The 72089-nt window shown below is 38.7% G+C and overlaps 1 protein-coding gene and 3 long non-coding RNA genes across 7 annotated transcripts in view; 2 read left to right on the top strand and 2 right to left on the bottom strand.

Annotated features, from left to right (window-relative positions):
• Nucleotides 1–14016: 14016 nt before the first annotated feature.
• Nucleotides 14017–18832, bottom strand: LOC311290278 (UDP-glucuronosyltransferase 2C1-like). 3 transcript variants are annotated; one of them, XM_084408668.1, is made up of 3 exons: nucleotides 18726–18744; nucleotides 18333–18422; nucleotides 14017–16257 (listed from the first exon to the last, which is right to left on the bottom strand). In XM_084408668.1, exon 3 carries the CDS (start codon nucleotides 16250–16252, stop codon nucleotides 14660–14662), a length of 1593 nt encoding a protein of 530 aa, XP_084264794.1. In that variant the 5' UTR covers nucleotides 16253–16257; nucleotides 18333–18422; nucleotides 18726–18744; the 3' UTR covers nucleotides 14017–14659. The 3 variants fall into 3 exon arrangements, with proteins under 3 accessions (XP_084264794.1, XP_084264795.1, XP_084264793.1); XM_084408669.1 differs by lacking the exon at nucleotides 18333–18422 and having other exon boundaries at nucleotides 18726–18832; XM_084408667.1 differs by lacking the exon at nucleotides 18726–18744 and having other exon boundaries at nucleotides 18333–18714.
• Nucleotides 18833–42994: 24162 nt separating this feature from the next.
• On the top strand, nucleotides 42995–46149 carry LOC311290284. The gene is made up of 4 exons (XR_014627351.1): nucleotides 42995–43305; nucleotides 43894–43961; nucleotides 44102–44145; nucleotides 45216–46149. It is a non-coding gene; the product is annotated as an uncharacterized lncRNA (long non-coding RNA).
• Nucleotides 46150–48570: 2421 nt separating this feature from the next.
• On the bottom strand, nucleotides 48571–51462 carry LOC311290701. Of its 2 annotated transcripts, XR_014627438.1 has the most exons (9): nucleotides 51283–51462; nucleotides 50871–51085; nucleotides 50408–50501; nucleotides 50105–50304; nucleotides 49809–49926; nucleotides 49631–49722; nucleotides 49412–49518; nucleotides 49025–49203; nucleotides 48571–48876 (listed from the first exon to the last, which is right to left on the bottom strand). It is a non-coding gene; the product is annotated as an uncharacterized lncRNA (long non-coding RNA). The 2 variants fall into 2 exon arrangements; XR_014627439.1 differs by lacking the exon at nucleotides 50105–50304 and having other exon boundaries at nucleotides 48573–48876; nucleotides 50450–50501; nucleotides 51283–51457.
• An 8608-nt stretch (nucleotides 51463–60070) lies between these two features.
• The window catches only part of LOC311290287, a 47141-nt gene continuing 35122 nt past the window's right edge, over nucleotides 60071–72089 (top strand). The window contains exon 1 of the long non-coding RNA XR_014627353.1: nucleotides 60071–60188. This is a non-coding gene — a long non-coding RNA (uncharacterized lncRNA). The remainder of the gene's footprint in view (nucleotides 60189–72089) is intronic.

Consider the following 72089-nt stretch of genomic DNA (forward strand, 5'->3'; position numbering starts at 1 on the left):
TACATACATCTCATCTGGTATCACAAATTATCATTCCAGGTTCACTTTAAGATATGCTCAATATTAGTGCTGCACGATATTGACAAATTTAGAGTTTATTTAGAGATATCAGCCGTATGGTTTAGTGCATGCGCTAACGGCTCCAGGTTTGTATCTGGTAAATTACCCCACTAATAATGCCCAGAATGGTACCAAACTACTACAGTAGTACAAATAGGTTCTGTACTCATTAAACGAGGCATTGGAAAGTTTGTAAGTACATCAGGAGTTTATTTAAATAACACTTGCCTGACAGCGAATGCTACTGCTGATGTTGACGTCACTTTATGAGTACAGAACCTATTTGTACTACTCATTTTCCCCGACATAGAGCAGACCGGCACACAACAAAAACTGCTGTTCGGATGTTCCCTTTTCTGATATTTTAGCCTTCGTGACATTTTAATTAAAACAGAAGTAAGAATTTTAGTGTAATTTTAGTGTAAAAAAATTAACAGTAAACTCAGAGATCACCTACCGCTGCAGATGTGTACGGAAGTGAAAAGCGGAAATGCTTAGACCTCTTTCCGGTTCAACCGCTGGGCGCACCGCATAACCCCTATTGGGGGGATTTTGTAGAGGAGTGAACCTGCATAGAAAATTACAATAGATAACAAGCATAGATAAATACAATAGAAGAAAAACACAGTTGAAATAAGCAGTGCATTATGTTTTTCAGTTAAATCTAACTTATCAGGTACAGAAATTGATTTATCAAAATGTAAAATAAGTCTTCAGTGTAAAAATAAAATAACTATAAAATTAATGTATCTTTGCTAAAGCTACAAGTCATTTTCTCTTTTGATGTTTGATCACCATTGGCGACACAAACAGCTGCGGGTACGTTAGGCTGCTGCCCTTTAAGACGAATGCGCAGAACTAATATAAATGACACGCATCCGTTTTCTTTCTGTTTAAAACACAAGACAAGAGGAAACTCGCCATTTTGACTTCATTTTGCGTGCACGTGTCTGTAAAAAAAAAGTGAAAGAGAACTGAATTCGGCTAAACTCACCTTCTTCATCTACTGACTGTGGATGGCATCAATGTCTTGTCCTGAAGAATACAGGGCCAAACAATAGGGATTTTATCTCATCTGGTAACAAGAGCAAAGCCATAACTTTAAGAACTCTACTGATATATTTACCCCCTGATATTGCATTGGGGATATCAATTCAAACATTTTTAAAGGCTAAGAGTATGAGCCACAGCTGCCCAAGATATCAAGGGGTTGCAAATTAGTCATGGCTATAAACCTGTATGCATGGCATCTACTTTGTATTTTTTATAAAGCAATGTTCTATGCATTTGTCCCTGTCAAATAAACATTAAATAAATAAATCTGTGAAAAATAACTGCCTCAAGTTGTCGACCCCCTGAACCGCATTTAAAAGTACAAAGAATTTCAGTATTGATCAATAAAAAAAATACATAAATACCTTTGAGTTGGACAGTATGGTGTCAGTCTCATTGGCCAACATTTCATTCAAAACAGACCTAAAGAAATAAAATAAAATATAGTAATCATCAGGATATCATGTTATCATAATAGTTAAATGAATTATTATAACTATGACCATTATAATATTGTATTAGTCGCCTATTATTTAGCTGATTATTTAGCTTACAGGCTTCTCAAGGACAATCTCACAGAAAAAACTTGGGGTTAATGATTTTAAAATGTGAGACTTATTTCAAAAGCATAAATCTTACAGACCCCAAACCTTTGAACAGCAGTGCACTGCATGTTTGAGGTGGTTTTGCTTACTAGTCATATGGTTCATAGAGATTTTCTTGGACAGGGAGTGCAGCAGGCCATCACAGCATGATGATCTAGGAACATAACGCTGTTTGTCACAGAGCCAAAAATATTACATGTGATATGTTTATTACAAGGAACCAAGCTAGAACAGAGGTGAAATGCATAAAAGATAAATATAAACAAATCTTAAGATAATATATTGTGAAATAAATGCATATGGAATTATCATCATGATTAAACAATAACTCACCCCTTGTTGTAGTTTTATTTTTTCTCTCGCTATTCTGAAATCACATTTTAGCAATATTGGTAAGTGACGTCACTGATTAAGTTAACAATACAGTGCATTCTTTTAGGTTAGCCTAAATATATTAGCTTACTTCTCATTGACAAATTACCAGCAAAACTATCAAAAACTGTTATCTACACTAAATATGTGTTTAAAAACCCAAACTTTCATAAATAAGACCTCAACTTAACGTAACTTAGGCCTAACGTTGTCTTTTGAAAACGGTTAGCTAGCGTAGATGCTAACGGACTTTTTCAAAGACATAAAACCATTTTTTAAAAATAAATATTTAACAGAAGCGTGTCAATTACACGTCAGAAATGTGTCAGGGGCGTTTGTGTGTATTATTTGTGAGATTTTGTTGTCTAAACTTACCTGAAAGCAGTGAAACCAACAGCGAGAGACGGGAGTTTTGTTGTTTGTCAGTTGTCGATGACGTTTCCATCTGCTCTCGCGCAGCGCACGTGCTCCAGTGTTTGATCACGCGCATGCGCATTAAAACACTTCAACGTCACGCAGCATTTAAATAAACGTATAGAATTAAAATATATAACATAATTTAAAATATCATTAATAAAAAGTTATTGCGAATAGATCTGAACGTTGTTGGTTATCTTATAACCTTAGGGGACCGTACTGACGACGTTGTCAGTTGTCTGCCTGTTAAAGGGATACTCCACTTTTTTCGGAAATATGCTCATTTTACATCTCCCCCAGAGTTAAACAGTTGAGTTTTACCGTTTTAGAATCCATTCAGCCGAACTCCGGGTCTGACGGTACCACTTTTAGCATAGCTTAGCACAGATCATTGATTCTGATGAGTCCAGTAGCATTTCTTTCAAAATGACCAAAGAGTTTCAATATTTTTCCTATTTAAAACTTGACTCTTCTGTAGTTAAACCGTGTACTAAGATCGACGGAAAATGAAAAGTTGCGATTTTCTAAGCCTATATGGCTAGGAACTACTCTCATTCCGGCGTAATAATCAAGGAACTGTGCGGCTGTACCATGGGTGCAGCAGGCGTAATGATATGACGCAGCGCAGATATTGGAAATATGTGAACTTGTGTTTTTTACACTCTATTGTGTGAACACACAAAAGACACATTTATAATAGGCATATGTGTATATATGTATGTAATTCTCTCTAAGTAAAGAGTCTAAGAGTAAAGAGAACTGCACACTCACTCAAATATTTAGATAATTTCCAACATCATACATGATAAACACTTTCCCCATATGGTTTGAATGTAGATTCTGGTTTGAGTTGTTTCTTATAAATGAGATGATCTAATTATCTCATTTATATATTAATATAATTTTTTTCTTAAAAGAGATTACTGATATGGACTAAAATGTAGGCTATATGCACTTAATGTGGGTTTTTATCATACTCTGTTTTTACCAAATTCTCTTTAACTTGCATCACATAAAGGTGTGTGTTTGCTTTAGCTACTAGATATCCCCAGGGGATATTCTGGGGATATCTAATTTGATTTTATCAATAAATTCCACTAGAAACAAACCTTGTTGCATTATTTTAATTTAATACTGTGAAGCTGCTTTGATACAATCTGTATTGTGAAAAGCGCTATACAAATATACTTGACTTGACTTGACTACTAAAGGAAATTAAAATCTCTCTCTCTCTCTATAAACTATAAATAAACATCTATTTTTTTAACTGGATTCCAAACCAATAGATTGTCTAGTAAATAAACGACTTACAGAGACATACATGGACATGTTTTTAATGTCATTTTCAATTTTCTCTGCACAGTCCATCATCAGTGGCGAAAAGTGGCTTGACATTTTTTCCAAACAAGTGCCAACAAGTGCCTGTGCCGGTGTACTTTGAAGATCAGGAGCAAATTGATGCAATCCACACTCACCTAGGGTTGCCAACTTCAGAAAAGGAAAATACGGGACAATCGTGGTTATTTATAGGAAAATGAGGGACACTCAAAACTGTACTTCATTTCAGTGTCTGCAGTTAAATATGTGTTTAAAAGACATAAACACATTTGTATTGCTTTACCTATTTATGTATTTAATTCTAAAAATAAATTTAATGTCATACATAAAAAAATGTCACATTACAAACAAACCATAGTTCAAAATAGCAGCATTTATCTAAAATAGAAAGCTTTTTAACATTATATAGGCTTACAGTTCAAAAGTTTGGGAGATTCTTTTTTTGGGAAAAAAATTAAAGAAAGTAATTGCCTACTTTTATTCAGCAAGGATGCATTACATTAATCAAAAGTGACAGTAAAGACATTTATAATGTAACAAAAGCTTTCTATTTACTTTTAAACATTAATAATAATCAGAAATGTTTTTTGAGCATATTATTACTTCAGGTAGATTACATGTTTTCTTGCGTGGCTGGATGTTAGACTCATGAACAATTATCACGTTGTTTGCATTCGCAAAAATTGTTTTGCCGAAATCAAAACGTGGACAGTGAAAGGAAATTACCGTTAGCGCGAGACGAGTCCGGCTTGAAGCGGAAGCGACCAGACGGCAGAGGATGTTCGCAAATCAAACAATGATTTGTCTCAAAACAGTGATTAAAAAAAGCTGTGATTGGATGATGACAGGTGTCGGTGATCATTCTCAAGTGTCGTGGTCAGCACTGCTGCTGTTGCTGTTGTATCAGTCAGTGGTTAGATCAGCTTGTCAAAAAACGGGACACGGGAGGTCACGCACGGGACAAATAAATTAGGCCCAAAATACGGGACGTCCCGCCTAATTCGGGACAGTTGGCAACCCTACACTCACCTGACATCAATTCTGGGCAGCACACCCTGTCAGGTAGCTGTTACAACCACAGCCACCAGCTTCAATTGTTTGCCGAAAGGCCTGGGAAAAGTTGTAATGAGTGGAGTACACAGTAGGTAATAATTAACGTCCAAGTGAATTTATTAGGACAGCTGTCTCAGCACACGTGCTCCAAATAAAGTTCAAAATAAACAAAACAAATCATCAAAAATACGAAAAACAATATAACACATAAATAAAACATGCTGAAAGCAGCAAAACACAGCATCAAATCTAGCCTCGAGGAACAAGCCTCTCACAGTAAAGACTCACATCTTGCAGCACTTGACTGTACAAGCTTTAGCTCTTGGCCCATCTCCCCTCTGGCTCAACTAGCCTCTCCCTTTGTACATGAAATCTTCCCGCCAAACACTAGCGGACCATACCAACAGTAGGGGTCGGGTAACTCCCATGACAATCAAAATGCATTCAATGTCTATGCTGTTACATATGCATTTAAACAGAAAACAATCTCAAATAATATAATCAATCAAATAAACAATATGAAAACAATCATAACACATTAAACAATAAATCATTGTATACAACACTGTGCACTGATGTTCCTATGATGATAACCCCCCAGGTTCATCATCACACACCCACCCACACACACCCACAGTGACAAGATCAAATTCACCATGGATGTCCTTTTTAATTTTAAAACTGTTAAAGAAGAGTGGCAAGCCATAGGGGAGTCATCTACGGGAGTCATTATAATTCATAATGGTGTTAATACATATATACACTCTCCGAAAATAAAGTACATAATTGTACCTTTAGGGGTACAATGGCTTGTCACTGGGGCTGTACCCTCAAGGGTACAATATTGTACTTTAACATTTAAAAGAAACGGTACATATATGCAGGGTGCGATTTGTGAAAAAAACGGAGGGGGGGATGTTTTGAAAAAATATTATTCATAAAAATAAATCATGAGAACATGAACTTCATCACTGCATTTTCAGGAATTGTAAAATCTTTTTCTTATTAACTCATGAAGTAGCCTAACGCAATATTTTTTACTTAATAGCTTATCTTTCCCCACACATATGAGCTGTGATCATGCACAACGAAAAAACATGTAAGAATGAACCACGGATTGATTGCAAAGTTAAACCATCACAGTAGAAACAGTTTTACTGCTGCTGTTAAACTAATAACGTTAACTTTACATCGCGAAGCTGAACTACAGTGAAATGATAGAAAAGACAGATGCATTATCTGTGTTAGTTAGTTCGCCTCATTCGCGCGAACTGGACGCGCCCGCGCCGCGCTAAACGCCTCATTCGCGCCGCAGGACCTCTAGACGTGCGTAAACGCGTCTTTACATTCACATAACATTGAAATCACTCGCGCCAGACACTCAAGAGTGAGTAATCAAAAAAACCTTTGCTTTAGCTTTATTTTTATTTTATTTATTTTACTTTAGCCTCAATTGAGTGGAACACCGTATGTGTAACTTAGGCCATTCTCAGTGGTGTGTCTGGGACACTAACTCTGCTTGTCATCATAGAAACAGATAATCAGATTGTGATGTTTATTCCCGCTTCAGTAATATGCTGAAAATTATTCAGCATATAACTGAGATGAATATGCCTTCCTTTCGACACACAGCTCCACTGCCCAACCGTCTCGCAAGTGTTGATAGGCTATTACTCGTGAGGTGTAACCATAGACTGTAAAAAAATATGGACGTAGTGTCCGTGACGTCACCCGTAGGTTTCAGAAGAGCATTTTTGAAGCCTAAAGTGGGCGGAGCCGGCCGTCGCCATCTTGGCCTTGCGTCACTCCCGGATAACAGAAAATAGGCAAACAGGCGGGGCGTGAGTGGAGCTGAGGAGCCTGGCCTGGCTATCTGAAATCACCTAGCTCGACGTGATCGAGTTAACTGATGATGTAAAGCCAATTAAACGTTCCTATTTTTGCCCTTCGAAATATTATAATAGTTAAAAGACATGGCTACAAGTGAGACTGTGTATTACTTCGAGAGTGTTTGTGTGTGACAGTGATTTATGTGCATTCATGTCCGTCACTCTTTCATGGTCCGTCAGCGCGGCATCGCTCAAGTTCGTAGTGAGCTTGTTCAGTCCATTTTAAATTCTGATTTTGGCCGTCTCTCAAATGGGTTAAACCATAGATATATTGCTTTTGAAGTGCAAGTAAATGCGCTAGAAAATCCGCGCTCATTCATGTGCATTTATTGCACGGACGGAGAAAGCGCCGACGCCTGCATGATTTCATCTGACGGTACATAAGCATATTATAATCCATCTGTTCCGTGAGAGCAGAACGAACGATCATTTATTGACGTTTTAAATTTGAAAACCCCCAAAAGCAACGAAATTGTCAGACATCCATTAGTGCAGGTTCACGGAGGAAAACAACTGAAATACAGCGCTGGTTGTTCTCTCTCGAACGATAACGACGGAATCCAAAGACGTGGGCTTTGTACATAAGTATTAAATTGTATGAAATAATCCCGAAAAAAAAGCACAAGATAAGTTTTGTGATCCGTCTCGCCACTAGTGTAGTAGCACTGATCACTTTGAGGGGGGGATAAAAATAATTAAGCAGAGGCAGGGATACATTGACCAGAAAGGGGGAAATCCCACGCACCCTGCGAATGTGGCCACCACAGGGACAAAGGACACTATTATATGTTCTAGTTTAGACTACGCCACCCTGGGAATTTCACCCAGAGAATAGGTATTTTTCGCGCACAGGTTCCCCACTAAAGACAAACCATGGAGACACAGGTATTACAAAATTACAAAAAGAAGTTTATTATAATTTATAATAAATCTTGTACACAAAAATAAGACAAGCCTCAAGCAGTCAAGTACAATGTTCACAAAAAGGAAGCTGCGGCCTTGCAAGAGGTATGCATGTTCCCCTCACACACACACTACACACTCACTCTCACAGCACAAAGAGCCCCAGTGAAATGATCAGTCACGGCACACGTTGTAGACACCACCACCAAAGATAGGAGGGAAACGATCAATTTCCTAAGCCAAAAGGCCGCAGCTCCTAAAAAAGAACACTCTCCACACCACACACACACACACCACACAAAGAAGGAAAGATTTAATAAAAAGGTTAAGCTAACAGGTGGATGGCAAATGCTCATCCACCTACAGGCCTTGACATTCAACCTTAATAGGCCTAATCAAATGAAGAAAACAATTAAAGTAAACAAATTCAGTCTTTTTACCAAAAATCAACAAACAAGAAGAAAAGTATTTGTTTTATACATAAGTCAACACTGCAAATGAATAAACAATATACAAACTAAATCAATTCACAAATATTATATTTACCAAAAAAAGACAATTTAAAACATAGAAAATTATTCAAAAGTATAATTTCAGATCTTAATATGGGCAAAATATCCACTAAGGAAGTGTGTGAGCAGAAAATATTAAGATGTAACCAAGCACAGCAGGATCAAAACATTGTATTACAGCAGTCTCAACATGGCCTATGACAAAACAGCAATGACACTGCACAAACTGTAGTTCTCCTGAAATTCACACAAATGATTAAAACAATCTACATATACACAAATTTTACAAGGAGAAATTAGATGGTGACCTACCGTAGCTACGAAGCCAGGCACCCAAAACGACATCCCCTCAATAGTTTAATACAGTCGTCATTCACACGAACTAACAAAACAAATACAGAAAAGTTGCCACCCAACCAGTTGCTACACTTTAACAAGGCATCAACAATAAATTAAAACCTGTCATACCCACACCTGAAGTCCACAGACGCCCGCACAACAGCCTTCCGACTGAAGCCAAACCCACGTTTATAATGAAACAAACTGGGAAATTGTTGTCCGCCCGGAACGGTCACAGCCGCGTGCGGCGAGAAACAAACAGGCGAGGGTACCCAAATAACGCGCTGGGAGCGGTCACTGCAGCGTGAAGCATGAAGCAAACAGGCGAAAGTTCACAGAAGACGCGCAAGGAGCCTAAATACATGCGCAGATTAATGACGTCACATAACTTAGAATGCGGACAAATGGGCTTTCAGCTCATTATGCCACACATATATGTACCTTTTAATGCTTTTTGACCCTCAAAAAGGTACATTTATGTACCTTGAGGTCCAATAATAAGCCCTATGGGGTACGTTAGTGTAGATTGTACCTTGGGGGACAGAAATGGACTCCTACTGTACCCCTATTTCTGACAGTGTATATACAGTGGGTATGGAAAGTATTCAGACCCCCTTTAACCCCCTCTTTGTTATATTGTAGCCATTTGCTAAAATCATTTAAGTTGGTGATGCCCACTCTCCCCCTTTCTATTTCCCATCTTCATTGAACCCCTAGCTGCCGCCATCCGTCAGAACCCCCGCATCAAGGGAGTTCAGACTCTAACTATGGATCATAAAATCAGCCTCTATGCCGACGACATCCTTCTCTTTCTTCAAGACCACACAGCATCAGTGCAAGAAACCATTAAACTCATTGACATATTCTCTAATATTTCAAAATACTCAATCAATTGGAATAAGTCTGCAATTCTCCCTTTACACTCGAATAACTGGGATGTGTCAGCCCACTCTTCACCTATCCCACTCTGTACTAACTATATCACATATTTAGGGATAAAGGTCTCTACCAGGCTGTCAGACTTATTCAGTCTAAATTTTGCCCCACTGCTCAATTCAATAGATGATGACTTACAACGCTGGATGAACCTCCCTCTATCCATCATGGGCAGGATATCAGTCATCAAAATGACAATATTACCAAAAATAAATTATTTATTCTCAACGTTCCGACTCAGCCCACCCCACTTTGGTTTAAATCACTCGACTCATCAATTACTAAATTCTACTGGAAAAATAAGACACCAAGAATCAAACTGACCACTCTACAAAAATCTAAAGTTCTGGGAGGACTAGAGGCTCCACACTTCCAGCACTATGCCCTGGCCAACCAGCTTAAATACATCTACAAATGGCTACATAGCACCCCCTCGGACAACACCTGGCTAGACTTAGAACAAACCATCTGCAAGGATATTCAGATCTCAGACCTCCCTTTCTGCAGTCAGTCAGTCAAAAAACATCCATCCTTCAAAGCACCAACAATATCATCCGCTCTGACAGCCTGGTGGAAATTGTACTATATCACTGGTTCACCTGTAGCACCATCAATTCACACCCCGATTTGGAATAACCCTGACTTCACTGCCAACACTTAACTTTCGCACATGGATAAGCAAGGGCATCACTCAACTCCACCACATCATTCTGACTTCATTCTCTAATTTGGTCCAGAAGCACGGCATTGAGAGCAAACACTTCTTAGAATATTTACAAATTAAATCATCTATTCAAGCAAAAATTAATATCCAAACAGCTAACCTGGACATCCCCCCACCAATCTTGGAGCTGATCAATATTCCCTCCCCTAAAAAAATTCTCTCCAAAATGTACAAAATTATATCACATTTAGATAAAACATTAAGCCTGCCATACCACAAATGGGAATCAGACTTGTCCATTACTCCTGGTGCCAACTTCTGGACCCATATATGTAAAAACATCTACCTCATGACAAAAAATAGTAATCTACAACTAATACAATACAAGGTACTTCACAGATCTCACTTTACTATACAGAAATTGTCAAAAATGGGGTTTGGTTCTGATTTATGCTCTCACTGCACGCAAAATAACCCAGACACATACATTCATGCTGTCTGGCAATGCACTCCAGTCAACCGATTTTGGGTAAATGTCACGGAATCACTCTCTTCCATCTTTGGCTGTCACATCCCAGCAACCCCTTCCGTATGCATTCTGGGTGATACTACTACAATCAATTTAAGCACCTTATGCAATAAAACACTGCTAGTAGCACTGACTATCGCCAAGAAAACAATCCTCATGAACTGGAAATCAAGGAAAAAAATACATATCACTCATTGGAAAAACTGTTATCAGATTATATATCAATAGACAATCTATCAACTCCAAACTCACCCTCCCCTTGGTCATCCTTCATCACCTACTTACAGTCATTACCCTCTGCACCTGAGATCCAAGCCACAAGTTTAGATCCATCCACTTCACATCCACATGTAAATAGCCACAAACACCAGGGCGGAGGATGGTAGCGGGAACAATTATTATTATTATTATGTTTATTTTTATTATTATCATTATTATTATTATAATCATTAGTTACATTTAAATAAAATCTCCCTCTCCCCTTTCTCCCTCTTCCTATCTATTTATTTTATTTTATTTATTTTATTATTTTATTCATATTCATTTTCCCTCCCCTCTTTCTCTCTCGACTTCCCTCTACTCATCCCTATTCTGCCTGGGCCAAATGGGTGGCTCAGACGGCCCGGTCCGATCAGGATGTCATGTGGGTCTGGTGTTGATCGGTCCCGTGGGGTATCTGTGGGCTCTGGGCCCCCATGGGGCGCCCTCCTAATATGGACATACACACACCCGGTCCTGGTAGCACACAACATGTCTTACTCTCTTTTAAATGCTCTATACATTAGGTTACATACTTCCAATAATAACAAGAACAACAAAACAGATTAGGGTAAATGAGGGGAGAATGCAGATGCCTCAGCAGGTATTTTACTGCACACCTCATTTCTTTTAATTCACACATTCCAGAGGAGGCATATATCCACTAATACACAGGGCGAGTGCGTCATGCAGGGGGAAATCTGGGCAGATATTCATCCTGTTTGACCACTTCTTTTAATGCATTACACTAGAGAAAATCTATAATTTAGCCATTCACACTCATCCATAGGACAAGAGTGGCGGGTTAGGTGATGGTTCTGGGGTCGGGATGTGGGTGTTCGTGGGGGGCGGGATGTGTGTTGGGGGCCTGGGGATCAGATCAAGCGCAGGTCCTCCCTCTGCCATCTCACTATGGTATACCTTGTTCGGGGGCCGGGCGGCATTGTGGCTATGAGTGCCCTGGCAGTTTGTTTATTCAGTCAGCCAATCAATCAATCAATAAGCTTTTTTTTTTTATTTAATTTTTTTTTTTTTTTTTCTTCTCTGCAACCCTCCTAGGTGATCCTGCTTCCACATTCCCGGCCAAACAACAAACCTACATTTTTCCTTATATACACCCACACCCACACAAACTAACACACAACCATCTTCTCACACTCATTACCCCCCCCCCCCCCCTCCCCCCTCCCCCTCCATTCCTGTCATTTCATTCATATCTACAGTTAACCTGTATGCAATAAGTCTCAGCCTTTATATCTGTTGTTAAATGTTATGCCATATCAAAATATGTCAAGTCAATGTCATGTCAAGATATGTCTTTTGTCTAGTGTACGTGTTTTTTTTTGGTGTAGTACTCTTTATGTCTATTGTATCGTTACATTTTGTTCGTAACTTCATTCTTGTTTAATAAAAAAAAAAAAAAAAAAAAAAAAACATTATTTAAGTTCATTTTTTTCCTCATTATTGTACACACAGCACCCCACATTGACAGAAAAACACAGAATTGTTGAGATTTTTGCACATTTCTTAAAAAAGAAAAACTGAAATATCACATGGTCCTAAGTATTCAGACCCTTTGCTGTGACACTCATATATTTAACTCAGGTTCTGTCCATTTCTTCTGATCATCCTTGAGATGGTTCTACACCTTCATTTGAGTCCAGCTGTGGACTCACCGATTATACGGATTGGACTTGATTAGGAAAGCCACACACCTGTCTATATAAGACCTTACAGCTCACAGTGCATGTCAGAGCAAATGAGAATCATGAGGTCAAAGGAACTGCCTGAAGAGCTCAGAGACAGAATTGTGGCAAGGCACAGATCTGGCCAAGGTTACAAAAAAATTCTGCTGCACTTAAGGTTCCTAAGAGCACAGTGGCCTCTATAATCCTTAAATGGAAGACGTTTGGGACGACCAGGACCCTTCCTAGAGCTGGCCGTCCGGCCAAACTGAGCTATCGGGGGAGAAGAGCCTTGGTGAGAGAGGTAAAGAAGAACCCAAAGATCACTGTGGCTGAGCTCCAGAGATGCAGTCGGGAGATGGGAGAAAGTTGTAGTAAGTCAACCATCACTGCAGCCATCCACCAGTCGGGGCTTTATGGCAGAGTGGCCCGACGGAAGCCTCTCCTCATGAAAGCACACCTGAACGACTCCAAGATGGTGATAAATAAGATTCTCTGGTCTGATGAGACCAAGATAGAACTTTTTGGCCTTAATTCTAAGCGGTATGTGTGGAGAAAACCAGGCACTGCTCATCACCTGTCCAATACAGTCTCAACAGTGAAGCATGGTGGTGGCAGCATCATGCTGTGGGGGTGTTTTTCAGCTGCAGGGACAGGACGACTGGTTGCAATCGAGGGAAAGATGAATGCGGCCAAGTACAGGGATATCCTGGACGAAAACCTTCTCCAGAGTGCTCTGGGCCGAAGGTTCACCTTCCAACAAGACAATGACCCTAAGCACACAGCTAAAATAACGAAGGAGTGGCTTCACAACAACTCCGTGACTGTTCTTGAATGGCCCAGCCAGAGCCCTGACTTAAACCCAATTGAGCATCTCTGGAGAGACCTGAAAATGGCTGTCCACCAACGTTTACCATCCAACCTGACAGAACTGGAGAGGATCTGCAAGGAGGAATGGCAGAGGATACCCAAATCCAGTGTGAAAAACTTGTTGCATCTTTCCCAAAAAGACTTATGGCTGTATTAGATCAAAATGGTGCTTCTACTAAATACTGAGCAAAGGGTCTGAATACTTAGGACCATGTGAAATTTCAGTTTTTCTTTTTTAATAAATGTGCAAAAATGTCAACAATTCTGTGTTTTTCTGTCAATATGGGGTGCTGTGTGTACAATAATGAGGAAAAAAAATGAACTTAAATGATTTTAGCAAATGGCTGCAATATAACAAAGAGTGAAAAATGTAAGGGGGTCTGAATAGTTTCCGTACCCACTGTGTATATATATATATATATATATATATATATATATATACACACACACACACACACACACACACATATATATATATATATATATATGCCTCTTTTGTGTATGCACATAGGACCATTTCCATTGTGTTTTGGCTTGTTTCCAATGTGTTTCCGATTTCACTTTCCCGGTTTCCATGGTACTTCATTGTGTTGTGGTGCTCTCATTGTGTTGTGCACTACTGGGCCACCTGTATGTACCCCCTCCGTCACCTCAAGTACCCCGGGTAACACATACTCCAGTTTGGGAGCCACTGAATTAGATCAAACACATCTTCTCATACACATGTTCTACAATGGCCTATTGTTATTTTTATTTTTTATTATTTTTTTTTATTGCAAAAAGACAATGGTTGTGTAATGGTTAAAATGTTCAGTGAATGAAGTTTGTAAACCCTTCTTTCTGCATAATTGTACTTACATTAATATCAGACCATCATCTAAGTCCTATAAAATAAGATGAAGAGAACCCATTTAGACAAATTACAACAACAAAAACAAAAAAGTTTTTAGTATGGAATGTAGTGTTTGGTTTTTGCCACACCATTACAGTTAGATTTTAGACTCATATAGGTCAGTTTGTGAAAGTTTAAAGCATGTGGTCAAAAAAGACAATTTCACAATAATGGCAGCAAGATCAAATCATTATTCCAGGCTGTGAAATAGGGGGTACATTAAACAGTAAAAACAGTCAAATAATTGTATATTAGTTGTAAGTGATCAACATCAAATGCAAATGTCACTCAGTTTTCCTTTTTCTGCTGCAGCACTTGACAGAAAGATATCGAACTATTAAAAATATAGATAGAGTGAATATCAGAACAACTGCAAACAATGTCACTGCAACATCTACTGAGTAATAGGAGTACCAAGGCAGTTTGTAGGACTCTGTACGGAGGTGAGCAGCACCTTTGTGTCTCATTACAAACTCAATCCAGAAGAGGGCGTTGTCCAAAGGTTTAACTGGTTTGTCTCTGTGCAGATGAGAGAGTCTCTGCATACTCAGTCTGTAAGATGGTTCATTGATTACTTCCTGTATGGCTGCATGCAGTGTGTTCTTGTTTAAAATTGAGATAGAGAGTATCTTGGCTCCTCCCTTGTCTTGCAAACGAAGAAGATTGTCATACTGGTCAAAAAAGAATGGAATTCCAACCACTGGAATACCATGGTACAACGCTTCTTGAACCCCATTGGTTCCGCCATGTGCAACAAAAACTTTAGTCTTTGGATGCCCTAGAAGATCGTTCTGTGGCATCCAGTCAACCAGTAATGTGTTGTTCCCCAAAGTAGATGGTCTCTTTCCAGTGTATCTCCAAATCACCTTTTGCGGGAGCCGAGCAAAAGCAGTAGCTATTTCTGCTGTAAAATCATCTGGTAGGACACTGATAAATGACCCTAAAGACATGATGATGACTCCATGCTCTCCAGAACTTTGCATGAAGTCTTCCAGATCATGTGGAAGGGCCTTTGCTGGTTTACACTGAAAGCCTCCAATGTAGATGATATTTGGCATTGTTGGACGTGGAAATTCAAAAACAAAATCAACCCTCATAAGCCATATATCAGCCCCCTGGAGAAGTTCATAAAAACTTACAGGCGGATGAAAATATTTATCACAAAATGTTTGGTACAGTGGCAAATTAAAACGGCTGTTCTGAATGTCCATTAGCAAATAGAAGAAAGCGTTTTTTACTCGTTGGAAAAAGTTCATCTTGTCAGTGTTTCCAGATCCTGTGATAGGGATGTAAGACATTGGTGAGGGAGCGACGTCAAAGTGTCCCTCTCCAGTAGCGGTCCATCTCACATTATATACCATGGGTAACTTGAGTTCATGAGCCAGGAGAATCCCTGCACCCCACGATGGATCAGTAAGCATCAGATCATACTGCTTTTCCTTCAGTGTCTTCAGAATCTCCGCACTTTCAAATATGTTTGTTATAAGCTGACATATCATTTCATGAGTTTTATGAATAGCTTTGAATATATATGAATACAGCTGGAAAGCACTCAGCTGGCTCTTTCCTCTTTCATAGTCGATCATTTTGAAGAGCATATCGTCTACAAATTCTTCATCCATTCCTTTGGTGTTAGGTATGGTTATAGAGTTGTAATAAGTTGAATTCTCCTTTACAAACCAGCTATTATAGGTGCGTATTACATCAATGCTGTGCCCTTGACCATGTAAAGCCTTGATGAGGATGTCCATGTTCACCCAGTGACTTCCCTCCACAGGCACCACCAAGATTTTGCCACCATCACAGAGAGAACCAAAAACGATTATGACTGTTATCCAGAGAGAGACAGAAACGGTGTTCCCAGAAAATTGAGTCATCTTGCCTGTAAATGATAAAATAATTGGATTACATAAATTTGTATAATATTACATTATTATATGTTGTCAACACTGTGCAGTAGAGATGGCCTTATGAAAGGGACACTTTTTTCATCCAGGACCTGTACTCTTTCAGAGTGAGACAGGCAGGTAGAATAATTACAAATGTTTTGTGAGAGAACACAAAGTTTCTCAGGGGAACACAATACATTTGGGTGAGAACATCACCATGTCCCCCTAGGGCTTTGTAATTTTCTAATTCATGCATGTTTCTTTACCACTCTTTCTTTGTCTCTCAATTTTCACAAATTTCTAATAATAATAATAATAATTATTATTATTATTATTTTATTATTATTATTATTATCTTTAATATTATTTGAATTATTAAACATATTAATCAATCAATCATGCATTAATGTGTTTTTATATTTTTTTTTAACCAATTGTACTAAATTAACAAGTTCACAGGCCTATTAATAATAATTACTATGCATACAGTATAATGTGTATAAATGTCAGGATTATGTTTTGTTTAGTTGTATTTTAATTTCTGTGTGTTTGCTTCTTGGGCTTCAGTTCAGTTTAGAATTGATTGCATCCTAGTTGGTCTCCTTGCTTTCTTATTACATTAAGCTGTTTATTATTATCTTTTCCTGTGTATTTATACTCCTTGTTTCATTCAGTTCATTGTCGGTTCTCATCTTTCATGATGTGAGTTGTTAGTGTGATGTTTCTCTGTGCATATGCCTATGTTTTCTCTTTGTGTTTGTTAAAGTTATTGTTTGATATTCTGTGTCATGATTCTACTACCCTTACGAAAAAGAAGTACACTTCAAGTTCATTTTATTAGTATACTTAAGTAGTGTTCAAGTATATTTTTAAGTATATTTTATGTAGTAATTATACTAATATCAATGTACTAGTTGTAAACTTGAAAGTGAACTATTTCAATACTACTTGGGACTAAATTGGCCCACTTTTTATTCTATAAAGTATACGTTTAAGTGTACTGTAAGCAATGTTGGGAGTAACTCATTAAAAGTAACTTGAGTTACGTAATCCGATTACTTTTTCAAGAAACTAGTAAAGTAACGCACTACTTTTAAAATTTACAACAAAATATCGGAGTTACTTTTTCAAATAAGCAACGCAAGTTACTTTGTTTTCCCATTTATTGACTGACAGCTCTCTTGTCTTGTGGGCGAGATTTATGAGTCTTTGTCCTAAGTGTGGTTAGACCTCTGCCTTACCCTTTTTCTGTTCATTAATGCTCAGATAGATATAACAGATCCACACTGCATTCTAAGAGAAGGTGATGTACATCAAAGTGTGACTCATTAAATGAGGATTAATTAGATAGGAGACATGATACAGGTGAGGTTACATTGACCATTGGTTGGTTGTATAATAAAATACATACCATAGTATATACATAATAGTACACAAGACAGTAAATCATTCACACAGTTTCTGGGATGCATGTTCATTTATAGATCAGTTAGTCTATGATTAATGCAGCAAAGTCTGTATTAAAGATTGTTTCTGTCTTCCCATTGTCTCTCTCTTGCGCATGTGGCCACATTCCTTTGCCCCATAAAACCAACTTATCTGATCATGGTAGGACCTTCTTGCCCTGTTTTGGGGGATGGGACCACAGATCCCAGAGTGAAGTTTAAAGATTCTTTTGTACATATTCCAAATAATTGTGTCTGATTTGTCTCAGTCGTTACACTACCCACAGATAATCCACCCAAAGGGACGTTGTAGGCCGCTATGGCCACCACGCACACCTTCACACCGTGTCCTAACCAGACGCGATGCGATAAGATTCCAGCGACAAATAATTTGTCTGGCCACACTAGACACGGCACGACTGCGAGATGCGTCAAAATCAATCAAAACGCACAGCCTATCAGAACAGCGTTTGGGCGGAGTCTCGCAGCAAGTGCATAGCACCCAGGAGTAGTTTTGACGGCACTCGCAAGAAAATGAGTAGGCTACATAATCAAATTCACAAATATTACACCATTTAAACATTATTAAAAATACATAGGCTACTGAGTTACTAAAAAGATACCTTTTATGTTGCGTCGCGTGTAGTTAGGACACGGTGTCAATGTGGATGGAGATAACCCTGCAGAAAAACGTTCTTGCAGGAACTCTTGTACTGACCCAAAAAAAAAAAAAAAAAAAAAAAAACCTAGCAAAAATATGTTTAGTAGTATATGAGCTTGTCTTAAAATGTGCATCATAATACAAAATAAATTTTACAAACAAATAGTATATAGGCCTAGTATATATATAACATTTTCACACAATATAAAATCAAATATAAATAACAATCCTGACCTGCAAGCATCACACAAAATGCATTTTTAAAACTGTTGTAGAAAACTACAGACGATCTCTGAAATAATGCAAATGTCACATTTATTTTGTTGTTTTAATTCATAAACTGTAAATAACTTACGGTTATATATTTGCTTTATTCAGTGCTGATATCTTTGTCTTGGCATGTTACTCTGTCCCTGGCACCCTGCACCTTATCAAATACAATGAGCAGCCGACAAGAAGAAAGTTCAAAGTACTAAGTTTATTTGTGACATCATCTACAGTATATGGCAGAGATTTGTTCAGAGATTTGTGCACACTTTTACTTGATTTGCTAGTGATATCAAGTCTACAGAGAAGAATGTCTACTACTTTTCAAAACTATGACTATATCTGTGCATACTTGCTTATTAAAGCAACATAACTATTGATTTGTCTCAGTGGTGCCCATTTAACTGCCTGCTATCAGTATCTGGACTGTGAACTTGAGAGAGCAATGAGGGAAAGAGAGTTTACATGAGGTAATGAGAGATCATGCGGGGGAGTGCATAAACTCAAAATAAATTAAATCTGTTGAATTTTGTGAACAAAGACAGAATGCCACATGCACAGGCAAATGTCTCAATTAAAAGTTGGTATGATTAGATCATACACATCTTCTCATACAGTTTTCAGTTTTATACACAGCTCTTTGTTACATCATTACAGACAGACATGGTTGTGTAATGGTTGGAGATTGCATTTTCTCAGGAAATGTATAAAAGGGTTATAGAAACAAATGCACAGACTGTGGAAAATTCAATATTTATTATTCCATTAAACGTATTGCAACATACAATTTGAATAGAGTTTCAAAGAAAAACAAATATTTTTGCAAACCTTCTGCTACAGCATGTGACACACATAAAGTTAAAAATATGGAGAGAGTAAATATCAGAACAACTGCAAACAATGTTATTTCAATGTTTGTCAAGTAATATGAGTACAAAGGTAGTTTGTAGGACTCTACAGAGGTGAACAACAACTTTGTCTCATTACACACTCAATCCAGAAGAGGATCTAATATAACTAGAGTACAGGGTTATGAAATGCATTATCTCAATGCTTGGCTAAAGAGTCTTTAACTGTAGAGGATAAAGTAACAATACATCCTTCTAAATACAGGTTCAGGTTTTTGGTCGAATAAGTAATACCCCAGTCTTATCTGAATTTAATAAAACAAAATTAAAAATGTAATTATCTTTAACACACTCTTGTCAACCGAGTATCATCGGCATAACAGTGGAAACTAATTCCAAGCACTAAGATCAAGAAAAAGTATAGAACTCTAGTATAGAGATACAGCCTCGGTCAGGCGCTAGAAGTAAGTGCACTTCTCTCTAACCTTTTTTAAGCTGATCGGTGCAACAGTTTCTAAGGTACTAGAGAAAATGGTGCCCATACTGATAGTTATCTCTACAAGTTATACTACCACCATCAAAGCAACAGGGAACCAGATTTAACCAGAAACAAGGTGTCAGTGCAATGTAATGGTCCCAAGTCTGAGTGATCCCAAATCAGGTGATCCCAGTGGTCCCAAGTCCTATAGACACTGCATGTATTTCCTGAGAATATACAGAGAGAGCTTTCTTTTTGCATTCCTATTCAATTCAGTGCATGGTAGAGTTGCCACACACACCTCCACTTCCATCATGTGTCTCCCTCTGGTGGTGCAAAATTTTCCTGGTGGTCTTCTTGGCCATGTTGGTCATGTTAGGGCATGTTCCAGCTCTTATATTTTTTTGGTCAGACTTGCCTTTAATGGCTCGTTTCCACTGAGCGGTACGGTACAGTACAGTACGGTACGGTATGGTTCGGGTCGGTAAACCATGAATCAGCTAGCGTTTCCACTGCCAACAGTACCCTTACTTGATAGGCGTGGTGTAGCCTATGCCGGAAAGAAGCAATCAACGTAATTTTCGTGCGAAGAAGAAAGCGACATAAACAACAATGGATGACATACAGCAGATCTTGTTCTTGCTTCTCGGCATGTTTGTCACAAGAAGCCAAGCGCGACATTAGGCGTTTTTTCAATAGCAAGTAATATTAAACTTATTCATATGGTTCAGGCAATATGTGCATTTGTACTCTGATCATATTCACTGTAATAAATAAAACAAATACAAAACTAAACCCTGTCTCTATTTGTTAAATTTCAGTTTTATCAATAATAGCCATTCTAAAAGTATAAGTAAAAAGTACAAGAAGCTATACAATAAGAAATAAAGCAAACAATTCAGTCAAACATACAAAGTCAGCGCTCTAGTCTAACGTTACAACGGTAAAGTTAAATAGCCTAAATTTATGAAATTTCACTTAGCCCTCAATTTGGCCAGGGAACAAATTATAGATTCACAAGACCAAAGATCGCCCGTTAGGTCTACACAAGACGAATTATATCTCATGTTTAACCACTACAGAGACGTCAGAGTCAGCGGCAAACGTCAGAAGGACCAGCCGAGGAAAGGCTGTTCCAGGCGGGGTACATGAGCGCCGAGCGCCCGGTGATTGCCTGGATCTCACAACCTGGATCAAATTTTCATAAATCTTTATAAATAAACCACAGATTTGAGCTTTAAACAACTACATTCTCGCCTGAAAAACTCTTACAATTACATTTCGTGACACAGTAACAGTAGTATTATATTTAAACTGTATATTAAAAAATGACGCTTCTTATGTTGTCATTCCCCTTGTAGCACGCGTAAGTGACGATTCTGTCAACCAATCAACGTTCTGCAGTGAATCTAGCTCCACCCTTTAGTACCATACCACTGTGCTAGGTACCCCAACGGAAGGGTACCCAAAAAGTGGTATGGTACGGTTTAGCATTTTTACCATTCACAACTTTTGACAGTGGAAACGGAAATAAATGCGTACCGTACTGTACTGTACCGTACTGTACCGTACCGCTCACTTGAAATGAGCCATAAGAGTCCTTATGTTGTGCCTTTGACACAGGCTTTAAATCAACAGGCTTTAAATTTGGACGCATATTGACACTTTCTAGTTTAGAGATGACTGAAGACAACTGCGGGGTGAGTGTAGTCCTGTTCCTTACGTTTATTTCTTGATTAGTTGGTTTGTAATGACCATATTAGGATTGTATGAATGCACTGGGTGAAGATTATGGCCCTTTCCTTTATCTGTCTTCAACAGAGTATAGGGTGAAGTTCTTATTTATGGCCCTATATTAATAAGGGAGGCTGGGTTTAGTAGTCACAAGGGTTATATAATGTTTTGAATCAAAAATCCAATTAATTCTTTCTAACAATGCTATGATTTAACAGTACAATAAAAAGTAAAAAAAATAATAATAATTGATTTTGAAATAAAAAAAAGTATCTTTGAACCTCCTGTAGACAAAGACTGGGAATGACTCTCCACAATAGACATTTAAAATTAATGCACAGGTTAAGGCGAGACACTACAGGTGAATAGGGTAAAATTTTAAAATAATAGATATCACCATGAAACTTCCTCAGTTGATTACTCAAGTGTAAAAAAAATTATTACAAGTTTTATAAATTTGTATGTTTAATTATGCAAATTAGGCATTCTCATTAAATGTGCACAATTTTGCATATATTTTCGGTAGATAGATCTGAACATATGATAAAGCCAGGTGCAAAATTCTTTTTTTCATTTTGTTTACACACAAGATAAAAAAAAAAAAAAAAAAAAAAAATAAATCAGAGGGATTTCAGGATATATGCTTTCATTACCTAGGAAATCAAAATATACTGTCCAGACTCCATAGCCTTAAAAAATCGATTTTCGCCATATTTTTTTTTATTAAAATGTCACATAAATCAGGCCAGGAATGATTTATTAACAAATCCCTCTGAAAATATTTTCAGAATAGAATACTGCTAAGTGTATAACTGGAAAGTTTGGTGTACACAGGTGCTACATAGGCTGAGATGTTTGTACTGGAGAATGACAAAAAACTCATTTTGAAAAAACAGCAGTTAAATATTTGAATAGCTCTAAATGAGATTTCATCATTAGCTTAAAATCCCCCTTTGGACATTCACGATTGGTTACAGATAGAAAGGAAATGCCCATATTTGGGTTACATATCATTGTGCAGGAGACTCAGAGCTTTACAACCGGTCATGACAGACTTCAGTAAACAGACGGAACTCGGCATGTCGCGTTGGAACGCTAACTTCTTGGTAAATTCGGGAGAAACTTACTGCCGCAAGTAAACAAAATGTATTAAAATAAACATCTTAATGTATATTTTCAACGTTTTCTTTATAGCAGCTTGAAAGAACACATATTGAAGGAGTAAACTAGCCCAAAATCTCAAAACTGACCACTGCATGAAAAATCAATGTTTTTGCCTGCTGTGTCTCGCCTTAAATTGCATTAATTTTCATTTTTGAAAAAGGGAGATATGATTAAATTCCTCTAGTTCGCTTCAGCCTGAGAATTAAGAATTGCTTACTGGAAATGTCTTCAGTTTTGCGATCCAAAATTTCAAAAGCTAGGCCTCTTGTGGTAGTATGCCAAATTTCGAAAACTATAACTTCTGACTATTATTTCATATATCAGGATTTACAAGGTTTGACAATAATTGTATTAATGGAGAATGTGACCCTTGTGTGACAATCGGTGATGATGATCACTAGTGGCTAAGTGACCAAACCACACAAAAAAAAAAAACTCTCACTCTCATGTACTACAGATGGCAGTATAGACTCACTAATTAATTGGCCACAAACAGTATGGCATTCGTATCCTAGACAAGTAGAGCAAAGACTTGTACAGCAAAAGCTGCCCTGTTACTTGCCTTGGAACATATTGAAATGTTTACTGATTCAAAATCCTGTTTACAAGCTCTTTAGTCTTTGAAGACAAACCATCCAATAATCATTGATATATCATGAAAATCTGACTTTTTCCGTTTTTAAGTGCTATAATTGGGTCCCCATTGCATCTACCAACCCAGAAAACATGAAAAGTAAAAACCTAGTAACTTTGTTCTGGTAAGCCTTTCTCTGCAAGCATGTCCAAAAATAAGCCGATCAGATTTCTCTCCCCTTCTGTAGGAAGATGATCTTATTATAACTAGTGCAGTGCTCGTGCAAAATCAGTTTTTGTGTGTGTTTTTAGTAATTGTTGGTTTGGTGTGTTTGAGTGCTGATTGTTACAATTACACAGCAAAAGTTCAGTGACATTTTTATTTGTGCATGGTAGAAAGCCAGTACTGATACTGACACAATGACATACAATAAATCTGGAAAATTGAACTACACGGTTGCAAAACAATTTATAATGGTGATATATTAGGTGACATGTATTTGGGTATCTGTGTACAGGTAGCAGGAGTTTAGATTAGATTAAATTAGATTTACATTAGTTTCAACTTTGTTGTCATTGTGCAGATTATTATAGAGCCAATGAAAGGCAGTTAGCGTCTAACCAGAAGTGCAAAAATGCTGAAAAGTGCAATGTGAACAGTATAGACAGGTAGTGCAGTATAAACAGTATATGACATATAGTGCAGTGTAGACAGTAGTATACAGTTAATTAAGTGGTATGGAGTACAGTAAGGATATGGGCTGGGTTTCCCAAAAACATTGTCTCTTAGCGCGCTACGAAGACTCTTAAGGTATAACTTAACTAAAGGTAGGCTATACCATTACTACGCGTGTTCCCAGAACTATACCTTAGAAAGCTGCTTGAGATATACCTTCTTATGTGCAACGTTACCAGGTGCTGTCTGTGGCGGTGGTGCTGAATTGGTTGATATCGATGGCTCGAGAATCAATTATTATCTCGTGCAGGAGCTGCTTCACTGCATTTTGTAAGAAAGCGGTGTTTATAAAAGAAGAACTTCAGAAATAGTTGAAATTGCATTTATTAGCACTCATGGGATATTATAAAAAATAATCCAAACTATAATAGCCTATAATAGCCTAGCCTACATATTTTAAAATTGTATTATATATTATTGCCACAATAACCATTTAAAAATGTTTACGTGCTTTCATCTCTTTCCCATTTTTGTTCGCTGAGGTGGAGCTGCGATGAAATAGAGTTATTGTAAATACTTTCCAGCGTTTCAGTAATAAAAGTGTACATCTTACATACGGTACTCGGTAGTGATCAAAAAGGATTTAAACAGTGAATTTTGAATCTCTTCTTGTAAACTCAGAGATGTGGATTCAGACGGCAATTAAATTCCCACAAGACCTGTTTGTCAAAAAACTATTTGGCCAGGGATTTTTATGCGGGTTGGGTGAGAAAAAACACTGACATTATGGATTCGGGCGGCAATAAAATCACTTACCCCTGTAAATGTTTAAAATACCGTACGAGCCCATGATAAACAATTAGCGTCCGAATAGGACTTAACTGATAGTCTGCTTTCGCTGGCCTTTGAAAGCGCTCCGCAGACGGCGCTGTCTTTTAGAACAACTATTTGCTGTACCGCTGCCATAGTCTGAACAAACTCCCCACCACAATCATTCCCTTTAAATAGACTATTAAGCCTTTAATGGTTCGGCAGCTGATGTACCTTTGGATAATATAATTAAAAATCTAACAACAATCCGTATAATGACAATTTTATTCTTTGCATGAAAACACTTGAATCAGCCTAATTGAACACTGTCTGGGTATATTAAAGGGATAGTTCACTTTGAAATTAATTTTTGATATGTTTTAGCTTACCTCAAGGGCATCCAAGATGTAGGTGTCTTTGTTTTCGCAGTAGTTTCAATTTTGATATTTTTAGGTCAAACCGTTCTTGTCTGTCAGTCATATAATGCAGGTCTATGGTCACTGTCTCAAAACACAAGCACAGAGTCCAAATTAAAACAATTCCCCACGTCCAAATGAAACAATTCCCCATCATAAGTACACATTGATGGCCTAAGACACGAAACGAGCGGTTTGTGTGAGAAAACGAACAGTATTTATATCGTTGTTATCTCTTGAAAACAGCACACGTCCAAATGATCTGACGGCGCGGGCGGGTATAGATATAAACATAGATGTCACCTTGGCTACGGTTTCGTTCCAATGAACTGCAGTAGCGAAGGCGACATCTAGTGTATACATCTATACCCGCCAGCGGGCGGGTATAGATATATACACTAGATGTCGCTTGGCTACGGTTTCGTTCCAATGAACTGCAATGTATATATGAATATATATGAATATATATATGAATCTATGTATATATCTATACCCGCCCGCGCCGTCAGATCATTTGGACGTGTGCTGTTTTCAAGAGATAACAACGATATAAATACTGTTCGTTTTCTCACACAAACCGCTCGTTTCGTGTCTTAGGCCATCAATGTGTACTTATGATGGGGAATTGTTTCATTTGGACGATGGGGAATTGTTTTAATTTGGACTCTGTGCTTGTGTTTTGAGCCAGTGACCGTAGACCTGCATTATATGACTGACAGACAAGAACGGTTTGACCTAAGAATATCAAAATTGAAACTACTGTGGAAACAAAGACACCTACATCTTGGATGCCCTTGAGGTAAGCTAAAACATATCAAAAATTAATTTCAAAGTGAACTATCCCTTTAAAACTTCAGAATTATATTCGTATAGACCTGCAACAGTGATAAGGTAAAGCTAAGAGTGGTCCAGACCAACCTTCCGAACGTATGACTTACAGAAGGTATACTTAACTAAGAAAGTTTCGGGAAACACGTATTAACAATAAGGTACAGCTAAAGGTGTAACTTAAGAACGACGTAGCGTTAAAAAGGTTTCAGGAAACCCAGCCATGGGGATTTGCCGTCACGATCAGTAAGAGGAGAGTTAATCTCGTTTAAGCCTGCATATAACCTACATGAGCTATCCTGTTGAATAGGCAGGGCAACTATTTAACATAGCATATTTAACATCACATAGTTACAGGCTAACTTCAGCGCGCATGACACAGTAATAACTTAGCATTGAGACCAGGCTATGCTTGAGCAAACAGTTTGTGAAAAGGCTACTACAAATGATGGCCGTGAAAGAGACTGTGAATGCATTGAATAGGATATGTTTAGTTGGTGAATAGCATAGGCTACTATTACACGGTAACGATAACGTTAAGCGCACCAGAACAAAATATAATATTCAGAAGTAAACAGTTTAGCCGACTCAGAGATTCAGTTAACATCCACAAATGAATAAGCACAACGATTCAGGGAACAAGATACACAGTGAACTCTGTGAAAATGCTACGCTTGAGCAAACAGTTTGTGAATAGGCTACTACAAATGGTGGCCATGAAAGAGACTGTGAACGCATTAAATATGATATGTTTAGTTGGTGAATAGCATAGACTACTATTACACAGTAGCGATAATGATAAGCGCACCAGAATAAAATATAATATTCAGAAGTAACCAGTGTAGCTGACTTACAGATTCAGTTAACATCCACAAATGAATAAGCGCAACAATTCAGGGAGCAGGCTACACAGTGAACTCAGAGAAAACGCTACTTAAGCTCCGCTGCTTTCATTGACCCTCTCTGTCTCTGGTCCTGCGCTGTGCTCACTCAGTGTGTGTGTGAGAGGGGGAGTGGCCTCTGGTCCTGCGCTATGCTCACTCAATGTGCAGTGTGAGAGCTGGAGTGGCCAGCGGCTAGAGCGGCAAAAGCCAATGTGTGCTTCTTTTACCGATATATTTACCGATATATTTTGCATTTCTAATCCAAACAACGTCAAACTTGGCACTGCACTTACTCGTGCCCGTAGCAAGACACCTGTCAAGATTGAAATCCATCGGACTAATGGTTCGAGAGATATGCGAATAACAGACACATAGACAGACAGAAAGACGTTCCTGTAATTTATAGATAGATATTACAGCCCCTTAATCTGCACGTTTGTTGACTACTGTATATTAGAGAAATAGCAAGCAGAATGGGTAGAATGTCAACATAACAAATCATTTTTAATAAATTCTGTGGTTGGGAAAAGAAATGTCTACCCTTTAAAGGTGACATATTATGCCCCTTTTCACAAGATGTAATATAAATCTATGGTGTCCCCAGAATGTGTCTGTGAAATTTCAGCTCAAAATAGCTTGTCAAAGTTGTCCCTTTTTAGGTGTGAGCAAAAACTCTACGTTTTTGTGTGTCCCTTTAAATGCAAATGAGCTGCTTTTCCCCACCTCCATTCAGAAGACGGCCAATCCTTTACACAAGCAGGTACAATAACAAAACATGCGAATAATCTCACTGGAAGAGGTTGCAACTTTTAGACTGCTCCTGGGGCCTGTTTCAGAAAGGAGGTTCAACCAACTCTGAGTTAAAACTTGAACTCTGAGTTGACTTACCCTGAGGCCGTGTGTCCACCAAAGCGTTATTAGCCAGCTGAAAACGCTAGGCGCTCTGCTAAAAATGCTCAGCTGTGTGCACTTGAGAGCGTTTTGGCAGCGCAGCGTTTTTTCAGTTGAGACGGTTGAGACCGAGACACTTTGCTTGTTATGATACAGAATATCCGCGAAAGTCTTAGTAGTATCTCATTTCACACATATTTTGTTTCTGTGTTGATTCTATATTAAAATGTCAATACAATGTAATGTATTTTCTCTGGCTCTTGATTTTGTTCCGTTATTATGATTGTTGTTGCCATCTGTTGACGTTGTACAAGCAGAATCATGTGGCGGACGCGGTTGGTCGGTGTGGTATTAGTCCCGCCCCTCCTCCACTGTGATTGGACGGTTGGGTAAAAAGTGACAGTGATGAGCGCTGCGTTTTACCAAAAGTTGAACATTCTTCAACTCTCGGCGACCAGTAAAAAACGCCGAACGCTCAGCGCTTCAGCGTAAAAAAGACGCTCAGCGCCTCGTTACGCTCATGGCGTTTTAAAAACGCTCCCATTGAAAACAATTGAAAAAACACGCCAGCCGCGAGTAAAAACGCTTTGGTGGACACACGGCCTGAGATGGGAAACTCTGAGTTTTCGGTTACAGAACAGCTGAAATGAGTTAGTTCAATCAGCTCTGAGTTGACTGACTCTGAGTTAAGCACGTGCACCACAACTATAAAAAGCCATTAACAATGGAGCGCAGATATTATGAGTCGCCATGGCAACCGCGCCAGACAAAAAGAGGTCTGCATATTTCTCACCAGCAGAACTGGATGAGCTTCTGCAAGCATATGGAGAGTACGAACACATATTATTATTATTATTATTATTTAAGTAAATTAGTTATCTAGGGAGAAAATTGTTGCTCGAGTCAATGCGCAAGTTTACATTTTAATTACTGTTATACAGTGATGGGTGTAATTAATTACCAAGTATTCTAAATACTGTAATTTAATTAAAGGGATTACTCTTAATTCTTCTGTAATGTAAAGTAAAATATGATGTAATTGTATTAGACTATAGAACAATTCTGTATATTTAACATACATTTTTAAAAGGTATGTTTTTAATGGAACCTTCTCCCTCTACACACGTTGGTCAATTCAAGAAAAGCAATTGTATATTGTTTATTTGAAAGCATTAAAAGTGCAGGTTCTTGTCTCTACTTGTATTGTTCAAGTGGTTGAGGTTGATATGGGATTTAGTAATTAGTAAAGTAGACCAATACTTTCTAAAGATAGTCATTATTACATTAATCTAATTACATTGTTGAAGATGTCATTTATAGTTAGTAAATGATAACTATTTTAGAGTAACTTACCCAACTGTTATAATATCAGAGGTGAAACTGGAAGAACAGTATGTTATTCAACCTAATTTTAATTTTCATGTAGGTGCAATCCTGCAGGCATTAAAAGAAAATGGCAGCAGCTGAAAATTAAATATAAAAAACAAAATTCAATCAGGTAAGGCTTGAGCATATCATGGGTGTAGGCTACCTGACTTTACAAACATTTAACATATTAAATAACTAAATAGCATCCAGTGTCTGCAGTGCAGCAGCATTTTTGGGTGAGGGAATTCCTGGAGGGACTTCAGAGCCAGTCACTCCCGGAGATCCAAGGGCCTTCATAAAATGTAAGAGGTTTACATATGTGTTATTTTTTATATAGGCTATTTTTGATATTTCAATTTATTTTACTTTGGCTTGTTTTTTTTTGTTGTTGGTCCAAACAGATTCTGATGGTAATATCTGTCTTTTGGAGCCTCCTGTCCCAACAGAACCCCAGACAGTTGTAAGTAACCTATTCAATACACCAGAAATTATGACAAATAGTGTTATAAAGTGTACTCAACCAAATGCTCATCTTAACAGGACAATGGGGATAAAGAGTTTATGCTGCCACAGAGAGGCCTACAGAGGTAATGTTAATATTATGTGTCAACACATCAAACAATCTACACATTCAGATGTCCTGAATGTTTTTCACATTTTTATGTGGAGTAGCCTATAGAATCTAAGTTTAAATCTAAGTATAAACGGGTATTCTTATCTCTCCCCCAGAGTGTGGAAGAACAGCAGGAGGACGGTCCATCAACTTCTGTTGCACAGATGATTTTCAGTAAATGCCACAGTTTAATTCTGTAGAATTTGTTTAGAACTACATTATGTAACTCTAATCTACTACTGTATTTTCAGTTGCCATGTTAAGGAGTTATATAGACTTCATCTTATTAAAAAATAGAAAAAAACAACAGCAGTAAAACCAGCAATGAATAAATTTACTGAAAGAATGAATGAGGTGTTTGAACACCGCTTCTTCTGGAAACCAGGGTTTACCGAAACTCTGGGTTTACCGAAGAAAACCTGCTCCTGACCAGGTTAGGTTCACAGAGTAAGTTACCATGGTAACTGACTCTGAGTATAAATTACCTCTTTCAGAAACGGGCTTGACTTATTCTGCTTTCTCAGGTTTGACATACCTCCCATTCTGAAACAGACCTCCATTTCCCTCATTTCAGGGTTAACATACTCAGAGTTTTCACTTAACCTCCTTTCTGAAACAGGACCCTGGACGTTTCTGAATGGTTAGTGGATACATTTATGTAGTTGTTGTTGAGTTACATTGATTCATCTGTTTCTGGGGGATTTCCGTTGAAAATAAAATGAATCCACTGCTCTCTTGTTTCATCAGAGGCTGGGACTAAATGCTTTGCTCAAACTTTTGCCATTGCTTAGAACTGGTTACTAGGTACACAAAACTGACGGTTTTGTACGTAGGGGGTGGGAAATAAACATTAATAATTTTTTATTAAACAGTGGTTTACTGAAAAAAAAGTGTCTCTGTCTTTAGATGAATTAAATTATAATTAAAAGTTTCTTAAGGATAAAATGATCTCTGCTATGCTTATGCTGTAAACTATATAGGGAGCCCTTACTTGCACATTACTATAATATTAAAGGTTAACAACAGAGCCCATATTAGCCTAAATTCAGTTGCTATTTATTTTTAGATATAATAATCAACACTCAAATAACAAATTGCATGCAAATATGTAAACTGCACATATAAGGCAGTTTTTGCATTAACTTCTAAATCTAATTATAAAATTATGTTTTTACTCCAAACTGTTGTTGAAACAATCATTTTCATGACAGATTTATTCAAACATACATTAAATAATCAAGACATCACTATTAGGTTAAGTAAAATAATCAGCTAATATAGTGCATATATTTAGCAAAAGAGTTCATTTCTCTGGCGAACTAACAAGCTGTGGACACCGAATGACTTGCCTGAGGTAATATTGGTGCGTTAAAGTCATCTCGTAAAGATCGTATTTATGCGTTGAACGCCACCACAATGTCATAAATACGAGTGGGAAGCTCTGGGTTTTCTTAGGTATCAGTGAGAAACATGGCAAAATACCACATTACTTAAAGGTACACTGTGTAGGAATTGTTCCCATCTAGCGGTGAAATTGTATTTTGCATTCAAACGAATAGTGCTCTCTAGCGCCTCGCTTTTTCAAATGCGTTTTGCTACTACGACAGCCGTTATGTACCAAGAAGCTATGAGAACATGTCTTCCAATTAGGGATGGGACGATTACCGGTTTCACTATAAACCACAATAAAATGTACTGACGGTTAGTATTATCGTTTAAAATTTAATTATCATTAAAACCGTGTTTGATTATCGCGATTTTACTGTGTAAGCCAACAACAGTCGCAGGCGCAGCGCGCAATGTTGTTGTTGTTGTTTTTTTTTTCGAGAAGGAATGGCGGAAGGCAGTGACCGTGCTCGGGAGATTTTTCAGCCTTTTAAGAGGACCAAATCTGAGGTGTGGTCATATTTTGGCTTTTACAAAAGTCCTGAGTGAAACTTAATCGAGGATGGTCACTACAATAGGGGGGAAACACTTCAAATCTGCCGAGTCGTCTTGTGTGACCATCACCCACTGTTTATAGCGAACGCAAGGCAAGTTAACTTTGACCTCAATACCAAAACTACGTCTGGGCACAAAATGTTGTTTTGAGTTGAAATGTTTGATCTCACTCACTTGAAATAAACGTGAAGCTTCCACGAAGAAATGTTTGCAGCAAGTGGCTTTGAGCCAAAGACAAGCGATCAAGTTCAAACAAGACTAAGAGTGACATTTAAGGGATAATAATGTATATCATTGTACAATTATTACACCAATTTTATTTTATTTTTATTTATTTATTTTTTACCACATAATTACGGGGACGTATTGAATTGAGATTAATGTTTTAAATCTTACCTGTTTATAAATCCATTTTGTACAGCATACAAAACAATCGTCCAAAAACGGAGACGCAAGACGGCAAGTTGTATTTGAATGAAACGCGAGATCGTCCGTTGCGATACATGGATGTGTTATACTGTGTTATAATGCGTTGCTATTGACGACGGTCATAAGGAAGGAAATGCCACAGAATATAATCTTGCTTAAAAAAGTGCATAGAGCTGCTTGTTTTATTTGTTGTTTGTTGATTTTCAAATATTAAACTGTTTTTAGTGTGAGCATCAGTTCTTTTTTAACGCTTTCATCTCGTTTTAACAAAACCGTGATAATATTGATAATCACGATAATTTTGGTCACTATAATCGTGATATGAAATTTTCATACCGTCCCATCCCTACTTCCAATAGGACTTCATCGAGTTTAACTAAACATGTTCTACTGTTATGCTGCCTATATAATGAATTACACAACCAAGCAATGAAAAAAAGCATGTAATTTAGACCGTAACATTGACTTACCTGTCGAGAAGAAAGCAGGCAACTTCAAAGTCTTTCTCCTTCATTAGCTCTTTCCACCTGGGAAAAGCTATCCCGATATTTACCCTCGTTTTTTTATTTGCCGGTCACGTTTCCTTTTAGATTAAATTTTTAGCTTTTTTGTCGACGAGGATTCCTTCTCCTGTGGCTCGGCATAAGTATGATCCTGCATTATGAAGTACCGTGCAGCCGTTTCAAATTTGCCGGGGCAGTGACAAGCACCTCTCACTGATCTCCTTGTCCGTTTCAGCTGGTTTCAGTCACGTGGTGCTGGCTCTGAACGAAAACACGTTGAGGTAGGCTAGTGCTTTTTGTCCCTCTCTGCTATTACAGTTTTTCAAAATGGCGGAACGACATGGAAGCCTCCTTGGACTTACCCGTCCAATGTAAATAAAGATAAGAAATTTAAGTCAGATCATTGGCAGAGGTAATTTTACACTAATTAGGACAAATTTATATATAAAGACATTGATTTTAGCTAATAAAATACTCAAAAAACTACACAGTGTACCTTCAAAAGTATTTAGCAGTAATATTGTCAGGCTTTTCTATATATAGCGAAGGAAGCTAATTGCCTGCACAGAAAATGATGGCATTATAATATAACAATGTAAAATGTAACGATAAAGTTTGCAGTGGCTTCATAAATTAATTAAAAACATAAAAAAGCAATGCACATTTCTTTGTTCTTAATTTTTTAGAACTAGAGTTTAAGAACCTTGCTGTATTTCTGTGTAATTATTTAAGAGAAAGTACACTGCCATCTTACTCCGACGAAAGTGACTTGAACGCACCTGCCGTCGTAAACACGATTTCCCACCTCCTAAGTACTAAGTTCCCAGGAGGACTTGAACGCACCAATGCTACGTGACATTGTATATACAATGTTTCATTGACGTCTTTCCGCGAATGAAACATTGATTGAGCGATTACACGAGATACATTTCAGTACGTTTTTCTGTATCTTTCAACATACCTTCATAAGTTCATTCATGTTTATTCTGTAACTATAGTAGTGAAAAGGAAGAGAGGATTGCGTTCACTCGCGCGCCGCCCTACCGCTTGAACTGAAGTGCCTACATAGTGATCTGTCACGTCAAAGAGCGTCAAAACAGCATTTTTTATTTGAATTTCATGATAAAATGGACCTAATTTGAAAGATGACACTTTTTCTTATCGAAAGTAACAAAACACAGAGCTTATTACATACATTACTATCCGTAGCCTACTTGCAAAAAAGTATCAAAAACTCTTTATTAGCAACGTTTCATTAGGCATTGATATGTTGTTAAAGGAGTAATGGTCTTTTATTATGACAGTATGCAGCAACATGTATGTTAAAAGCGCATATTCTGCACTAAACGATAAAATTACAATATTCTATACTCTTACGTGTATCTAACTCGACAGTTACTCTCGCACTTCAAAAGACTGTACATTTTGTTTGTATTTTTGTATTTTCAAATTACAAATTACTTGTATTTTAAAATTAATACTTTTTTCACAGCAATACATTTGATGAGTAAGTATTTGTAATTTGTAATTAAATACTTTTTGATGTATTTATGCCCATCTCTGGTTACACCCACACATGGGCAGTATTTTGGTTTGGTTCTGGTTTGGAGAGGACGCTGGTGCACGTTTGGCTGCCGCTTCTCCTGCCGTATTTAGTTTTTTTATTATTTTAATTCATTATTAACTCTCATTTAAACTCTCCTGAATCATTTTAACTTCTTTTGTGTCTTAACTTACTGCCGGATTTGCACATACTTACCTTGTTTGAACCAGCGTTTTAAAGTGTTTCCCCTGGTCTGTCTGCTGCCGTGTTTCTCCTGCACTGTCCCTGCTCCTTGTGGCTGTCTCCGTATGAGACTAGACGGGTCCCTGGTGTTGCGTTAAGCTCTCGGTGTATAATGGCTGTATAACAACTTTTGAATGTCATCATGCGACTTCACTTAATCACCTGGATTATTGCCGTCTTTATTATATCAGGAACCAGCATTAAGCAGTGGACTGAACTTCTGGACATCACCATGCTGAGGTACATGGTATACTAATTAGAACAGCAGTACAAAAAATCTGACCTTACGGTACATAGGCTTCTCCACACTCAATAACAGTCTGCTTACCATTCTGCTCTGAATACTGCACAAAATAACTATTATTCAAGCATCATTGGTAATGCTGCAACTAATTCTAAATCTTTATTTAAGAATGTTGACAATCTTCTTAAACCAACTAAGGCCATTGTTCACTCTTCTGTTGACCAGTGTAATAAGTTTCTTTATTATTTCACTGGAAAGATTGAGGGCATATACAGCTCTTTAATCACTATCACCCCAGTTGAGCTAGTTGATACTCAGCCTTTAAATCCTCCGACCACTACCTTTTCAAATTTGACATGGTTGGAGTTGATTTTATTATAAGTACAGTTAAGTCCATGAACTTAACTACCAGTATTTTAGATCCGGTTCCCTGCTCGGTTATTATGAACTTCCTTGCATCAATCTGCCCTCATATGACTTCAATTGTGAATTTATCACTGAGTTCTGGAATTATTCCTCCAGATTTAAAAATAGCTGCCATTACACCAGTCCCTAAAAAGCCTGGTTGTGATGTTTCTGATTTGTCCAATTACAGGCCTATTTCAAACCTTCCTTTCTTGGCTAAAGTTCTGGAGTGTGTTGTGGCTATTCAGTTAAATCATCACCTAGCTCTGAACAGTCTTTTTGAACCTTTTCAATCTGGGTTCAGAAAAGGGCATAGTACTGAGACAGCTCTAGTGAGGGTCGTAAATGATCTTATTGCGGCAGATTCTGGTACATGGAGTATTTTGGTATTATTAGACCTCAGTGCTGCTTTTAAGTCTGTATGTCACTCTCTTCTGCTAGATAGGCTGGAAAATTGGCTGGGTCTTTCTGGAGCAGTATTCAGTTGGCTTCGGTCTTATTTAACGAATCGTGCCCAGTTTGTAAGCTTGGGTAATTACAAATCTGATACCATGCCTGTTCGACAGGGAGTTCCTCAGGGTTCAGTGTTGGGTCCAATTTTATTTAACATTTACATGCTTCCACTTGGGCAGATCATCAGGAAATATGGTCTTGGATATCACTGCTATGCAGATGATACGCAGATTTACATCACCACTAGTCCTGATGTCCATTGCTCATTAATAGCTTTGCGTAGTTGTCTAGCACAGATCAGTATATGGATGCAGAATAACTTCCTGAAGCTGAACGGCTCCAAAACTGAATTGATGCAGATTGGTACAGTGGCGGCTACTCGTAAGGCCAAGCAGATTAGTTTGATTGTTGACTCCAGCATGGTAATTCCCACTTCACAGGTGTGGAATCTTGGTGTAATTTTTTATCCTGAGTTAACATTTGAAGCGCATTTCTAATAATAAAATACTCTTATAATGATTTTACTCTAATAATAAAATCTCTAAAACTGCTTTTTACCATCTGAGAAATGTTGCTTGACCTTTTCTCTCTTTTGTAGACACAGAAAGGCTTATACATGCCTTCATTACAACTAGGTTATACTGTAATGCCTTGTTCTCTGGCCTTCCAGCTAAATCTCTGAGCAGGCTACAGTATATTCAAAATTCTGCCGCCCGTGTGCTCACTCGTACTTCTCCTCGTGAACACATTACATCACACAATGTAAGCTTTCACAGTTGCACTGGCTTCCCATAAATGCGAGAATTGATTTTAAATTTTTTATTTTAACATACAAGGCACTATATGGGACTGCACCAGAGTATCTTTGTGATCTCATTAGCCCTTACACTCCATCACGTTCTCTCCGTTCTGCTAACTCTCCTTTGCTACATCAGCCTTCATGTAAGCTCAAGACCATGGGGGAAAGAGCCTTTTCATACAAAGCCCCCAAGCTATGGAATGTGCTTTCTCTTACCATCAAAAATGCACCAACGGTGGGACACTTTAAAAAGTTGATTAAGACACGTCTATTTAAGGCTGTTTTTCTTTAATTAATTGTTGTACTGCCCTTGTTGTTTCTGTTTATTTTACTGTAGTGCTTTGGGTTTAAGAAAATGTATTATTATTATTATTATTATTTTAATTTTTAATTATTTTAATTATAACAAAAATAAATTAAATGTAATTTGTAATTAAATACTTTGAGAGACTATAATTTGTATTTAAAATACTTAAAATACTTATTTAAATATATCGTTTTATTTCACATATATTAACGTTCATCGCCAGGCTTAATAGGACCATAGACATATGAAATACGAATAGGACTACCAAATTGCCTATCAAAGTTTAAGAAAATCACGTGATGTGAAACATCCTATTGACCCTGTGTAGTGGTGTGTTATCTGTGTTGTGTCAACTATGAAACACTCGTGAACGCTGAAATTCGTCCTTCAATCACCTTTATTTTATCTGAAGTAAGAAAACAGATTATGAGGACTCGTGTAGCACTTTAGAGCAGCGTGCGGCAGCAATGCACAGCGCGCACTGTGAATGCTCATGCAGACTGGGCAATACATTTTTACAGAAACACATTTTAAGAACATACAACAATAATTCATGTACCTGAAGTAAGAAAACAGATTATGAGGGCTCGTGTAGCACTTTAGAGCAGCGTGCGGCAGCAATGCACGGCGCACTGTAATTGATAAAGGATAAAATTAATGTAAAGAAAACCACTTAAAGAAATAAAAATAATTAATAAAACATTCGTGTGTCCATTACAGCGGGAATTAAAGTCACAATTACACAAGTATAACATATGAAACAAGAAATACGGCCTTATTTAATCAGTACATAAACTTGCGTGACCTACCACTGTGAATGCTCATGCAGACTGGGAAGAAGCAAAGTGCGTCACCCCCAAATCAGCATGGCGGACGGAAAGGAAGACCCAAAAATGGTCATGACAATTGGAATCACAAAATAAATATCTTAAAGCACACTTGCTACATTCCCCCCTGCCGACTTCCACTTGTACATGACACAACAAAAGAATACAACATAACATATCAAAATGCTACAATGTCACCCAAAACAAAACAGGTACATATAACCACATAATAAAGGACAGTAAGAGAAACAAAATCATTTCATAGTACCTAGAGAAAATACTGTAAATCAAGTGACACACTAAACCCCAGTCGTAAGACTATTCTTATCAGAATTAGTAATGTAAGAGGGATGCAAAGCCTCCTAACACTCAAAGGAATAATATGCCTGTTACATAATACATACATCTAGTGGTCATTTTAACACAGCATTTAATCAATTCATATCTACCTTTAGATCACTCGTAAATTCCCTTCCGTCAAGGTACTACAAACACAGATATGCAAATTTTAATCACAGTATTAAATCATTCTCATATATGATACCTCTACGAACAGGAGAGAGAGAAAAAAAAAACTACAACCCAGACATAACCTTCTGGTGCATATTCTGGATCAGTCTAATGACTGGTTTAACCACCCTCCCACATATGGTTTTGACAGTTAATGACCCACCCTGAGTTGCAGGCGTTCTGGAACACTCTAGCAAATGGTCAGTGGCTACAGTATCAGTATATACATCCGCCTCAGCCTGATAACTGCACCTATCAACATCAGGTTCACATGTCAAAGATCTGCATTCCGTCTGACCATCGAGGCTTGTAGAATGAGGTGCAGACAGGGCAATAGACCGTTCATCTGCAATCAACTGGACAGAATCAGACTCAGAACGATCAACTTCAGAAACTGGGAGTTCCGACACCCACGCCACAGTTCTCTCTTCTGATTCATTGACAGGCAATCTTAACTCTGCATTTTCGCTTACAGACAGACTCGACCTGCTCGAGGCAACATTCCTGGAAGAATCATCTTCTGAAATCTCATTCTGAAGAGGTAGGAAGTTCACTGGCATGATGAGATTTCTATGAACAACTTTCTCAATTTCAGTCACACAATTTCTGATACGGAACGTGTGGACCTCCTTGTTATATTCCTATCACTATGTAGATGTGACTCTCCCATCTATCAGCGGTTTTCCTCTTGCCACGCTCGCCCTTATTGGCCAGCAGCACTCTATCGCCGATGTTCACTGGAGCACCTTTCTGCTTCTTGTTGTAGAGATTTGCTTGCCTCTGTTGTTGTTTTGAAGCTGAACATTGGGCCACTTTCATCGCTTGTGCAAGATCATCTTGGAAAGACTGCACATACTGGTTATAGTCAACCACCTGGTCATCAAGCAGCACAGAGTCAAACATCATATCGATGGGCAACCTAGGAGTTCTACCAAACATCAGCTGGAATGGAGGGAAACTGGTTGTCTCATGTATTGTTGCATTATAGCAAAAAGTGAGAGACTTCAACATTTGAGGCCATCTGTGCTTTGCTTTAGGTGGTAAGGCACGAATCATGTTCCCCAATGTTCGGTTGAATCTCTCAACAGTCCCATTTCCCATTGGGTGGTGGGGGGTCGTATGGGATTTACGAACACCAGCAAGCTGAAGCATTTCAGAAATCAGGCTGCTTTCAAAACTGGCTCCCTGATCAAGTAGCTGTGGAAGCAGGTAAGCATATGGCTGAACATGATTTTCTTGTCGTCTACTGCTTTGCAGAATGGCAGAAATGTCTTCCTGAGAAATACCAGACTGCCTTGACAAAGCAGCATTATTCATCTCAATATCTGAACAGGGCTTGTCTTGTGCTTGCTTCTCAAAAGACCAGCGAAACACATCTTGTACATTCTCTGTATTCACCGCACGAGACTCCTCCAAGAGAGCATCATAGGGAACTCTGGTAAGTCGGTGGAACACACTGGGTCGCACAAATGGTTCACGGCTGAGGGCGTCTGCAACTACATTCTTCGGCCCAGGAATGTATTTGATGTTGAAGTTATATGGTGCGAGCTTTGCGACCCATCTTTGCTCACAAGCATCCAACTTGGGTTTTGTAAGAATGTAGGTCAGTGGGTTGATGTCTGTCCATATGGAGAACTGTTGACCCCTGAGCCAGTGACTTAATTTGTCACAGACTGCCCATTTGATACCCATTTTTGGCTCATGTGGATGAAAGCCAACAACTCCCAGAATGCACTTGCTTCGCTGCTCTACGAGGCCACTCCCCAGCCACGCCTACCGGTTAGAGAGCAGTTGTAAACAATAAAGCTAACTAGTCTCCGTGAGTCTGCCCGGGTTTTTGAGATCGCATCGCACAAAATGTCCGGGATTCGGCTTTTGCGTTCTACAGTCGCCATTCATTGTGTTTACTGTGGCGAGCAGGACGAGACTAGGGCCGCGGGAGAACGACGCGAGGCCGGTGGCGTGATTACTGATGACCGACACCTGTGAGGCACTGGTCTCGTATCTCTCCAACCCGTTCTCATCTCAGGGCGTCAAATAAGGCCGTTTTGTCACGTCCTTCGGCGTTTTCTGCCCACGCATATAGCACCCTTTTGCGTATAGATGACACGCACATGGCTTTCAACCAACTTCAATGTAAAACCATCCGCGATGTAATTACACGCTCAGGGCTTCACCAGTCGTCAATTCACCTCAACATTGATCGACTGCACAGACTAAAGACGTTTTCAGCAACGACTTATGTTTGCTCTATGATTAGGATTGCCTACACCTAATATAGGAGGTCATTGTTTTCCATTATTTATCTTTCGAGAGGAGATATTCGCCATTTTCAACACCCTTATCGTCTGTGAGAGACGCTCGCGGCTTAACCACCTCCAATGCAACCCACCCGCGTTTTACAGGACGCAGTTGGACTTTGCTAGCCAATCCAAGTGCGTGATATCAGACGCTTTCAGCAACAGTAGCATGCGTAGGCTACAATTTCGTTTAGTTTTAAATAAGCCTGTGGTAGCCTACTCAATTTTTAAACGTGAATGTGTGCTAGGTATCCTAACTAAAACACGACAATATAGGTTCCATCATCCCTTAATTGCCCGCAGGAGTATATTGGCCGAATTCAACACACCCTTTATCGTGTGTGAGAGACGCTCATGGCTTTCAACCATCAATGCAACCCACGGGCGTTTTACAGGACGCAGTTGGACTCGTTAAATATGGACGCTTGGCCAGGACCCCTTGGCGTCACTTTTTAACGCACTGGGTATACCTTTGGCGTCATTTTTCAACGTGCAGGGTAGTCTGTTTGACTTCTATAGAACTCTGAACCGGAGCCTGCGGCGTTGAAATTTGACGTCTTGGTAACACCGTCCGCAACCCGTCTGCTGTGTATGGGTTGAGGCTACAATAAAATAAAAATAAAAGGAATAGACTACAATAAATGATCTATGCCAGGGCTAGTAAAATGGCGGCCCCCAGATGATATTTATCTGGCCCTCCAACTGGTTTTTGATGTTTAAAAACCCTCGCAATCTGATATCTAAGTGCCCTCTCTGCGCAAATGTTTAGCGCGTTCGGCAACCGCATTCAGCGGTGAGTTTAACAACGCACATGGTGTGCAACCGCATTCAGCGGTGAGTTTAACAACGCTCAACTGCAGGTAAAACGGCATTCAGAGGTTAGTTTAACCAAAACAACGCTCAACTGCAGGTAAAACTGCATTCAAAGGTGAGTTTAACAACACTCCACGGCGTGCAAGTAATTAGTTTAACCGTTTTCTTGTCATAGGTACTGGTACATAGGTACATTGCTTTAACTAGAGCATGCTGGGTAACGTATTTTTATCGGAGGTTTGTTGATGTTAATAAATATATATAATATGCTACGATTTTGTTCAATTAATATTACATTTTTTATTTTATTTTTTATAGATTAAATCCTCTAAATTAATAACGCTGACGTCACTGTATGGGGCGATCCCAAGGTCCATTGCGATTTCCCACTTGGTAAGTAGAAGAGTTAATTAATAGAGATGGGTACTATTCTTAAATTTACACATCTAAAAACTGTTGAATCAGGACAAAAAGTTGTGTTTAGAACCTTTAGATGTGTAAGGTGGCAATTTCGTATGACGGTAAATAATAGAAGGCATTATAAAAATATAGCTTGCTGCACCAAATGTGCAGGCTAGCAAAGTTAGCTAATTGAATTCAAGTTCATTTTTGTCGCATATAATCATGTATCATAGGGGAATGTAATATTTTCAGTATTACATTAGCCCACAACTATTATCCAATATTAGAAATGTTCAGATGAAGAACAGTTGCCAGATTGGTTTGTTTTACAGCCTAATTGTTTAAAATCCATGCAAAATTATATAATTAACACCCAAATAAATCTATAATTAACAATACAAATTAATTCATAACTACAACATTATTGTGGCTCATCACAATATGAAATGATAAATAATTTGTGTGTTCTTTCAGAGGCTATTTAAGGCTACTACAGTGAACAGTGCAACTGTAAAATTATTTTCCATTTCTGTCCTTTGCCTTAAAATAAAAAAATTCCACTTGCCCAAGCCTTTTTTTATCACGCATAGAACAACCCAAAACCAACCAAATGGCTGGGAAACTATCCAATCTGGCAACATGAAGAATACTGGTGTAAAATATAAGGTGTTCGATTCTGAATTGCTTTTTTCTCCCTCATCAGGTCCTTCAGTTTTGCCTGCTCTTTATTCTAATCCCCCACCACACATACACACACAGAAACACACACAATAAAGGCACTTTTAAGAGCCATGTCTGTCTTGTGTTTTTCTGTCAAGTATTACTGTAAGTAAGTCATGATGGCAATGGCAGAAACTGCAGAGTACCTCTGGCCTTATCTGAAACTGGCCATTGATTGCATACAGTTCAAGAGGAATGTTTCTTGCATTGTACTCCAACTCCATTAAATGTCCTTAAAATAAAATTGATTTATATATTACTGATGTTTCTAATAATTCAGTGGATTTAACTAATGTCTGATAACTGCTTTTGTTCATTTCAGGTGAGTAAACTTGAAGCTGTAGGATACAAGCCAATTTTATTTATTGGCAAGCCAGATAAAAGGGCTTCGAATAAATGGGTTGCAGATATAATAACCCATCTGCACCCCACTCCTGTCACTAAAATTCTTTTGGAGAAGATGCGGAGGGCCTATGAATTTATCTTGACAAAATGTAAGTAATGTTTTGATTTAGAAATTCTGAATGTTTAAAATGTATATTTCTTTGTTAATATGTAAAGATTTTAAATGAAAGTAAACTTGTATTATAGCAACCTCCACAGCAACCGGAGAGTCAAATGGTGCAGCAGGCGGAGAGTCAAGCGGCGGTGGAGAGTCAAACCAAGGAGTCTGAGACTGTATTTGTTCTTAACCTTGTTCCTCTGTCTTCCCCACTCTCTCCAACCTCTCTCTCTTCTACTTCTTCGTCTACTTGTACAACTATTCTTCCTTCACTTTCTTCCAAACTTCCACTGCCATGCTCTAAGTCTTTGCAACAAATGAAAAGGACAAACACCTCTGCCTCTTCACACTATTCTCCCTCTGTCTCTCTTCCATCTCCGTCTGCCTCTTACATTTACACTTCTTTGTGTCAGGAAGGGCCACGTGTGAAGAACAGAAGAAAAGGTAACCTTTTGCATGGTACATCTTACCCCACACTGGTAATAAATTTGCTCCCAGTCAGAGTTGACTTCATGTAAATTTGATTAATTTGGCTAACCGGGTCATTGGTAGCCAGTTCACAGTATTTAGTTATTTAGCTGTGGCCAATGTCCAAGGCCTGTGGTTAATGTCAATCCCTGACTTAAGGTCCTTCCACACTGAGTCTGAAATTTCCGTATGCGTTTTTCCGTATTCGTCATTCGGTGGCTCTGAATTGTCAAAACACCATTCCAAATTCTTACTACTGATCCGAAAAACGCAGAAAATCGAACCCGATCCGATTTTTTTATGACGGCAGTGTGTAAACGTGATTGACAAAACATATTTATTCGTCGTATTTCAGAGTCAGTGTGCAAGGACCATTAAGCTAAGAGGACTTTGGGAAAGCCAATCCTGTACATTTTGCTTTCAAAAACAGGGACAAATTTACTTTGACATGAATGAAAAGGACTGCATATTACCTCACATGTGAAATGATAAATTTGAACTGATTCAGCTACAAAGCATGGCATCATGGCTTAATAAACTTTCCGTGTCTTTTCATCATTTCAGGTTGCCGAAAATGTAGTAGGCAGAAGGTTTTCCTCTTTGATCGAATAACTGGGGAACGGATAAATGAGGTAAAATGTGTTCTGTTAGGCTGCTTTCTTGTCTAAATGACTGATTCTGACCTTTCAAAGATAATAAAACAATATGTTATGCCCTAATCAGTGATTGCTAAAACAGTTAAAATAATTATTATTCGTGTTTTTGTGTGTAGGGGAAAGCCGAATTGAAAGTCCACTGGTTGCCATGCACTGTGTGGTAAGTCATATTTTATTTATTATTTAATTCTCAGTACTCAGAAGCAAATAGCGATGAGGTGGAGGCATTTGGAAGAGCTAGATCCGGCAGGTAGGCCCTTGTAACCTTTAGGACATGCATTCCGATGATGAAAAATTATGGAATAGTCTTCCGAGCATTCCAAAATCAGACACACTCTCTCAGTCCAGACTAAAGACAAATATCTGGACTGTCTTTAGTCTGGACTGAGAGAGTGTGTCTGAATTTGGAATGCTCGGAAGACTATTCCATAATTTTAAAGACAAATGGGCGAATGATCTACCTCCTTGTCTTTATTTAGAATATTCTATTTGTAAGATCCTGGAATTTTGTGATTAACACAATGGATTGTAGGTAATGAGGAGCTGAACCATTCAGTACTTGCTGAGTAATTAATAGAACTCTAAAATTAGCTGACAGACAGCCAATGTATGGACAATAAAATGGTCCTGATGTGATCTGGTTTTACTGTTTCTAGTAAGTTCTCTAGTGGCTAGCTCTAGCTCTGAACTATCTTATTTATTGAGCCTGCAGCAGGACATCCACTTGGTAATGCATTACAAAAGTAGCAGTGTTTCATGCACGCATAAATGAATCTTTCAGCATCTGAAACTCTTATGTGTCATAATTTAGTTGTTTCCTGTTGTACATGTGTTGGAAATGTGATTTTCCTCATCCCACTAATGACAACTTCATCCCTCAGTTTATCAGAAACATTTTGAAATCCGTAAATTGAGATACATGGCTTTCAATGTACAGGAACTGTGTGGAACATTGTGTAACTAGAGCTGCCAGACAATTGTAGTTTAGTAAAAAGTACAATAGTTTCCTGTGAGATGCAATGTTGTATAAAAATGTGTAAAATGAAAAAACACCGTAAATTGAGTGAATGTACTCAGTTGCATTCCACCACTGGGCTTAACCAGGGTTAATGCTACTTTACCAAACATAAATACATTTCAATGAACTCTCTAAATTTAACCCAACAGTGATTTTGATTTTTTTTTTCTCTGTGTTCTAATGAATTTTTTTGCACTTATGATATTTTACAGTGGCAAAACCTGGGATGACACATGGGAGCCTGCCAGTGAATTCCTGCATGTTATGCCTAATTCCCCACATCCCAACCAGCAACCTTGTCACCTGGACTCAAGCACCCTTAATTTCTTTTCTTTTCTTTTTCTTTTTCTCTTGCTTTTGTTCATTAAAGTTTTTTGCACAATACCCAGTCTCTTTTTGTGTTTATTTTCTTAATAAAAAAAAACTTTTGCATTTTCATTAACTGCACAACAGTCAGGAAGTGTGCCATGGAGATCATAAGGGAGAACATTAGTGCTGTTTGGCATAATGGCATTCCCAAAGGCATTATTTGTACTATTTTTTTAATTTATTTTTTATATAGTTTAGGTAAGTCTACTTGAACTATTTGTGTGGTATGCCAGCCATGAATACATACCACAGAATACTCCTAAAGATATTAAAATGTTGTAATCCTACAATTTCCGATATTAATTCCTTTAACATTTATAATTATAATTGTAATTACCTATTTATATTTGCCTTTTTACAAAATAATGTAAAATTAATCATGTAAATATATATATTGTTTTTATTTTGGGGGGCAAAGTGTTCTTCAAAGGGAAGAAAATAATGTATTTTCTGGTGGCAGCCTTGCATCTCCTGGGTTTTTTTGTTTTGTTTTGTTTTTTAAGAAAAGAAAAATTAAAGTCTTTAAATAGTTTGGCATATCAATACATTTGGGGAAATTAGTACAAAGTGTGAGTGCAATCATCTTTAAATGTTACAGACGCATTTTATTTGATTAAGAGATTAACTTATATCTGTTTAAAACAAATACTGCATGCTAGAATAACTATCAAGAGTAATTTTCTTTCTGTAAGATCCCTGTTACTAAGGTTGTAAGGTTACATAGCCTATCTTCAGTCAGAACTCGGAACTTTTTATTTTTATTGCAGAACTTATACATAAATGATCATGGAAATGAAGTGTTGTTGTATATCTTTCAATGAAAAATAACAACAACAAAATAAATAAATATCCTGGATTTGCGTACATCAAAAGTCGGAAGAGCCTGTAAATACCATATATGGACAAGTGTGACGTGGTTTTGACGTTTCCATGGCGCCAGCAGGACAAGCTGTGGTTGGACTAACGTTTAGGTCAGAATAAAAAGCGCTCCATATCGCAAACTATGTTTTGCTTGCGTTATGCTGTCAGTAATACTGTCAGTTAACAATAAGGTATTGCTATATTGAAAGAAATTACACGTTTACCGAGATCCTAACCCTAACCCTATAGTGTAACTACACACTTCAATGAACTACAATTTACAGCGCCCGTCCCATGGACACAATGTCACAATAGAGGCGTATGGGTAATGTAGTTTAAAAACGTTTAGTAATGGAATTAAATAAATACAATCTTTAATGAACAAAGGAACATCTAAATATGTTCATTATTCAAACCTCTTTGACATATTTGAGTGCCAGACTGAAATTTGGTATTTTACTGTGAGCACTTTTTAAAATGCTTTTTTAACACCTTTCCATGTATGCCAGACATCTCTTTCCAACATTATGTATTAAACATAGCATAAATAATTGTCCTACCAATTTTCACTTTTATACACTTATCAGACTTTGCATTTGCAGACTTTGCAGAATGTGCATTTTTTTTGCTCTTCCAGGGGTGCTACGGGACCCCTGGGGGAGGAAGGGCAGTAAAACCTACACATAATACTCTCTTCATCATGGACAACAAACTGTATTGAGTAACATTTATATCTGAACATTCTTTTGCTTTCCCGCCTTTTCTATATTTACATCATGCTTGTGTTAGGTTTTGATTATATTGCAAGACTCTGAACTCGGAATACAAAAATACAGCAATATTTTACAAATGTTGTAAAATAGACCTTTTCTGAATTGCTAAAACACTAAACCTCCCAAATTCTCAATAGCCTAATCGAATTTGTCGAGTAAATCACTCTTTCTGTAAAACATTAAACAAGTTCAGGTAGTTAAAACACTGTTTGCAAATCTCATGCACTCTTTTGGCAAAACTCTAAACACATTCTCACTCACTAAAACACATTTCACACTGACACATTTATGTTTCAAAACACTAAACACGGGCAGGCAAAAGTTAAACAACTACAACACAGTTGTCATCGTTAACACACAACTACTCAAAATTGTTCATTTATTTCTAATGATGAGACCAAACCAACTGTACATCATACAAGTCAGTTCAGAGTGCCAAAACTGACTCAAAATGTTGCACTGAATGTTACCAACAATGGATGGAAACAATATAAGAGGGAGAGGAGGAAGAAGAGTATGTGAAATAGGTGGTGAACAAAGAGGAAGAGGAGGAGGATGAGAAAGAGCAAGGTGTGAAGAATGTTGTCAAGGCTGGATCTGCTTTAGGGATTTTCCCTTTTCCTGAGATGACATTGTTATGTGGAAGAAGTCATCAGGCCGGACCAACATGAAGACATGATGCAGAATAAAATCTCTCTCACTGACCTTGATTCCTCTAGTTGCACAACTCTTCTGAGTGACTGTAACGCTTTTCATTTAGAGGTTTTTACTGTAACCTTTTTGTCTTTTGCAGTTGGGTCACAGTATAAAAAGTGCTGAATATACAGACATTCAATACTATACAATATTCAGTACAATACTATACTTGCAGTGCATACAGTATACAATTTATTCACCTTACTACTGTAAGTTGTCATTACTATACTTTTTTTACGTAATTGCAAAATTTGTTTACTTAGTTACGATATACTTTTATTTCGGTAACTGCGTGTTTCGGATTCTGCTCTTCGTTTTTCTCTGTAGTGTCTAACGAACGATCTGTAGTGTTTATAATATTGACTGATGTGTGTATGATCTGAAAGCATTGTTTGATTTGAGCACAGATAAAATGGTTTTGAGGCAATTGTTTGATTTTGCCATAAGAGTCACATGTTCTCTGAATGTGGTTTGAAAATTTGGTTTTGTGTTTAAGGTTTTGAGAATGTGAGTTTCAAGAAATGTGTTTTAGCAATCCAGAAAACTGTAACATTATACTGTTAATCAGGTCACAGCTGATAAATCTACACAATTGATAGGTGAAATGTTCTGAGTACCACAGAATCACATCAGTTGACTATGAAACCTGTACTAGATTACACAGAAAGCACATTGAATATTATGTTGGGGAGAAAATTATTCCTCATCATTATGGTGTTCTTCCTTATAATCTGCTTCTTCCATGTCTCTTAACAGATTTCAATTGTTATACAGCACCCTACAGTTCAACTAATGAAAGTTACTGTACCACACAGTGCATGCATGCATGCACACATTTCTATGTATGTGAAAGAAGAGGTAACACTTTGGTTATATTTATGGTGATAAAAAGCAGATTTTATTACATGCTTTATATTCATAGTTAAGGTCATTGTCCAGAAGTATGAAAGGTGTTACTGTCTTGTAGATTACAGTCCATCATCAGATATTTCATAGTCACTGTTGTACTCATCAGCTGAATCACTGTACAAGAAGTTGATGTCCTCTGCTCCAGACAAAACTTGCAGGTAACAGTCTCTTGCTTGCACCTTCATTTCTCTGATTTGATGCCACTTTCTGAGGATGATGCTCTGCAGACCTTTCAAACCTTCTTCACTTAGGCCACATTGCGAATCTTAAAAGAGGAACACAAGAATTTAAGACCAGCATTAGAAACTTTATAAACAGTCATCATTGTTGTGTATATTTATTAGGGCTGCCCCCTAATAGTAATCTTTGGTCGAGGCAACCCTATGTTTATGTAATTTATTACAAATACATACTTTTCATTGTCTCACTAGAAAACAAGCAGGACAGCTCTCTGAGGGTATCGGGACGAGTTGAAAGAGATTTCCAATGGTGGTCCATCTCTGCAACAAGAATCTTTCTTGCTCCTCCTCAAGTCTCCTTACTGACATGATGATGTCAAACGCCTTTCTCTTTGTCCTTAGATCGACAGAGTCTGGAATGCATTTATGATAAATAAATAAATAATTTGTATTAAACATCAACCTTCAAAGAATCTCTGAAATAGTATGGGGTTACAGAATGACATTTGAAGCATTGTGGGTTATGTGTCATTATGTATCAGATTTGTCAGAAGCAGTCAACAAACAGTAACAATTACAATTATTTGTGACTAAATGTATTACAAGTAATCATTTCCTCACCGTCAGCCCAATCCTTTACATCATTCTTCCAATTGGCTCGCTGTCACTGTCAATTGCGCTTTCATGGACTCTAGGTTTTGTAACTGGCTTTGCAGAGCTTTTGTGGTCTACAATAACAAACAGTGGTAAGAAACAAAAAACAAATGCTCAATGCACAGCTTCGTACACTGCTAACATGCAGTACTGAACATCTAAAATTAATTCTACTGATGTCATTACCTTTTGATATCGGCGGGTCAGTGAGATAGCCAAATTGTTGAACTTTTGCTGATTCCAGCGCATGGCCATGAGAGTCAGCATATCTGTGCATCCTGAAAAACAAAGAAAATATGATGTTACCATATTCCTCCTACGTATTATGTAAGGATGTAACCAGTGCAGTATGTGGTCATCTTACCTGCTTTTGACATATGCTTTCTGTTTACTGCAATCCTAGATAGGAAGGCATTGCACTGTTCCACCTCCTCCCCTAGTGTTAAACCAGCACCGTCCTGATATGCTCCACTCCATTTTACCTGGTTAAGAATAAAAAAAAATTAAAAAAAAATAATAATAATAATAAATATATATATATATATATATATATATATATATATATATATATATATATATATATATATATATATAAAAACAGATGTTTGCAGATGTTCAGTTTAGATAATACGATTCTATCCCATAGCAACACTTCCTTACCTCGCATTTAAAATCATGGGCTTTGGCATGAAATACCGAAAGGAATGGCTTCATGTTAAGAAGGTGCTGGAGCTCTGGAGCAGGACTCCGTGCCGACACACCACAAGCTCCAATCCCTCCTCGTCTACCTTGCAGGCAGATCTTTGGGAGGTCTCTCTGGCTGCTGACCACTCCCCTCCACAAACACTTCTTCCACTGAACTACAATATGGAAAATTGTTGATGAAAATAAGACTCTCCTAAACAAACTCTTCAGAAAGAGGTTATTATAGTGCTGAAGTCTAATTATCATCTAGAATTTTACATGTTTGGTTGTGTTGTGAATGTGGTCTACAAATCTTTTTACGTCTTCATCCTTGGCTATGAAGATGCCTTCAAAGATGGCCTGTTCCTCAGATCTAAAAAAAAACAAAAAAACAACAATTGATGATTGACAACAATTTATAACTTAAAATCTGAGATTTCTTAGTTCACATTAAAGAGCAATGTTTTCTTATTAATACAAACACTGTGATACACAGTTTGGAGTAGCTAGCAGCATTCTTGAAATGGTAATGCTTGCAGTTTCCATCAACTGAAACTGCAAGCATATCTAGGGTGCATGCAGGACAGTTGAAGGGCTCTTCCTTGCATATGTTGTCCACCTCAAATCGCACAGCCTCCCACTCAAAAAAACTTTTCAGAAAACTGTCTGCTGAGATCTTGCTTATCAACCAACAACTCAAAGATATCAACAACACTGCAGGATAGATAAATTCAATACTCACACGACCAAAGCGGCTGATTCAGTATGCTTGGCAGGACAGTCCTGGTGCCGCCATCTTCATTTCTTCAAATGAAAAAAAAGACATCTGTGGCATAAAGTGTGGCAAATTGAAGGGTTGCAGGCCAGTAGTCACTTCTGTTTAGGGCATCGACTCAGCAGTCCAAGTGGATTGGCATGCCTCACAAATTAACTCAGGCATGGTTCGATCATGTCATCCTGGAAATATCAAAAACACATCCACTGTAATGTAAACCAGGGTTTGGGTTCTTTGTACTATTTATATATTACTTTGTATACTTCATATATTTTTAGTTTTATATCTATGTCAAACTTGTAGGGAGTCGCGTATGGATATATATTTATTTTAAAGATGCTTCTCAAACAGGACAAAATAAAGTTCTTCACATTCTTACCATTCATTGTGACCACAGCAACAATCTTTCCTGGACTAACCCTCAATAACTCTGGTGAACAACCACAGATTTTGTCAGGTATCTCCACAGGTACAAGCCAGACTGAAAAAGATCATACAGTACACTTGAATTATGTTAAGGGGGCTAAAAATCATTTTTGAAGCTGCCGAAGAGGGACCTAAAGAAAAAAAAGAAAAAAAAAAAGAATTGAACATTTTACACCAGCATTCTCTTCATCTGTGTTGCCAGAATGGGCTAAATTGTATGTGATATTCCTTTTTAATAAACAAGAAGTGAATATTGTTAATTACATTTTAGATAGAAATTAGACAAAAATTGTCAATAAATGTAAGTTTAGCTCTATTTCAAAAAAAAAAAAAAAAAAAAAACGTGTGAAAATTCCTGTTTATAAATATATAAATCAGTCAATAAGTTATGACACCATTGCTTGTTACATTAATTATACACATTAATTGTTTTATTTCATATTGAAAAATTGTGATGAGCCACAATTTAGTAGTTATGAATTAATTTGTATTGTTAATTATAGATTTATTTGGGTGTTAATTATATAATTTTGCGTGGATTTTAAACAATTAGGCTGTAAAACAAACCAATCTGGCAACTGTTCTTCATCTGAACATTTCTAATATTGGATAATAGTTGTGGGCTAATGTAATACTGAAAATATTACATTCCCCTATGATACATGATTATATGCGACAAAAATGAACTTGAATTCAATTAGCTAACTTTGCTAGCCTGCACATTTGGTGCAGCAAGCTATATTTTTATAATGCCTTCTATTATTTACCGTCATACGAAATTGCCACCTTACACATCTAAAGGTTCTAAACACAACTTTTTGTCCTGATTCAACAGTTTTTAGATGTGTAAATTTAAGAATAGTACCCATCTCTATTAATTAACTCTTCTACTTACCAAGTGGGAAATCGCAATGGACCTTGGGATCGCCCCATACAGTGACGTCAGCGTTATTAATTTAGAGGATTTAATCTATAAAAAATAAAATAAAAAATGTAATATTAATTGAACAAAATCGTAGCATATTATATATATTTATTAACATCAACAAACCTCCGATAAAAATACGTTACCCAGCATGCTCTAGTTAAAGCAATGTACCTATGTACCAGTACCTATGACAAGAAAACGGTTAAACTAATTACTTGCACGCCGTGGAGTGTTGTTAAACTCACCTTTGAATGCAGTTTTACCTGCAGTTGAGCGTTGTTTTGGTTAAACTAACCTCTGAATGCCGTTTTACCTGCAGTTGAGCGTTGTTAAACTCACCGCTGAATGCGGTTGCACACCATGTGCGTTGTTAAACTCACCGCTGAATGCGGTTGCCGAACGCGCTAAACCTTTGCGCAGAGAGGGCACTTAGATATCAGATTGCGAGGGTTTTTAAACATCAAAAACCAGTTGGAGGGCCAGATAAATATCATCGGGGGCCGCCATTTTACTAGCCCTGGCATAGATCATTTATTGTAGTCTATTCCTTTTATTTTTATTTTATTGTAGCCTCAACCCATACACAGCAGACGGGTTGCGGACGGTGTTACCAAGACGTCAAATTTCAACGCCGCAGGCTCCGGTTCAGAGTTCTATAGAAGTCAAACAGACTACCCTGCACGTTGAAAAATGACGCCAAAGGTATACCCAGTGCGTTAAAAAGTGACGCCAAGGGGTCCTGGCCAAGCGTCCATATTTAACGAGTCCAACTGCGTCCTGTAAAACGCCCGTGGGTTGCATTGATGGTTGAAAGCCATGAGCGTCTCTCACACACGATAAAGGGTGTGTTGAATTCGGCCAATATACTCCTGCGGGCAATTAAGGGATGATGGAACCTATATTGTCGTGTTTTAGTTAGGATACCTAGCACACATTCACGTTTAAAAATTGAGTAGGCTACCACAGGCTTATTTAAAACTAAACGAAATTGTAGCCTACGCATGCTACTGTTGCTGAAAGCGTCTGATATCACGCACTTGGATTGGCTAGCAAAGTCCAACTGCGTCCTGTAAAACGCGGGTGGGTTGCATTGGAGGTGGTTAAGCCGCGAGCGTCTCTCACAGACGATAAGGGTGTTGAAAATGGCGAATATCTCCTCTCGAAAGATAAATAATGGAAAACAATGACCTCCTATATTAGGTGTAGGCAATCCTAATCATAGAGCAAACATAAGTCGTTGCTGAAAACGTCTTTAGTCTGTGCAGTCGATCAATGTTGAGGTGAATTGACGACTGGTGAAGCCCTGAGCGTGTAATTACATCGCGGATGGTTTTACATTGAAGTTGGTTGAAAGCCATGTGCGTGTCATCTATACGCAAAAGGGTGCTATATGCGTGGGCAGAAAACGCCGAAGGACGTGACAAAACGGCCTTATTTGACGCCCTGAGATGAGAACGGGTTGTATCTCTCACGGAGGAGCGGGTATTTTCTTAGCAATGGTAAAACGCACATCAACCGATCACGCCACCGGCCTCGCGTCTTTCTCCCGCGGCCCTAGCCTCGTCCTGCTTAAATTTTTTTTTTTTTTTTTTTACATTTTTAGCACTAGTACATTTAAATAATATTTTATACAATTTTACTCATTTTGTACTAATAATGTAATAATGTAATGAAGAGAACTCCACACGATCTCCCGAAGTCTGGGAACACCGACGAGATCGAGGAAATAATTCCGTAAGGAACTCAGGCACCGGAACTGGGTAAGAGAGCATAAACAAGATTGACGATAAACATGCAATAATCACTCCCACTAGATATAGGCAGCTAACAAACAGAATTAACTAGCTGCAGCTGCGGGCTGATTAAGTGATCAGCTGGTTTCTAAGCAACAAACAAGCAATACACACACAGATCCCACACCCACAAACATATCAACAGATACATAAAATGAACACATGGATCGATGAACCATGACACTTGGATTGTTTTGGTTATTTTCTATGAGTTTGCGGTGAGACAGCAGACACAACTTTTTCTAGTATTTTAGACAAATGGAAGATTTGAAATGGGTCTGTAATTTGCTAATTAATTTGGGTCCAATTGTGGTTTCTTAATGAAGCGCTTAAAGGGGTCATATAATGGTACATGCACTTTTACAAGTTGATTTTACTGAAATGTGTGTTGGCAGTGCCTGTACACAACCATCATAAAATGATAAAAATCCATCCAGTGTTTTTTTTTTTTTTTATCTTCTTACAGTATATGTTTTCCCCCATCTCAAATCAAGCCGTTCGACCTAGTGACGTCACACGGTCGGACGCCCCTCCCACGATTGTTGATTGACAGCAGCGTTTCAACACAGACCCGCCCTCGCTCGTGAGCGAGCTGTCAATCATAGCCCGCGCGTCATTGTTGATACGCATACGCTAGAGCACTGTCTATGAGCAGAATGGCGTCTAAGCGATTGTGGTGTTCTGTTCTTCGGTATAATAAGGAACACAGCAGTCATTTTGATGTTCCTAAAGCTGCTCCTGAAAAAAGGATCGGTACCAACTATTCGTGTTCCTGCTGCACCTCAAGAAGAACTGAAGTGAGTGTAACGTTTTATTAACCTTTATATTAATATATTAATCTTTCTAACTTTCTATTAATCGCTAGCACGCTTCACGGTGAATGCGGCTGTTTACACTCAGGGTACATTATGGCATGTTTTCTATGTACAACGTTTTCAATATAATTCATAATCCCACGTTTATAATGAACAACACGTTATGGTTATTGTGTTATTGTGTTACAAACGGTGTACGCACTGAACAGAGGGGCGGGGTGAGCAAAGCTCATTATCATTTAAAGACACATGCACTTAAACGGCGTGCTGAAAACAGAGCTGTTTCTGACCAGGTAAAATGAGTGTTTTCTTACAATACTAATGAGAATTTTTAATTAAAGTATATTACAAACTTTTAATTTAGACCCTAAAGAATCATATTAGCTTGTACAAAAATGGCATTATATGACCCCTTTAATAACTGCCAGCTTGAACGGTCTTGGGACATGACCTAGAGATAAAGATAGGTTAATAATATTGAGAAGAGGCTCTTCTGCTAGGTAACATTTAGTGGGTATTCTATCTAATAAATATGTTGTTGGTTTAGATTCAATGATATGCCTATTAAGCTCTTCCTGTCCTATAGTTGTAAAGCTCTGCAATTTTTCTTGTGGGGTGATGATTGAGGCTGAATCATAAAATGTTGTCAAAGGTTGCACTTTACAATTGTATGTCTGATGCTTTCAATTTTCTCAGTGAAGAAATCCATAAACTCATTACTACTAAACTGTAATTGAATATTCAGTTCAGGTGAAGTCTTTGCAGAGATGCTTGGCCCTGGCTGCTTTTAGAGCCTTTTTATAATGGGAACTGCTGTCTTTCCACGCAATTCTACAGACCTCTAAATTAGTTTGTCTCCATTTGCGCTCTAGATTGTAAGTTTCTCTCTTGAGAGAGTGAGTAATACTGTTGTACCATGGTACAGTACTTTTCTCTCTAACCTTTTTTAAGCTGGTTGGTGCAACAGTTTCTAAGGTACTAGAGAAAATGGTGTCCATACTGCTAGTCATTTCCACAAGTTATACTACCACCATCAAAGCAACAGGGGACCAGATTTAGCCAGAAACAAGATGTCAGTGCAATGTAATGGTCTATAGACACTGCATGTATTTGAGAATATACATAAGCCCCTTTCACACAGCGCTTTGAACCCGGGAAATTGCCGGCAAATTGCCAGAGTGCCTTCTGTGTGAACGCAAACACGACCCGGGATTGATGCCGGGATCGATGCCGGGTTGGGGACCTAGTAACAATGCCGTGTTCAGTCCCGGAACGCGCGCTGTGTGAACAAAAGCCGTAATAATGCTGTGTCGTAATGATGACGCTAAAGCCGGGATCGTTCGCCAGCTGTGAAACGGTAGGTAATGCGTAAGTTTATGATCGAATCAGATAAAAAAATGCACAAGCGTGGTTTCTCGAGAGAGAAATCGCAGCTCATAAGGAAACTTAAGACATTACAAGACATTACAAGTCACATCGATGTCACGTGTCTTTACGGGATTTTTACGGGTTGTGTGTGAACGCACTCTCTGATTCCGGAAAATCACTGGCAGTGTGAATGAACCAAAATCAAACGAACCCGGGTCAAATCCCGGGTCACTTTATCCGTGTATTTTCCGGAATCTCTGTGTGAAAGGGGCTACAGAGAGAGCTTTCTTTTTGCATTCCTATTCAGTTCACTGGTGAGTTGTCACACACAACTCCACTTCTATCATATGTCTCCCTCTGGTGGTGTAATATTTTCCTGGTGGTCTTCTTGGCCATGTTGGTCATGTTAGGGCATGTTCCAGCTCTTATTTTATTTTAATTTTTTTGTCAGACTTACCTTTGAGAGTCTTTATGTCGTGCTTTTGCCTTACATCTCATCAACAGGCTTTAACTTTGGATGCATATTGACACTTTCTAGTTTAGAGATGACTGAAGACAACTGCAGGGTGAGTGTAGTCCTGTTCCTTATGTTTATTTATTGATTAGTTGGTTTGTAAGGACCATATTAGGATTGTATGAATGCACTGGGTGAAGATTATGGCCCTTTCCTTTATCTGTCTTCAACAGAGCATAGGGTGAAGTCCTCTTATTTATAGGACCATATTAATAAGGGAGGCTGGGGTTAGTAGTCACAAGGGCTAAATAATGTTTTGAATCAAAAATCCAATTAATTCTGAAGGAAGCATGAAGTGCTCTGAAAATGTCCTGGTAGACGGCTGCGTTGAGTGGACAGCACAGTGAACCAACACCAACCGATGACATGGCTCCCCAAACCAACACAGACTGTGGAAACTTCACACTGGACTTCAAGCATCTTGGATCGTGTGCCTCTCCATTCTTCCTCCAGAATCTGGGACCTTGGTTTCCAAATGAGATGCAAAATTTGCTCTCATCAGAAAAGAGGACTTTGGTCCACTGTGCTTTATTAAATCCAGAGTCAATGCAGCCGTCTACCAGGACATTTTCAGAGCACTTGCTTCCTTCATTTTCCAGCAGGATTTGCACCTGCCCACACTGCCAAAATAACCAAAACCTGGTTCAATGACCATGGTATCACTGTGTAATTTCATGTAATATTCTATTTTTTTTAAATCCTGTTTTCATGGGTTTTATGAGCTGGAAGCCCAAATTATGTACCAATAATAAACAACTAAATACTTGAAATCGTTTGAGTTGTGGGCCCTTAATCTATAATCTATGGAAGTTTACGTTTTGAATGGAATTATGGAAATAAATAAACTTTCCCATGATATTCAAATTTTTTTTGGAAAGGGTCTGTATATATGATTTAACAGTACAATAAGAAGTCAAATATATAAATATTTGTTTTCTTGCTGTATAAACTGACAGATCACTGCAACTTGCTTTCACTGGTATAAATGAGGTAGGCCTATCTTTGAACCTCCTGTAGACAAAGACTGGGAGTGACTCTCCACAATAGACATTTAAAATTGATACACAGGTTAAATTGAATTCATTTTCATTTTTGAAAAGAGAAATATGATTAAATTCCTCTAGTGCGCTTCAGCCTGAGAATTAAGAATTGCTTACTCGAAATGTCTTCAGTTTTGAAATCCAAAATTTCAAAAGCTAGGCCTCTTGTGGTAGAATGCCAAATTTTGAAAACTATAACTAGATTTGTCTGACTATTATTTCATATGTCAGGATTTACAGGGTTTGACAATAATTGTATTAATGGAGAATGTGACCCTTGTGTGACACTCTGTGATGATGATCGCTAGTTGCTAAGTGACCAAACCAAAAAAAAAAAAAAAAAAAAAAAAAACTCTCACTCTCATGTACTACAGATGGCAGTATAGACTCACTAATTAATTGTCCACCAACAGTATGGCATTCGTATCCTAGACCAAAGTTCCATTTGTACAGCAAAAGCTCGTGCCCTGTTACTTGCCTTGGAACATATTGAAAATGCAAGAGAACAGAACTTTATAGTGTTTACTGATTCAAAATCCTGTTTACAAGCTCTTGAATCTTTGAAGACAAACCATCCAATAATCACTGATATATATAAGCAAATCAGTTACAGACACTCAAGTACAACATTGTTTTCTGCTGGATTCCAGGACATAGTGGCATTATTGGAAATGAGCAAGCAGACATGGTTGCAAAACAAGTTCTTGCATTTTGTTTCTTTATATGCAGCCCAATGTTTGCATTATTTAGGTATTTTATTTACATTTTATTTACATTTTTTGTTAGACAATAGATTTTTTGGTAACACTTTACAATAAGGTCTCATTTGTTAATGCATTAACTAACATGAACTAAAAGAGAGCAATAGCCTTTGTTAATGTCAGTTAATAAAATATTTGTATTGTTAGTTGCAATAACAATATTGTCATTGTCATAAGTAATTTTTATTACCACTGTTAGTTCACAGTGCATTAACTAATGTTAACACACAACTTTGGATCTTAAAAATGTCTTATAAAATGTTGACCTTGATATTAACTAAGATTAATAAATGTTGTAGAAGTATTGTTCATTAATTGTTGGTTCATGTTAACTAATGCTAACCAAACAAAATCTTATTATAAAGGTGTTACCATTTTTTAATAAAGAAAGTTGGCCATAGGAGTGTAACATTAATTTTAAAAGTTAAGGAATCTTACACTGGTTCAAAGTAGGCAACTGTATTGTATATGTTTGATTTATGTTGAAGTGTTTGGGACATTGCTTTTAATGGTGAGCCTTTTGTTTATGTATACAGGCTATCAAAGTATTTCAAAATTTGAATTTAGATTTATCGGCCAATATATCGGTTATCGGCTTTCAAATGTAAAGAATTATCGGTCTCGGCCAAAATGTTTTTATCGGTGCATCCCTAGTAACAACTCTTTCAGTAGTTTAGTGGGTATTCAATCTAATAAATACTGTATGTTGTTGGTTTAAATCAGGGATGTCCAATCCTGCTCCTGGAGGGCCACTGTCCTGCAGAGTTTAGCTCCAACCCCAATTAAACACACCTGAACCAGATAATCAAGGTCTTACTACTAGGCATTCTAGAAACTTCCAGGTAGGGGTGTTGAGGCAGGCTAGAGCTAAACTCTGCAGGACAGTGGCCCTCCAGGACTGAGTTTGGACACCCCTGGTTTAGATGCAATTATAAGTTTATTAAGCTCTTACTGTCCTATAGTACTGTCCTAAAGCACTGCAATTGTTCTTGAGGGGTGATAATTGAGGCTGAATCATACAATTCTGTCAAAAGTTGCACTTTACAATTGTATGTCTGGTGCTTTAAATTTTTTCAGTGAAGAAATTAAGTATAATAAAGTCATAAGGTCATTACTACTAAACTGTAATTGAATATTCAGTTCAGGTGATGTATGTGTATTTCTTAATGTAGCCACCGTACTAAACAAACCTTGGATTGTTTGCAGAGATGCTTGGCCCTGGCTGCTTTTAGAGCCTTTTTATATCAGGAATTCCATGCAATTCTAAAGACCTCTAAATGAGATTCAGCCAGAAACAAGATGTCAGTGCAATGTAATGGTCTATAGACACTGCATGTATTTCCTGAGAATATACATAGAGAGAGCTTTCTTTTTGCATTCCTATTCATTTCAGTGGTAGAGTTGCCACACACACCTCCACTTCTATCATGTGTCTCCCTCTGGTGGTGTAATATTTTCCTGGTGGTCTTCTTGGCCATGTTGGTCATGTTAGGGCATGTTCCAGCTCTTATATTTTTTTGGTCAGACGTACCTATGAGAGTCCTTATGTCGTGCCTTTGCCCTACATCTCATCAACAGGCTTTAACTTTGGATGCATATTGACACTTTCTAGTTTAGAGATGACTGAAGACAACTGCGGGGTGAGTGTAGTCCTGTTCCTTATGTTTATTTCTTGATTAGTTGGTTTGTAAGGACCATTAGGATTGTATGAATGCACTGGTGAAGATTATGGCCCTTTCCTTTATCTGTCTTCAACAGAGTATAGGGTGAAGTCCTCTTTTTTTATGGGACCAAATTAATAAGGGAGGCTGGGGTTCGTATTTACAAGGGCTATATAATGTTTTGAATCAAAAATCCAATTAATTCTTCTTTCTAACAATGCTATATATATATATATATATATATATATATATATATATATATATATATATATATATATATATATATATATATATAATTTAATAACATTTAATATAATTTAATAACATATGTAAAAAAAAGTTTGTTTTTCAAGTTAACCTCTTCCACTCTAAGGCATATTTTGGAATTTGGAACAGTCTTGCTGTATAAACTGACAGACTGACATACAACTGAAACATGCTTTCACGCATAAATGAGGTATTTATGTCTCTCCTGTAGACAAAGACTGGGAGTGACTCTCCACAATAGACATTTAAAATTGATACATGGGTTAAATTGCATTAATTTTCATTTTTGAAAAGGGAGATATGATTAATAAGAGATATGATTAAATTCCTCTAGTTCGCTTTGCCCGAGAAATGTGTTTAGTTTTGCAATCCAACATTTCAAAAGCTAGGCCTCTTGTGATAGTATGCTAAATTTATAAAACTATAACTAGATTTTTCTGACTAATATTTCATATGTAAGGCTTTACAGGGTTAATGGTTTACAGTGTTTGACAATAATTGTATTAATGGAGAATGTGACCCTTGTGTGACACTCAGTGATGATGATCATTACTAGTGACCAAACCACAAAAAAAACCCCTCTCACTCTCATGTGCAACAGGAGATGGCAGTATAGACCCACTAATTGAAAAAACCCTCCAACAAGTCCAGATCCTTCTGTCATCTGATCTCCAATCCTCATCTCATCCATGACCATATTTTTGCTAGTTTGTTGGCTTTATTATTATTTAATTTTTACTTTGTCTTTTATCATTCATAATAGAGAATAGATATTGTGTTATAGCAGGATATCCTGGAGGATTTAACAGTCAGCTCTTGCATATAAGAGATTGAAGTGTGCAACGGAGCTGAAAAAGCCCAGTGTGGTTTATGAGAGTGAGGGGCCTTCTGAGGGAATACAGGAACAAGTCTCAAATTTCACCCTCCCCTTCCTTCAGCGCCAAACTCTCCCCTTCCAAACAGTTTTGTGCGTTCAATGTTTTAATATGGAACATAAAGTGTTAATCCCAATCACAAAAAATGTCATAAGTAGGCCTATGTAAGCAGAAAATGTGAATCTAGAAGAGGCAAAGTGCTTTTTTCTGTGCACTTGAGTTAAGGCCAGAGTGACTAGGCAACACTGCATGTATATGCGTGACACAGATGAAGTTTCCATATGTAGCCTATGTGTGCGTTTTCATGAGAACACGGGCGTAATGAGTGTTCCACCTGAGCACACACAGAAAGAGAGAGGGGCAGTAATTATCTCGGCACGGGGGGTTGCCGTCCTTTCACACGTACACACACTCTCTTTAGCCCTTTCTCTATTATTCTGTGAGAAGGTAAGAAGTGGAAAAGACCACGGGAGGCCCATTACAAAAAAAAAAAAAAAAAAAACATTGCTGCTACATCTGTCTTACTTCCACCTTTACACATCCTCAAAACTCTGCATAAGTTTCTGCAAATCTGCCTGTTAACGTTGGTATTCAGTGGGAGTTTATTAATAATATCACATTCTCCATTAATAATATTAACGAGTTTCAGACCCAAATCAGTTAGGAAACGAGGGGAAAATGTAATGCATGGGAGTGGACTTCTTTCCTTTGAAACACCAATCCATATTGAGATTCTAGCTGTGTCTGAAAACTGAAAAATGCCACAGAGGCACATCCAATTCCGTGTCACATCCTGTGTACTGAGATCTGATTGATTTTAAAAGACAACATACTGTAGATGTATCCTCTGCTGCCTATTATATCCCACTATCCTGTGCGTTCGATTCCATGATAGTTGAGCTAAGAAATTCTTTACATCTGAAAGTTGTGGTTGGTGGTCAGTTTGTGGGTACATGTATGTTTTTGAACAACTTTTTCAACTTTTAATAACATTTTTATGAAATTAGTATTGTAGTAATATTCACTTAGTTAATAACAAGACTTCTCTATTTTGTTGTAAATCTTTAGATTGTTACGCTGCCCCAGACGTCTTTCCTCATTGTCTGACAGGGCAGCAAGGGAACAAGTCAGCTGCCTAAGTTTTATGAAGCAGCCCCCATTTTGTTATTTAGGTTAGAGCTCAGCCAGACTTTTCACTATAAACGCAAACAGACCAACTGCAGATACTGTATATAACACAGATAATATTAAAACAATAGTTCACACTTCACCCCTAACAATTTAAATCCTGTCATAATTGACCCTTATGTCATTCCAAACCTAATTGATTTCTTTTGTGGAAGATAAAATAAGATTATTTGAGAAATCAGTGTGTTCTTGTTCATATCATATAAGTAAATTCTTCAAAATATCTTCTTTTGTGCTCTGCAGAAAAAAGTCAGGTTTGGAACAACATGGGTTAAAAAAAAACACATCAGGGCTGAAATGTATTATTAATAATCACTGGTTTTGTGGGCAATATTAGTTGTTTGAGTGTACATGGATTCACACTTTGGAAATCTACCGAAAATAGTGACCATATGGGGACTTTTGGCATACTCTTTTCAACATGCTGCTTTGGAACACACTTATTCTAAATTCACATACTATTTAGGATAGATAGATAAATAGATAACACATTGGGATGTAGGGAAGGTCTTCAGGATTACTAGAAACTTCCAGACAGGTGTGATTGAGCAGGTTGAAGCTGAGCTCTCTGTTGAAAGGAGGCCCTCCATGAGTAGGATTAAAAGGCTGAGGTTTCGGTCTTCTTTTAATTTCTAAATGGTATTAATTTCCTACAGCAAAATATCTTTTAAAACATTTGATGCCACTTTTGCAAATTGATAAATGTGTTAGTTCCAATAGAAACCTGTGGACAGTAATGACGTTTTTCAGGCTGCCATTATGTTTCACACATTGTTTTGTTGCACTACACTATGACCTCCTCTGATATCCATATGTGTTATTTTCACCTCTGTATTCTGTTGTTTTTATTAGCATTTTCCATCTTCTTCTTTGAGTAATTCTTAAAAGCAATGGCCCAAATGTGAATGTTACCACCTAGTGGATCCACCAGTAAGGATATACAATCATTCAGGCTGCACTTGCACAGCTTGCATAGAGTGTGCGGATGACAAGTAAATATGCACTCTCCATGAGGAATACTGGCAAATGGACAATTGAAGCATGCATTAAGTTTAACTTCTGGAAGTTGAAAGAAGTTGTGGTCAGGGTTATGGCCAAAATCAAAATTATCATGTAAAGATGCTTCAAAAATCCACTAGTAAATCCACTTGTAAAAATGTATCATCTGCACTTTGGCATTCTATTTTTTTTTTTTTATCATGATTTATGTGTCACAGTTCTAATCCTACATACCGTTTATAAGGAAAGTGTACTGGCAAGTCAGGTTTTGCCTGAAGTCTAATGGCATAATTACATACTATATGATTCATTGGAGGTTTTTTCTGTTTGTATTATTCATCTTCAATGCCTCTTGAGGTCTGTTACATGCACAAACTTCTAACAACCCTTAACCGCAAAGAGAGGGACTGAAACTCTCAATGTGCCTGTGTTTGGAGAGGAGACACTCAGTGGTTTTGTTTTTCTGAGTGTGAATGTTTATCGGTAGGAGGGTCTTTTGTCTCTCGGATTGTATTTAGCAAACACACAGCAGGTCTATCAGCATATGAACGGCGCAACAGCAGAGGTTACGCATAACAGAAAGGAAGCAAGCCACGAAACCACCAAGCGCACACACTACATGCGTCTACATGAATGTGTGTACATCTATGGCCATGAATGCAGGCACTCATACACTTACAGTGTTTTCCTTGGACATCAGCCTAACCCAACAGTGCTGTAATTGAATGCATTCACTGAATCTTCACATTTATGCGCCTGATGCACACCTCTATTGTGTGTGTGCTTTTAGAAGACCCGTGTTAAACACACACTGAGCATGCTGCCTACTCTTTCATCATATACTTTTGCAGAATTTCCTTACTGAGCTGTAATAATGATCAGAAGCTGAGAAGTAAGCATGAGCAGGTGGTAAAACGTAATCGGTTACCTAATGTAACCTCTGTTCTCTCTAGAAGAGGGAACGAGTATTGCGTAAGTTGCTTACGCTACGGGTAAAGTCATCTTTTCTCGAGATATGAAGCCAAAAAATTATCCTTAATTTTCATAATCTTGCAGCAGCAGGCAGACCTAGAGCAGGCTATCTAGTGTGCTCATTGGCTGCCCTGCGGCAACTGCAGCAGCCTACCACTGAGCCTGGCATGACGTTACGCCCAGAGAAAGATCCCAAATAGGAACCGACGGGGGCCGCGGGGGATTCATCCTCCTGGCTCCTCTGAGGAAGCGGATGATGAGCTCGTTCCTTCCTAATGCACGGCCATGCGTCGAGTCAGCGAGCGCTGAAATGGCCGCAACATACACTTTGAGCGTGGAGGGGGACCTGCCCATGTCCAGCAGCTCTTGAAGGAAGCAAAGCACCCACGAGACCCCACACGTTTGTGGGTCAAAATTTTTGATGGTGCACCATTTATTAAACAGACCATTTAGACGCGTAGAGCCGTCTCGTAGAGGGAGCTCTAGACTGCGTGATCGTGTTCACAACCCCTTTTGGCATGTCAACGGGTATCCGTTGAGTATCCATGCATGCAGAGACCAGCGCTCTGGATGAGGATGCCAGATCGAGCCGCAGGCTTGAGAGAGGAGGTCTCTTCTCACCGGTATCGGCCATGGGGCTGTGTCTGCCAGCCGCATTAACTCCGGGAACCACGTTTGATTCTCCCAGTGCGGGGCTATGAGGAGCACCGAGTGGCGCATTTCCCTGATTCTCCCGATGACCTGTGGCAACAGTGAGACCGGGGGGAAAGCGTACAGCGGGCCGCTGGGCCAGGCTTGGGCAGTGAACATTGTCTTTTGACGCAAAGAGGTCGACTTTCGCTTTGCCGAAAGTAACTGGACTGTCTGGGGATGCAAAGACCATTCCCCCGGGGGAACATTGTCTCTGGACAGTCTGTCTGGACCATCGTTCAGGTGACCGGGCACGTGCGCGGCTCTCAGCGAGCGCAATGAGTGCTGAGCCCAAACGAGGAGGTGTTCCGCCAGGGCGCAGAGAATTTTGGATCTGACAACGCCCTGACTGTTCACGTAGGACACCACTGACGTATTGTCCGTGCAGACTAGTACGTGGTGATCCCGCAGGTGTGGGAGGAAGTGCTTCAGCGCATTCTCGACCGCCAGCATCTCTAGACAGTCTATGTGAAGGCGTTTCTCCCGGTCTGACCAGAGGCCATAGACCGGTCTGCGCTTGAAGAGAGCCCCCCAACCTAGGTTGGAGGCGTCTGTCGAGACAACTTTCCGGTGCGAGACAACTCCCATTGTCACTCCCGTGTGGTACCATTCGGCCGCCAGCCAGGGCTGCAGGGCTGAAACGCAGCCCTGATTCACACTGATTAGCGAGCCGCCGGCAGTCCAGGCTCGGTGAGGCACTCGCGCTTTCAGCCAGCGTTGTAGCGGGCGCATGCGCAGTAAACCCTGCTGGAGCACAGCTGCAGCTGAGGCCATGTGGCCCAACATTTTCTGAAACGTTCTCAGTAGAACTCGACTGTCCGTCTGGAAAGACGCGGCGAGTGCGCTGCGTTGACAGTCTGGCCGTCATAGCCACCGAATCCAGTTCTATTCCCAGAAAAGAAATTGACTGACGGGGCAGTAATGAGCTCTTGGTCCAGTTGACAGGGAGACCCAGGCTTTCCAGATGGCTGAGAAGCGCTGTTCTGTGAGACATAAGCTCTGTCTCTGACTGCGCTAGTATCAGCCAGTCGTCCAGATAGTTCAAGATCCACATACCCTGTCTTCTCAGGGGAGCGAGGGCCCATGCACTTCGTGAATGTATGGGGTGCTAAAGACAGGCCGAACGGCAGGACAGTGTATTGATATACCTGACCGTCGAAGGCGAATCCCAATAATGGCCTATGACGGGGTATAATCTGAATCTGAAAATATGCATCTTTCAGATCGAGAGAAATAAACCCATCCCTCGGGCTTTTGCGCGAGGATTTGTCTGGTTGTGATCATTTTGAACGGTCATCTCATGAGAGCTTTGTTCAAATATCTCAGATCTGAGATAGGTCTGAGAGCTCCGTCCTTCTTGGGAACGAGGAAATAACGGCTGTAAAAGCCCGTCTCGCTCGAAAGCCTAAGATTTCGCCACTGAGCCACAGGGGGAAAACATATAAGCTTTCGGTAGCGCAAGCATATAAGAGAGCGTCATCACGTTTTGCGTCGGCGTTAGTTTGCAGGCGTGCATGTATTACAACAGGCTCGTTTACTGCAATATTGATATTTCCAGTCTCCTGAGCTTAAGAGGGAACTGAGAAATATGTGAGAAATGGAGGTTGATCCGGCCTCGGCGGGACTAAAACACTCTCTTTTCTCCTTTCGCCGGTGAGTAACGCGCGCAAACGGGGCGCGAGGGGCGGGGTAGCTTTCTTGTAACGTAAAGAAAACTAGCCCCATGACCGTCAGCTTCTGACATCCCTTGTGAGTGGCGCAGTTTGGTCGGCTCGAACAGAGGGAGTGCGAGGAAGCTAGCCCCGTGACCGTCCGCTTCTGACATCCCTTGTGAACGGCGCAGTTTGCACGGCTCGAACAGAGAGAGAGAGAGAGCGGGAGTGAGAGGTGCGAGGCATTTGAAACAACGCCTCGTCCGCTTCTGACATCCCTTGTGAACGGTGCAGTTTGCGCGGCTCGAACAGAGGGAGCGAGAGAGCGGGAGTGAGAGGTGCGAGGCATTTGAAACAATGCCTCGTAGGAAATGTCTCTTTTAGAAGAAGAGAGAGTGTGTGTCGCAGCGGCGAACACACACAGCAGAAAAAGGATATGACTCCGGATAGCGTAGCAGGCACGGATGGCTGAAGGCGGCGAAGACGACCGGCTTCCTCAGACGCTTTCCTCGGCTTGCTTGTCGCTTGCTTCGACGGCGGCTTCTCTCAGATTCCAGCGATGCGAAGAGCTTCGCTGAAGAGACGAAAATCAGGGGAGCAGCCTCCGAGCCCTTCCTTATATACGCTAAACCACGCCCCTTCTGGCAGGCTGTGACGCAGTGGTAGGCTGCTGCAGTTGCCGCAGGGCAGCCAATGAGCACGCTAGATAGCCTGCTCTAGGTCTGCGTGCTGCTGCACTGCGTTGACAAGATTATAAAAATTAAGGATAATTTTTTGGCTTCATATCTCGAGAAAAGATGACTTTACCCGTAGCGTAAGCAACTTACGCAATACGAGAGAACCTCTCGTAAGAGAACTGCTGTTTAGCAGCACATTCACTTGTGTAGAATACATTATACCTCAAAAAAAGTTTTCTCCTGATCATTTCATATATAGTATATTTTTTATAGTTGTATAAAAAAAAAAGAAAAAAGATGAGTGTTTATTTTAATTCAGTACATTCATTTAATACATTTAAGTTGGGACTACATTAATGCTTTTTTTTTATGGTGTGAAAGTATCATTGCTGATTGGAGAAACATATGACATTTGTATGTTTGTCTATGACATATGTAAATGTTTATGACATACATTTAGCTTTATCACAAATAAAGCATGTGTTATTAGTCAGAGCTAAATATTGTGAAAATATTCACATATGGAAATGCTCATGTAAGATGTAGGTGTAAAATTAGAAAAGCCATCTGTGTGTGCCCCTTTGACTTTGTCGTTTGCTTGCTTTCATCTCTTTCGGTTTTCTTCTCATGCATTGGTTCGCTAAGCTGAACATCCAATCAGAGTGATTTATGCTCAATCGTCCAAAAAATAGTGCAGACGGTTCGCAACACACCGCAAAAAACGGGACTGACAGACGCTCCATGGGAGGCCCGACTTTGGCCAACAACTGATCGTCGGCTTGGTGTGTCACAGGCTTTAAACCTCACTATAACTCATAACACACCACACTATTTCAGTAATTACCAAATGGCTCATGGCATTGTGTCTCCATTTGCTCTGTGAATAGAAAATAGCGTGACCAGCTTGTGTGTGTGTGTGTGTGTGTGTGTGTGTGTGTGTGTGTGTGTGTGTGTGTGTGTGTGTGTGCTGTGCTGGGGAGCAGATCTCCTGCTGGAGCTTTGACCTTCCTTTGCTGACTCTGTAGAGAGAAGAACAGGTCAGGCAATAGGTTTTGAAGGCCATGGCCATTGTGTGTTGGTGTGTTTGTACTACGATTCTCATAACAATAAGGTTTGTGACCTTTGTGTTGCCTTTCTGCTGTCCATGGTAACCCCTTATAGAAGCATAGTTCTGCTTCTATCCATTGATCAGTAGCCTGTATTCTGTCAGGTTCTGTAGTGCAAAGACTGACTACACTCTCTGTTGTGGTTATGAATATGAAACTCTTTCTTGCATTTGTGAATTTTCAGTGCAAGAAGCAAAACTATTTCAGTGTGTTTTTTTTAAAAAGTGCTCCTGGCATACACTAAAGTGCGAGTCAGGCCCTCACACTCTGTGCCTGTAAAGTCTGTCTGTAAACTGTCTCTCACCTTGAGGCAACTGAAATATTTTCTCTGCATCTGTTGCTAGTTAGAATTTTACCTTCGTTATAAAACACATTCTCAGCATGTTCATCTCTTGTTAACGATAATGAACCACTTTTATGGCAAAATTGGTTTTATCAACATCATCTGTGACATGCTGTCTGTTATCACAGACAATCATTTTGAATATATTATCATTATTATTATTAGAGATTTTAAAAAGAGATTTAAAAGAAATGTTTAATAAAACTGCAAAAAAAAAAAAAATCTTAAATTGCTATCACTATTTACTTTATATGAAAAAGTGCAACTAGTCTTGTTTTCCAAATTAGTTCAGCCCAAAGTAGTACTAGTAGTAGCAGTAGTACATGGCTGTGTTTTAATAAAATACTGCCAATATAGTTTCATGGCCAGTAAAACATATTTATGGCCTGTATATATTCTCAAGTCACCAGCCACATGTGTGCAAAAAAAGTTTGATTTGAGCCCTGATTACGTGTTAGAGTAAATAGTTTCCTAAACCTGTATAGCTTAAGCCTTATTCGGATGGGATTAACGTCTGTAATATTAATGGCCAATTTGCACGGGATAAGATATCTCAGTAAAACTAGAAGAAGTGGGAGGGGTAACTCGATTTGCGCATCGCCGTAAAATAGTTATGTCCGGTCGAACGATGTATTAATTAACTTCAGATTGGATTGTGCTGGTAATAGGCACTTACCTAACGCTAAAAGATGTTTTGTGCCTCTAACAAGTGCTTTCGATCTTCTTTCTGATCTGAATGGTATGTGGAAAACACTTGAGTTTTGCCACAGACTTGTCCCAGCATCTACAACGCAACTGAATGCTTTTTCAAGCGTCTCCATACTTGAAAAACCACGGGAAACTACTTGACGAAATATTTACATACATATTTACAGCGGGTCTATTCGCACGGTAATAGTATTACCTGAGGTAATTTTTCCTGACCTTTTTACTGAAGGTAAATGTCGCCGTAATCTTTACTAACATTAGGCCTATTCGGACGGGACTAGTTTAACATGGAGAGGTGGGGTAAAGTAATTATTATCAGAGCTTCTCTGTGATTTTAGTCCCGTCCGAATGTGCCATCTCAGTAATCATTATGGACAATGTCAGTAAAGATTACGGCGACTTTTACCTTCAATAAAAAGGTCCGTAAAAATTACCTCAGGTAATACTAATCCCGTGCGAATAGACCCACTGTAAATACAGTGGGGAGAACAAGTATTTGATACGCTGCCGATTTTGCAGGTTTTCCTACTTACAAATGTAGAGGTCAGTAATTTTCCAGAAAATCCAGAAAATCGCATTGTATGTTTTTTTTAAATAATTAATTTGCATTTTATTGCATGACATAAGTATTTGATCACCTACCAACCAGTAAGAATTCTGACTCTCACAGACCTGTTAGTTTTTCTTTAAGAAGCCCTCCTGTTCTCCTGTATAAAAGACACCTGTCCATACACTCAATCAAACAGCCTCCAACCTCTCCACAATGGCCAAGACCAGAGAGCTGTGTAAGGACATCAGGGATAAAATTGTAGACCTGCAGAAGGCTGGGATGGGCTACAGGACAATAGGCAAGCAGCTTGGTGAGAAGGCAACAACTGTTGGCGCAATTATTAGAAAATGGAATAAGTTCAAGATGACGGTCAATCTCCCTCGGTCTGGGGCACCATGCAAGATCTCACCTCGTGGGGCATCAATGATCATGAGGAAGGTGAGGGATCAGCCCAGAACTACACGGCAGGACCTGGTCAATGACCTGAAGAGAGCTGGGACCACAGTCTCAAAGAAAACCATTAGTAACACACTACGCCGTCATGGATTAAAATCCTTCAGCGCACGCAAGGTTCCCCTGCTCAAGCCAGTGCATGTCCAGGCCCGTCTGAAGTTTGCCAATGACCATCTGGATGATCCAGAGGAGGAATGGGAGAAGGTCATGTGGTCTGATGAGACAGAAATAGAGCTTTTTGGCCTAAACTCCACTCGCCGTGTTTGGAGGAAGAGGAAGGATGAGTACAACCCCAAGAACACCATCCCAACCGTGAAGCATGGAGGTGGAAACATCATTCTTTGGGGATGCTTTTCTGCAAAGGGGACAGGACGACTGCACCGTATTGAGGGGAGGATGGATGGGGCCATGTATCGCAAGATCTTGGCCAACAACCTCCTTCCCTCAGTAAGAGCATTGAAGATGGGTCGTAGCTGGGTCTTCCAGAATGACAACAACCTGAAATACACAGCCAGGGCAACTAAAGAGTGGCTCCGTATGAAGTATCTCAAGGTCCTGGAGTGGCCTAGCCAGTCTCCAGACCTGAACCCAATAGAAAATCTTTGGAGGGAGCTGAAAGTCCGTATTGCCCAGCAACAGCCCCGAAACCTAAAGGATCTGGAGAAGGTCTATATGGAGGAGTGGGCCAAAATCCCTGCTCCAGTGTGTGCAAACCTGGTCAAGAACTACAGGAAACGTACAATCTCTGTAATTGCAAACAAAGGTTTCTGTATCAAATATTAAGTTCTGCTTTTCTGATGTATCAAATACTTATGTCATGCAATAAAATGCAAATTAATTACTTCAAAATCATACAATGTGATTTTCTGGATTTTTGTTTTAGATTCCGTCACTCACAGTTGACGAGGTCCTACGATAAAAATTACAGACTTCTACATGCTTTGTAAGTGGGAAAACCTGCAAAATCAGCAGTGTATCAAATACTTGTTCTCCCCACTGTATGTACGTAAATATTTCGTCATTTCATGTTTAAAAGTAGTTTCCCGTGCTTTTTCAAGTATGGAGACGCTTGAAAAAGAATGCAGTTGCATTCTAGACGCCGGGACAAGTCTATGGCAAAACTCAAGTGTTTTCCACATACCATTCAGATCAGAAAGAAGATCGAAAGCACTTGTTAGAGGCACGAAACATCTTTTAGCGTTAGGTAAGTGCCTATTACCAACACAATCCAATCTGAAGTTAATTAATACATTGTTCAACCGGACATAACTGTTTTATATATATAATATAGTGTATAATATAATATATATAATTATATTATATATAATAATATGTGTTGGCGCACGTGATATCAGGAAGCAACGTAATACACACATGACGACAGGAAGGTGATGGCGACG

Source organism: Rutilus rutilus (genome assembly GCF_951802725.1).
Source record: "Rutilus rutilus genome assembly, chromosome: 5".
Lineage (NCBI taxonomy): Eukaryota > Metazoa > Chordata > Actinopteri > Cypriniformes > Leuciscidae > Rutilus > Rutilus rutilus.

Bases quoted from the DNA above. Each gene is read 5' to 3' on its own strand.
- LOC311290278 (XM_084408667.1), bottom strand. From the start codon at position 18,507: ATGATGCACATTTTAAGACAAGCTCATATACTACTAAACATATTTTTG. The intron at 16,258-18,332 runs GTATCTTTTTAG...TATCATTTACAG, and splicing joins CACGCGACGCAACATAAAAG to GCAAGATGACTCAATTTTCT.